The 72089-nt window shown below is 41.9% G+C and overlaps 2 protein-coding genes and 1 long non-coding RNA gene across 6 annotated transcripts in view; all 3 read left to right on the top strand.

Moving 5' to 3' along the window:
* Positions 1 to 20029: 20029 nt before the first annotated feature.
* Positions 20030 to 25230, top strand: LOC148877113 (putative jasmonic acid carboxyl methyltransferase 2). Its single transcript, XM_088966474.1, has 4 exons — positions 20030 to 20133; positions 20290 to 20706; positions 21078 to 21350; positions 24642 to 25230. The coding sequence occupies exons 1-4, from the start codon at positions 20059 to 20061 to the stop codon at positions 25011 to 25013; spliced, it is 1137 nt and encodes a 378-aa protein (XP_088822600.1). The 5' UTR covers positions 20030 to 20058; the 3' UTR covers positions 25014 to 25230.
* Positions 25231 to 50765: 25535 nt separating this feature from the next.
* On the top strand, positions 50766 to 54431 carry LOC148877112 (uncharacterized). 4 transcript variants are annotated; one of them, XR_016111334.1, is made up of 4 exons: positions 50766 to 51610; positions 51804 to 52204; positions 53450 to 53722; positions 53846 to 54431. It is a non-coding gene; the product is annotated as an uncharacterized LOC148877112 (long non-coding RNA). The 4 variants fall into 4 exon arrangements; XR_016111340.1 differs by having other exon boundaries at positions 53447 to 53722; XR_016111346.1 differs by lacking the exon at positions 51804 to 52204.
* A 14449-nt stretch (positions 54432 to 68880) lies between these two features.
* Positions 68881 to 72089, top strand: part of CYP722A1 (cytochrome P450, family 722, subfamily A, polypeptide 1) — a 5124-nt gene continuing 1915 nt past the window's right edge. Inside the window, exons 1-4 of the mRNA XM_088981775.1 lie at positions 68881 to 69378; positions 70978 to 71299; positions 71695 to 71844; positions 71991 to 72089. The exon at positions 71991 to 72089 is cut by the window's right edge and continues 76 nt beyond it. Coding sequence (XP_088837901.1) covers positions 69146 to 69378; positions 70978 to 71299; positions 71695 to 71844; positions 71991 to 72089 — 804 coding nt within the window. The 5' untranslated portion in view covers positions 68881 to 69145. The remainder of the gene's footprint in view (positions 69379 to 70977; positions 71300 to 71694; positions 71845 to 71990) is intronic.

Raw genomic sequence — 72089 nt, 5'->3', positions numbered from 1 at the left:
GCTACCGGGAGGTCGGCCCAAATGCCTTAGTAATTTTTCATAGTTGTTGCTCGGAACTTATCTTTTGTCTTCTTTTGGCTGAGCTATTGGTAGGTCGGCTTGGATACCTTGGCAAAATTTAATAAGTACATAGACCCAGCTCGAAACACTTCTTCTCAAAGGTAGTACTTTCTCATGTTGTCTATGTTGTGTGCCTAGGGTACCACCTTCCCCTCTTGTGTTTCAAGCTCGTATGCATTTCCACCTATTGCCCTGGAGACTCTCTAAGGGGCTTCCCAATTCGGGCCTAGCTTTTCCACATCGGGCTCAGGTACCATAACTTTTCCGAGTACTAAGTGACCAACCTTGAATTGGCATTTCTTGACTCAAGCATTATAGTACCAAGCCACCCGTTGTTTGTATGCCACTGTTCGAATGTAGGCCAGGTCTCTAACTTCTTCCACCAAGTTGAGGTTAGCCCGTAGGTCATCTTCTTTAGTTTTTTCACTGAACGTCTCATATCATAAAGTTGACACTTCCATTTCTGTCGGTATCACAACCTCGATTCCATACGTTAGGTTAAAGGGTGTTTCACCCGTTGTCATTTTGATGGTTGTTCGGTAGGCCCATAACAGACTCGGCAGCTCGTCAAGCCACAAACCTTTAGCTCGGGAAAGCTAAGCTTTAAGACCACGGAGGATTGCCCTGTTAGTTACTTCAGCCTGACCGTTAGCCTAGGGGTGGGCGACCGAGGTGAAGTTTTTCCCTATACCCATTTCTGCACACCAGTTTTGAAACTTGATGTCCTCGAACTATTTGCCATTATCCAAAATCAAGACTCTTGGCAACCCAGCGTACGATATTTCTCCAAAATAAGTTCTACACATTCTAAGCTGTAATTGTGACTAGTGGCTCAACCTCTACCCATTTCGTAAAGTAGTCGACCGCTACCACTTGAAATTTCCTTTGTCCAGTTGCTGGTGGGAAGGGGCCTGGTATGTCAATCCCCCATTGTACGAATGACCATGGACAAGTTGGAGTGCACTGGTTCTATTAGGCGAGCTCCTATCTAAACCGTTTCCTCTGGCTCGACCTTTAAGACTGGCACTAAGACAGTTTCTTCAATTAGTTGGGCTCGCTCGTCTATATTTTCAAGGGGTGGCTCCAAATCAATGTCGACGACAATCTTGCCTTTTTCCTTCTAGGCAGCTACATAACATTTGCAAGACTCTAGTCGGTTGCCTTGCATGACTCTGATGCCTCTGTTAGTAGGGAACTTCATAGCCAAGTGATATGTCGAGACAATTGCCCAGAGGGTGTGCAAGATAGGTCATCCTAGTATAGCATTATACAGGGAGGGAGTGGCAACAATTAAGAAATCATGATCGAATTGAACTATGTTAGGAGGGGAGCCCACCTCAACTGTTACCCTCACCTGGCCAACAGGTTGGACCACTTCCCTACTAAAGTTGACTAGGGGTATGTCGGCAGGCTGTAGATTTTTTCTTCTGAGCTCCATGCACTCAAAGGCCTCTAAAAAGATGATATCGGCCAAGCTTCTAAATTCGACCAGGATCCTTTTCACTTCAAAATCATTGATCAGTAATCTTTCCACTAAGGCGTTGTCGTGTAGATACAGTATTCCCCTTGTTTTGCCTTTTGTGAAGTAAATTACTTCTTCCTTTCGAGGGCACTTATACGGATTGTCATTATCGTGTCCAAGTTCCCTTACCGAGTTCTTTCCGGCCAAAGTGGTATAACCGGCCACTATTGACCCTCCGGTGATCATGTTAATGACCCCCCGAACATGTCACTCTTGTTGCTAGTTCCTAGGAGTTGCTTCTTGCTCTCGACTTATCTGAGGTGCCTCCCTTCCTTGTTCTATTAAGTCGGCCTTAATCTTTGATGAATTGCTTTAGGTATCCTCATTGGATTAAGTCTTCAATTTTGTTTTTTAAGTTTCAGCAGTTCTCTGTATCGTGACTAACGTCACAATGGAAGTGGCAATACTTATTAGGGTTTCTGGTGGGTAGGTCGACCTTCATTCTGGGCAGCCACTTTACATAGTTAGTTGATTTTATTTGCATCAATACCCCCCCCTTTTGCATTCAATGGGATAAATGTCTTGTTGCGAATAGGTGGGGTGCCAAATCACCGGTTTGAACCCCGATGAGGTGACTTACTTTTTCTTTTGGGAAAGCTACTTTGCCTGCTTCCTAGTGACCTGTTTCTTTTAGGAGATTTACTTCTCTTCTTGGATTTGCTGCTACTTACTTCTTCAACTCGCTTCCTTTTCCCAAACAATTCAGAATGCAAGCCTAGGGCTTCTTTTGCCTTGATGAACTTATCCGCCACTACAAGGAACTTCTCCATAGTGGTCGTAGGGTTTAGCTCGATTTCCCAGTGCAGGTTAGGGTGATGTATGCCATTTTTGGCCATGGTGAGCTGTACGACTGGGTCTAGATCTGGGATTTGCAGATGTTCCATGTTAAATCTTTTTATATACTCCTGGAGTGTTTCATTAGGTTTTCTATATTACATTGAGTAGGCAGGTCACAGACTTAGAATGTCTCTTACTTGTTGCAAATTGGTTGATCAATAGGTGGGCGAACTGGTTCTAGTTTTTTATGGAACCAGGGGCCAACCCGGAGAACTAGAGCCAAGCTTCTTCTTTAAGGGTGGTAGGGAAAGCGATGCACATGCTCGCATCATTAGCCCCGTGAAGCAACATTAGGGATTCTTCTCTGGTGTCAAGGCTGATATTGTTGTTGTTGTTGTTGTTGTTGCTCCCCCTCCATGAAGGCAAACTTGCTTTTCTAGAACTCGAACTGGTCGCTCATACCCCGTATGCACTGCACTAGATCGTAGAATTGGCGCACATCAACTTCAGCAAGAGCTACTGCGGGATTGATCGTAGGAGGAGGTGCGTTCATGTTATCTGGTATGACGGTTAGGTTCAGAGGGACATTTACTTGTCTAATGGTCATAGTAGGAACTTGGTTGTTGTTGGCGGGTTGGTTGCTTGATGAAGCCATTAGTTCTTAAAGTTTTTCGATATAAGGACAAATACTTAGCTTTTATGTCAGATTTCCCACAGACGGTGCCAATTGATTTCGAGCAGTCTAGCTGCCCCCTCGTGTTAGATAACTTGGGTGCTGATTCAGGTGATTCCTTGTCTAAGTTAAGCTATGCTACACCGAGCTAGAGGTCTCCGAGCTCATATATCCTACAAGAAGGAGAATTACAGTGCCTAGGTTGTCTTACTTGAAAACTACTGGACTTTTGTCTTAAAAGAAAAGAAGAAGAGAACTAGATTTGAAGAGAAGGGAAGAGTGAGAAAGAGAGAGAGAGAGAGAGAGAGAGAGAGAGAGAGAGGAGAAGAGAGGAGAAGAAAGGGGTTTAGTTGATGATATCTTCTGCCCCATACACTTCTTTATTTATAGCTTTTGGTTCCTTACAAGATTAGGAGAAAAACATAAAATCCTATTCCTAATAAAACATAAAATCCTAGTCCTATTAAAACAAAACACATAATATGGATAAGGCCAGTCGGCCTAACTTAAAAGGAAATTAAAACATAAATAGGTGTGGGTATGGAACCACATACACTAGAGCCTGAGTGTGGGTATGGAACCCCACACTCGTGGCTTACTAACTATTTCTTCACTCCCCCTCAAGTTGGGAGTAGATATTTGTCATGCCCAACTTGTGTAAATTTGTCTCCAATTTGATTTTTGTGACCGCTTTGGTGAAGAGATAAGTTAACTGCATGTCTAAGGCAATGTAAGGCATGCTTCTTGTGATGTGACTCACTCTCGAATAAAATGTCTATCAACCTCGATATGCTTAGTCCTGTCATGATGTATTGGGTTGTGGGAATATTAATTGCAGCTTGATTATTGCAACACAACATCAAAGGCTGCTCATAATCAATCTCCAATTCATTAAGCAAGGATCTCAGCTATAACACTTCTGCAACACCATTGGCCATGGATTTGTATTCTGCTTCTGCACTGGAGCGAGCAATAGTGTTCTGTTTCTTGCTTCTCCAGGAAACAAGGTTTCCTCCCACAAATGCATAATATCCAGAAGTAGACTTCCTACCATCAACACATCCAGGCTAATCCACATCTGTTTATACTTCTACTTTCGTATGACCATTATTCTTGAAGAATATATCTCTCCCTGGACATCTCTTTAAGTAGGCAAGAATCCTTTCTACTGCAAGGAAGTGGGTGGTCTTAGGAGAATGCATGTATTGATTGATAAAACTGACAGCATAAGAAATATCTAGCCGAGTTAGGCAAAGATAAAGAAGTTTCCCAACCAACCTCTAGTATATAGCCCTGTCTCGAAGAGTTTGCCACTTTTTGCACTTATTTTATGGTTAAGCTCAATAGAAGTGTCAACGAGTTTCACTCCTAACTTTCCAGTTTCTTCCAATAAGTCCAGAATATACTCATCTGAGAGATAAAAATTCCAAGCTTAGATCAAGCTACCTCAATTCCTAGGATGTAGTGTAATTTCCATAGGTCTTTCACTTCAAATTCCTTGTGAAGATATTGTTTAAGGGTTTCAATTTCACTAATGTCACTCCCTGTTATCACAATGTCATCTACATAGACTGCAAGTAGAGTCAGGTAATGACCTATCTTCTTAAAGAAGAAAGTGTGATCTGACTGAGCCTATATGTATCCGAATTCATCCAAAGCCAGTATCAAACCAAGCTCTTGGAGATTGTTTCAACCCGTACAAGGCCTTCTTCAAAGGCAAACTTTATTTCTTGCTTCTATACTATAAAAGCCAGGGGGTAACTCCATGTATACTTCCTCTTGCAAGTCGCCATTGAGGAAGGCATTCTTAACATCTAGCTGAAATAGTGGCCATGAGAAGTTTGCAGCAATGGATAAAAGAACTTTGATAGTGTTCATTTTTGCAATAGGTATAAAGGTTTTTGTATAGTCTATTCCATAAGTTTGTGTGAATCCCTTTGCAACCAATCTAGCCTTATACTTCTCTGCAATACCATCAACATTATATTTCATAGTAAACACCATGCATCCAACATGTTTCTTTCCTTCAGTCTAGTTAACTAGTTCCCATGTGTTGTTTTTGACAAGAGCATCCATCTCTACTTGCATTGCTTCCTTCCATTTAAGTATCAAAAGGGCAATGCTTCCCTTTACAAATAACAATTGGAAGATCAAGGTCATCTGATGGTGGAGGCTGAGCATTTGTAACAGTGGAAGCAATAGTAGTGTCTGGATATGGGGCTATAGAAGATGTTGGAATTGGCTTGGGTTGCTGTTGAGTATGAGAATCAACCTGCCTCCACCACTTTCTGTAATACACTCTCAACTACACATCACTTTTCATGACTAAACTACAAACATCCACCGTTCATCATACCAACTTCCTTTCCAATGGCCCCGATCCATGTGATATTCAAACTCCAACTCCCCAAAGTCAAATCCAACACACCTATCACCTTAAGACCATTAGGAAGCAATCAACTAGTGAAAACTACCACAAATCTACGATGATCAACCGCAAAAACGTCAAGATTACATTTTGATGGCCTTGTATGATTACTAAGATCAACCATGTCTTTCTTAGATCAGAACTATCCATTTGACTCTATGCCCTAATCCATGCCTACTAACCAAATGGTAGCTCAAAATTCCCCCGTTTGACCCATCATCAAGCCTAGATCCTATTTTAGCAAATCTCATTAATTGGAGCTTACCATTTATCATACCAACCTCATATGACCAATCAGACCTTATCACAGTGTTCAGAGACCCAAAAAACCCCACAACGTCAAATTTCATGACCAATTACCTCAATTTGACCGTTGAAAAAGTAAGACTCCATTTCAGGCCCTTTCGTTGATTAAATAACCATAAGCTAAGACCATGATTTGAACTAAAACAATCAATCTACACCTCTGATCAAAATCCTCTTGTTTGACCCTTTATTAAATAAAGATTCTATTAAGCAAATCTTATTAACCTGAACTTGTCAGCTATAGATCTCAATCATCCCAACCCCATTTGTCCTATCATACCTAACCATTGTGCTCAGAGGCCCAAAAATCCCCAACATGCCAAATTTCATGACCAGATTCTTTAGTTTGACCATTAAACTAGAAAGATACCATTTCAACACATCACATTAAATTGCCACATCATTTGTCCCAACCTGAAGCCTCAAAAGGGTGATAGATGATGTTAGACACATTCTTGACCCATTAGAACACCTGGACCTATCAAATAGAGCCTAATAGACCAAAAAAGCTCAAAATACCAAACAAACCCCTACTTAAGACCAAGAAAAGATAAAATAACTTTAAAAAGTTCATCAAATTTATGTTTTTACCACTATCAGCCCCAAATACAGGGCTGCAATGTCTGGCATGCCCCAAGCTCCCATTGAATGCACAAAACCCATGAAAGACACCCCCAAATGAAAGAAAATGTTTCACCAAATAGGTAAGTTTAACTGGACATCCATTTCTTTGAAGAATCTTTGCTTATTTGTGTGAAAAACCTCTATTGAATACTAGGCACTGTAGCTGAGCGAATTCAAACTTGACCCCCCTCCCATTCTCTACAAATACTAACCTAATTCAAGCTCAAAGGAGGGGGGGGGGGGACTGAGGAGAGAAGACTTGAGGGAGAGACTAGGGAGAAGGGAGGGACTAGAGGAAAGAAAACCTAAAAGAGTTCCCTAGAGAAAGGAGAGAGAAGGAAGAAGAGAGTTTCCCAACTTTTGTAACCCACCTATTTTGCTTGAAATCTCAAAATCCTTGAAGCCAAGCTCAAGCCTTATCCCTTGTTTTTCAACTTAATATCAGAAATGCTTAACCCAGATCCTGCCTTACTCAATTTTCATTTGAAGTGTACCTAGCTGTTGGAAAACTTTCGACAAGGTATATACAAAAAGGTGAGTCATTTTTTATTTTTTTGGGTTGCTAGAGGTTCTGAAATGTTGGAGAACCATTGGTTGCAATTCCTTCTTGATTGAGAATAGAGGTAGAGAGGTGAGGGTCTTAGGGAAATCAGTACCTAAGACCCGGTAACATCACCTTAAAACCAGTCTTAGGAGAAGTTGAAAGCATGTTCCTCCGGATTTAAGAAATTCTTACAACTATTTCTGGTTTTTCCTGAAAGCAGCTAAGCCTGAATAAGTCCCATATCGGGCTGCAATAGCAACTTAGAGAGAAGGGTACCTAATACCTCCCTCTCTCAATCCTTAGAACCCGAAATCTCTTGGTTGTGTGCCTTTCCCGTGGAAAACAGAGTCACTATCAAAGACCTAAATCAAGTTTTTCAAATATGAAAATGAGGTGCCATTTCCTCTAAAAAATAGGTGGTGACTCCAACTCTTTGGGTCGGCTATGAATTTCCCAGAGCTCACAATAAAGTATACGGCTGTACGGATTGCATCCCCCTAGAAGCGTATGGGAACATTTGAGTTGAGCATGATGCTTCTGACTACCTCTAAGATATGTCTATATTTTATCTCAGCAACCCCATTTTGTTGAGGTGTACGAGGACGGGTGGTTTGATGAATACCCCGTAATCAAGGAGGGATGCCAAGGTTTTGCAAAGTATTCCTTGGTGTTATCAGATCTAAGAAGTTTGATCTTGGTTTCAAACTTGGTTAGGGCCATCTGATGGAAAGCCTAGGTTAGAGAAGGGACCTCATCTCGAGAGTGCATAAGGTAGGCCCATGAAAAATGGGTATAATCATCAACAAATAATAAGAAATATTTGTACCCTCCCATGGTGGGAGTATGATATGGCCCTCGAACATCGGTATGCACAATCTCAAAAGGAAGGTTGCTTCTTTTATTGCTCAAAGGATAAGAAGATCTACTATGTTTTGCAAGGTCACAACTTTCACACTTTAAACTAGACACTTCTACTGACTCAAATAAGTTTGGAAAAAGACTCTTCAAAGGTCCAAAAGATAAATGACCTAAGTAGTTGTGCTAAAGCATAATCTTACTATAAGACTGAGAGACAAACAAATTCCCCACTTTACTTTGCTCCCACTGGGAATGTTCAAGCAGATAGACTCTATTCATTTCATGGGCAATCCCAATCACCTTCTTCATTTTCAGATCCTAAAAAACACATCGATCATGGAAAAATGTTACTAAACAGTTTTGATTTTTAGTAATACTACTAACTAAAAGTAAGTTAACACTAACCTTGGGAACATGCAAAATTGAGGATAGGGTGATGGCATCAGATAGTCTGATGTCTCCCTTGCCAAAATTGGTATAAGGGAGTCATTAGCAATAGAAACTTTGTCTCTTCTAGAGGATAAACAATAGGTGCTAAATAAAGTAGATAAGCTGGTCAAATGGTATAAAACACTTGAATCTATTACCTAGAAAGGTTTAGTATTACCTGGATAGAAGCATGACATGCAGTAGTTCTTGTACCTGTATGAGCAAGGGTTGGAGTAGGCTGAGCAAGTGTAGTAGCTGAAGACTAAGATGTAGATCCGGAAATACCAACTTCTTTCTCTAGTTGTGTCAGTGCAGCCCGGACAACTGCTAAGGCATCCAAGGATGTGGAAGAGGATGTACTAGTTGTTGTATTAACACTTCTCTTCTTGTTTCTAAGTCTAGCTGGCATTAGGTGAGGATGAAACTTCCAACAGGTGTCCCTAGTGTGTTTGGGTTTCTTATAATGATCACAAAAAAATATCTCTTTTGTCTTCCTTCTTAACTTCCTTTTCCTTTTCTCCCCCAGCCTTGAGTTTTGTTACTACTAAGGCTTCTTCTATGGGCTGAAAAGATAGCATTACCTTCCTTCTACTCTCTTCATTGTGGACTAATGAATAGGCTTGGGATAGAGCCACACTCTCCCTAGTGAGAAGTTGATGTCTTGTAATATCAAAATCTAAGTTTAGACCAGCTAAGAAGTCAAAAACACTATTTGTTTCAATTAATTTTCTATATATTGTTGTGTCCTTCTGGCTTCCCATTCAATAGTTTCCAAGTGATCAATTTCCTGTCAAAGGGATTTTAGAGTAGCAAAATATATTGAGATTGGTTTCTCTCATTGCTTGAGGTTTTTCACCTCACATTTCAGATCATAAGCTCTAGCAACATTGAGGGGTTGGGAATAGGTCTCCTTCATGTTGTCCCAAATCTCCTTGGTTGTTTTTGCCCAGAGATAGTTTCGGCTGATGTGGGGCTGTATAGAGTTGCATAGCCAAGTCATCACCAAGTAGTTCTCTTGAACCCATCTTGGATGAAATATATCTTCCTTGGATGGTTCTTTTGTGTCTCCAGTTACATACCCTAATTTCCCTCTACCCCCAAAGACCATCATTGTCGATTGGGTTCATTCCAAGTAATTTGTTCCATCAAACCTAACAATGGTGATTTGGAATGAATTATGTGTCATATTAGCAATTCCAAAAACTTCCCCTTGAGTTTTCACTTCACTTCCAATCTTTTCCATACTAAGTAGATCACAATACTCTAAGAAGGAAAAAGTTTTCAACAATCCAGAAACTGATCTCAGCGAAGAATGAAAAAAGGTGCTTAATTTTAGTCAACCGTTCCTTTAAAACTGACTTTAATCAAGAATACAAAAAAAAAAGGCTAGAAACTGATTTCAGTAGGGAATAGGTCTTGATTTTAAAAGGAGCAAGGTAATCTCATATTTCTTCTACTTAATGACATTTATCTAGGATCGAATAACCTTTAAAGGTTGCACCTTTTTCAGAAAAGAAAGCTGATCATAAGGAAATCTTGATAACTTATCAAATTACCATAAAGGTTGTACCTTTCTCAGCAACAAGAACTCTGATCGACCTCTTTGGTTTGAAACCTTATCCTTGATCAAACATGAACTCTTTTCTCAAGAATTATGATTGTCCTCTTGGTTTGAAATCCTATCTTGGTTGAAACTAATCTTTGATTCTTCCTGGTCACTGGATCGTTCTCCAAGAATCTTTCTTGGGCAATTTTCAGTACTCTAATAACCTCCAAGAACCAAGCGGTTGCTGTAAAGATCTTGATCTAATGGATTTTCATGTAGTTGACCAAATCAAGCTTACATGAGAACCCTAGTTTTTCTTGCCAAATGCTTTGTACCAACTTGAAAACTAGTGGACTTTTGCCTTAAAAGAAAAGAAGAAGAAGAGAACTAGATTTGAAGAGAAGAAGAGGAGAGAGAGAGAGAGAGAGAGAGAGACGAGAAGAAAGGGATTTGGTTGATGATATCTGCCACCCCATACAATTTTTTATTTATAGCTTTTGGTTCCTTACAAGATTAGGAGAAAAACATAAAATCCTAGTCCTAATAAAACATAAAATCCTAGTCCTAATAAAACAAAAACATAATATGGATAAGGCTTGACGACCCAACTTAAAAGGAAATTAAAACATAACTAGGTGTAGGTATGGAACCACACACACTAGAGCTTGACTGTGGATCTCATCTTCTCGTGGAGCCGTTTCCTCTAAGTTGGGTGTATTAATATGTCATTATGGGATCTGTATGGCGGTTACGATCTACCCGAATAACTCTAAGGTGTGCGATAGTCTGGTCTAACAGTTGAGGTATTAACGCTCCGGAGATCTCAGGCTGGTAACACATTATCGATTCGAGTCAATGAGCTCTTCTCGTAGGCCACCGTGGATTCCTACAGCTCGGTCGGTCTCTAAGATAGGTCATCGCGAGTTAAGGGACCTATCAGTTCAGCTTGGCCAAGGTGGAGGTCGGCCTAGGCAAGGTGCTTCAGGCTAACTTGCCAAACTGGTTTGCTTACTCAGCGCTAAGGTGTTACTTGAAAGCCACGTGTAGTGAGGTGATTTGGAGGACCTAATTACCCTTATCAGGAACCGTTCTGGCCACCAGTTTCTAGGTTGATGGTTTGACCGTCCGGTTCAAATTAACAGTCAGTTCTGACAAAAAAATTTAAAAAATAAAAAATGGCAAAAAATTGTTGAATAGGTCAACGGTTCGATCGCCCGGGTCAACAGGTCATTGACTAATTCAAAGGTTTTTGGCCAGGGGACTAGGTTTTGGGTAAAACATAACCAGTTTCTTGGATGGTTATTGGGTCGAAGGTCTGACCATCTGGGTCAATGGCGGTTTGAAAACCATGGTACCACCTTTCAAATTTACCTAAGAAAAAAAAACTTTTATGCCCTTTAAAAATGAAACTACAACTCAATTTGAAAGGAGCACAAATACAAATATGTAAAGTAGAAATACATACAAAATAATACAAAATACAAGCTGAGTTTGGAAGGAGTACAAATACAAATATATGGAATGAAAAACCTTCTATTATTTTGTATGCATTTATACTATGCATATTTGTATTTATAGCCTAAGGGGTGCTAATAAGAAAGACAGAGAGAGAAATAAATGTGGTAGAAGAAAATCCCTTTAAGTATAAAATTAGTGTACACGGGAAAATAAAAAAATTATATTTCAATAAATTATTTGAATAAATAACAAAACTTTAATAATTAATAAATGATAATTAAATTTTAGAAAACTTTCTGAATAATTAACAGAAAATTAATAATATTGTTAATTAAATTATATATGTGAAAATTGATATATTTATAGTTAATTACTAAAAAACTATTGTTAAATAATAAAAATTTAATTTAATTATCAAATGTCAATAGGTTATTTGTTGAATTTTTGAAAATTATTGTTAATCCAAAATATTGTTTTCCACTTGGGCTTATGGTTGGACCCATTGAAAATTTGACCAAACTTTTAAGACAAACTTGCCCAAGGTGCATCCCGACCTCCAACTCAAGCAACTACGTTACAAATCAAATATCCCATTATTAAAATTTAACATTGATTCAATTGAAACACCATATTCCTTGTACAGTAACAATATATCCTAATTGACATCAATCCTATGGTTGATCCATGTGAGGCTTGCAAGTCCATCATTATGGAAAAGTGGAGAAAATAAAGGAGGATCATAGATAATTTAGAACTTCTTATATGCAGGTGTAGTAAAAGATTGGCATAAACTTCTGAAAAATTTTATGTTAGTGGATGGGTAAAATAAAAGTAACTTAATCCCAAACTGTATTATATGATGCATTTTCTTTATAACTGTTTTAGTCATCAAAATCTGTTATTAAAATGGGTATTTTTGTTCCAAGTGTCAGCAGCTTAATAAATTTTCATCCCCACATAATCTGAAAAAAAGAATATAAGTGTTGGAGGGAGATTTAAAATTTTAAGAATCTCTTTCCTCCCTCTTGTTTTTGAGTTTTTTGTCTTTTTCTCTTCTCACTCTTGAATGCATGGGAAGACTCTTTGTTCCACATTGCTTGGGAAAGGAGTAGAGATGGAGTATATGTATAGTTTTGCTCTCTCTATGGGTAGGGACCCATAGGAGGAAAACACTATAGATATCCCATAGATATGAGGGGGGTTGGGGGTGCTTTACACATGCGTGCCGAGCTGGGCCATGCCGGGTCGCATCGCGTTGCGAGTACGATAACGTCTGCTTTTTGCCTTAAAGGACTACAACGACCAACTCTGCACCATATGCTTTGGAAAATGCTGGAAATAGAAATATGTAATTGCCAATTTCCTGCATTTCACCATAAAAGAAGACATGGACATGTCTGCCCAAGATGAGGATCAGTTTTCCAAAACTAGTCTGGTTGAGGTGTTCGGAACCAAAAGGACTCTAGGAAACCAAAGTCAATTTGACTGAGGATGTTATTGCAGCCATGGTAACTGAGGCAAACTTAGTTGATAAGCCAAAGGAGTGGGTACTGGACACTGGTGTTACTAAGCACATATTTGGGGACCGCAACTCCTTCTATGAGTATACAACTCAGTCTGAGGGAGAGCAAATCTTCATAGAAAACTCACAAGCTTTGAAGGTCATCACCAAAGGAAATGTGCTCCTAAAACTGACTTCAAGAAAAATTCTAATGTTGAATGATCTGTTGCATGTGCTAGAGATTCAACGAAACTTGGTATCGGAAGCACTCCTCAACAAAGTAGGACTGGAGCTCATGTTTGGAGCAGACAAGGCTATGTTAATTAAAAATAATGTATTTATTGGAAAAGGATACAATGCTGGTGGACTGCTTGTATTGAATATTTTTGATATTGTTATGAATAAAAATGCTTATTCTTCTGCTTATATTGTTGAGTCATTTGATATTTGGCATGTTAGACTAAGACATCGTAGCGCTCGTTATTTAAAATGGTTATATAAATTAGGAGTTTTGAATGTTCCTGTTAATTTTACAAATGAAAAATGTCAAGTATGCGTAGAAGAAAAGTTCATTAAGAAACCTTATAAAAGTACACAAAGACAAACTAAATTATTACAACTTATACACAGTGATCTAAGAGACCTTAAATATCATGAAGCTAGAGAAGGGAAAAGATACTATATGACATTTACAGATGACTTCTCTAAATATGTAAAAGTAGTTCTACTTAGATAAAAAGATGAGGCTAATCAAGCTTTTATAAACTACAAAGCTGAAGTAGAAAATTAGTTAGGAAAGAAAATAAAAAGACTTAGAACAAATAGAGGGACTGAGTATGATGAAGAAATCATTAGAAAATACTTTGGAAAAAATGGAATCATACATGAAACTACAACCCTTTATCAACCTGAATCTAATGGAGTAGTAGAAAGACTTAATAGAACACTAAAAGAAATGATGAATGCTATGCTAATTAATTCAGGTGCACCTTTGAACTTGTGGGGGGAAGCAATCCTAATGGCTTGTCATTTATACAATAGAATACCACCCAAGAAGAAATGACAAATACCTTTGAACTTTGGCATAACAAAAAACATATTTTGAACTACCTAAAAGTTTGAGGCTGTTTAGCAAAGGTTGTAATACTTGAACCTAAAAGAAAGAAATTAGGACCGAAAACCTAGGATTGTGTGTTCATTGGATATGCACAAAACAGTGTGTCTTATCGGTTCCTTGTAATTAGAATAATTGATAATGTTGTAGAAAACAACACAATAATAGAGTTCTGAGATGCAAAATTCTTTGAACACATCTTTCCTTGGAGAAAAAAAAAAAAAAAACAGTAAATAGGGAACCTTCCCAAATCCAAAACTTTTGAATTTCAAAATTTTAAACGTTTTTCTGTTGAATTTTAGTTTTGCTTTTAATCGGACTAAACTTTTGAATTTCAAATTTAATTTTTAAATGTTTTTCTTTTTCTTTTTCGTGTCTCTTCCTTTCTGTGTCTCTTCGAATAGGTGCATTGTTCTGAAGAAGTCCCTGTTTAAAAGGACACCTCTATGTCCATTCAGGTTTGAAAGCATTCTATAAAAGGAGTGTTGGTTGACCCAGTCTTCACAACAACAACACACCAACACATTTCGACAGTCTCCTCTTCTCTATAAATCTGAGCATCATCGCTTTGTGGTTTGTGGTGGTCTAGTAAGTGAGTGCACTCCTACCAGTGGCCTGTAGACTGTTTTATCTTGGCAACCGATGTGCGATCACCCGGTTACACCATAGGGGCAAATGCGATATTAAGCCCTTATTCTTTCTACAAGTTCTCAATTTCACATTTCTACATCACTTTACTCCTGCAAATTTTCAATTTGAAAAGTGATTACGGATAAATTCCATATGCCTTCTTTACTTATTTTCCAACAATAAGTTTCTTAAAACGAACGCCCCCTAAATTTTAATAATTCCGGGTTTAAGATTTATTTAAACCGCAATTGATACCAGGTGGTGGATCAACCACGCAGTCGGGTCTATAATGGTTTAAAAACATTAATTTCAATGTCTCATATCGGAGGAAGCAATTTTTTTAGTGACTTGTCATATTAAATAGTATTTTTGTGTTTTTCCTTGATATGACAGACAGTCAAAGCTAACCCTCATGGAATGCACGGTGCCACTCACTCACTTGTTTGTGTAGGCCTAATTTTCACTGTAGACAAAGCAGACTTGGAATCCCATATAATAAAGTGCATTTTGTTTTCTGCGCTACCTTCTTTACAATCCCTCTAGCGGTACCAAGGGTATCTTAGGCTCAGTTTCCAAGGATTACAAATACCAATATGTAGAGTGTAAAATTTTATATACATTCGCATTGTATACTTTTTCCAAATTAAACCTTACAGTTTTCTATTTGCAAAGCAAATCTAGTGCAAATTTTACACCTGATCTACACTTGCATATGTTTGTTTGGATGATCCATTGTAGCCCTACATTATGTTATCTACATCAATGTTTAAAACAAGACCAGACCACAGAATGTGTTAAAAACCCGCCTAAACCATTGACATGTCCTAATTTTTTTAAATGTAAATGCAAGCTTTCAGAGAGCATAACATTGGGCCAAGTCTAGGAACAGGTGCGGCCCATGTGCTAGGACCGGGCCTAGACTCAGATCAGCCCTCTAAGGCCCGGTCCAATTGATTTGATCTCTTCTCTGAATCATGTAGAGTCCTGTTTGTTAAAAAGGAAAAAAAAAAACTATGCAGATGAAATGAAGTAAAGTAATCAGGCGAACAAGAAAAGGCTAAGGGGGAATATTAAGGTTAAGACTTGTCCATTCCAATTGGAGCATTCAACATTGGTAAGAAAAGCATCACGTCACGTGTGATAATAGTAGTGCACGTGTTGTCATATTTGGTTAATTGTTCGATTCCCACAACACAAACAACAAAGTAACAAAATGCTCAGTCTTTTCGGCGGCAATTTTTTTTATTGCGTATTTTAACATGTTTGGTTTATCTTATATTTTACATGAGAAAAGGTTCCAATTTCCACAAGAACAGCTTTTAGCGCTTTTAAATAGAACAAACAAAGCCTTGGCTGACCGCCTAATACACCAAGATACTACCATTCTTTTGAAAAGAGGAAATCTGATCATGTAATTCATTCACGTGTAACAGTAGATTTTTTTTTTCATTTTTGAGAGAATTACAAAATAAAATCGTATAATTTTAATTCTCCATGCCGACTATGGATGGTAAAGCAGATTGCTTGCTCCAACTTTCCCTACTTCTAAAAGTTATATGCCCACTAGTTCCTGAATCTAGCACAAATCCCATTTTGTGTTACCTTCATGTTTTATCTAGTAAGAATAAAAATTATTCTGGTGTTTTCCCCTCCCAATTGAATGAAAAAATTTATATTCTTACTTTTCTTTTTATCCTGATGTCCAAAACCCATATGCATAAATGATTAATTAAATAAAATAAATACGAATAATAATAGTAAAAGAAAAGGATAATATATCTTGACTTTTAAAAATTATAGAAACAATAACATTAAAAAAACACTCTTTTTTTGAGAAATTAAAAAAAAAAACCCACTTTTGATGTCCAAAACACCATTTTTAAATATTGGGTAGAGGTTGAATGTGAAGAGGACCTAGTAGGCACAAGTTTTCATTGGGGAGAATTTTTGCAAACGTTTTATTTCACATTCTTTAATGGGTTTTTAGACTGCCCGATAAAAGACCCAACTCCAATATATATACATTATAATTTGTTGCAACCTATAATATTTATTGTTTTAGGTTTATTTTGATATAAAATGGCTTTAAAGATAATTTGGAATCATTTATTATTTATTATTTATTATTTATTTTTGTTTTTTTTCAATTGAATGAATCAATGAATCAAATGCTTAAATTGTACAGATTATCGGAACATCACATTTTTCTGGTAATCTTATCTGAACAGTACATGAACCGTGCAAAAGCTTTGGTGAGAATAAAATGTTTAAGTCCACCAACCAGGGCTGCAACTTGGACGAGTCCGATCCGAACTTTTGCACAGGTTGTGGGGTTGGGTCTGGGCCAGAAAATTCAATCCTGACTTAAATCTCGTATAGGGCTTTGGTTGAGTTCTTAGATAGCCCAAGACCTGCTCAGCTTGACACTGGTCGAGCAAATAAATACATATATACGTTTTATTTATATAAAAATATTTTTCTAATTACATATACATGTGTTTATGCATTTATCTATATGTAAAATATGGGAAGTCTATGATCCCAGAAGAGCTTTGACCGATCAAAGCACTCCCATGAATTTTGATGAATACCTTATGAATGGTAGATTAGTTGATTGAGTGCAAGTCTTTTCTGCTATAATGCCTTTTTAGTATCATAGTCGAACCCATAAAATATATATTTGCTAATGAAATTGTATAAAATATATTTATAAACCTAATAAAAGATTATAAAAAAATTATTATTACTTATTATTTCAAACCAGATTAACCTACGCAAGCCCAATAGCCTAAGCCTGAGCCCAGCCTGGGTTGTATTGAGTTAAAGTCGAGTTAGGCCTGAATTAATAAATTTAGGCTTTAACCTCGGATGGGACCAAGTCTGAGCCTGAGCCCGAGGTTTGCAATTTAGGGTTTGAAGTTTGGACCTGATTAAACTGTAGACCTAATTGGAATTTGTGGATAAGGTGTGGATAACATATTATGGGTATCAGATCCGGAGACATAAGAAATCAGTGCTACCGAACAAAGCATAAAAAGTTTCTGGATACAGCCCATGGACTTAGATGATGTGAATCCAAATACCTATTCATGACCTCAATGCTATGGTCACACTCCAAGTGGGCATTGAAAAAGAATAAAACGTTATCATAGTAACTATCCAGTATCAACAAAACAAAAGCCTGAACAATGACCTATCTTTTGTTTTGGTTTTATACTTAATTGGGTGAAGGGCGTGAATTGTATATGAACTATGATGTTGGTATTAAGGCTGCAACCGAATCGATCTCTAATCAAACAGTTTGGACTTGATTTGAGTTTGATTTTAATTGAGCTTGAATCGAGTTTGAACCTTAGGGTAAACTCGATTAGTTATTCAAGTTCGATTTCGACCAATAAAAAATTTAACTTGAAAGGTCGTGAGCATGGCTCGACTAACACATAGATACATACATACATACATACATATATATATATATATATATATATAGTATTTCTATATATATTATAAAAAATATCATATATATTATATTATAAAGAATATTATAAAATATATTTTATATTTATATATAGAAATATATTTTTATATTCTATATAATATAAGAATATACTATATTATAAAAAATATCATAAATATAAAATATACAAATATATTTATTTTCGAGCTTTTGAGCTGAACTCAAACCTAATAGTATTTTAGTCGAGTTGAGCCAAGACATGACAAAATTCGGCTTGGCTCGGCTCGATTGCAACCCTAATTGGTATAGTTTCTTTCTTATGTAAAATATGAATATGGGTTTAAGGTCTTATTTGGGAGTGCTTAAAATAAGTGCTTATTTGGGCCGAGATCAGACCATTAAGCACTTATTGGTGTTTGGGAAATAAGCCCAAAATAATGGCTTATTTTTTAAGTCCAAATTTCCAGTTTTTTTAAGTGCTTATACAATATGCACTTATTTAATTTTTTTCCTTTCAAAATTATCTCTAGTTGAATTAAAAAAAAAAAAAGTACTTTCATAAAAGTACTTTAGTAAAAGTGCCCTCCTAAAAGTGCTTTTATAAAAGTACTTTCGTAAAAGTACTTTTATAAAAGTTATAAGAGTGCTTTTATAAATATGCTTTTATAAAAGTATTTTTGTAAAAATAATTTAACAAAAGTACTATCATAAGAGAATGTTTTGAAATTTTGAAAAAAGTTGAAGGAGAAAATAGTTACAGTTGCTTATTTAAGTGTTTAGTGGAGAGAAAGACTACTCAAACACCCAATATGAAATAAGTGCTTATTTAAAATAAACACTTAAAAAAATTAGATGACAAATGCAAGCAAGTGTTTATTCCAATGAACAATTATTTTTGACATAAGCACCCCTAAACATGGCCTAGGTAGATATAAATAATATAATCGTGGTTTTGATGGATGTTTTTACAAGTATGTGGACCATGCCACTTTTTTCATGTCATATATCATGTGCTGGTGAGAGACAATATTTATTGCTTATGAGGCTATATGTCAAGTCGTCATACATGTATAGCTGTTCAAGAAGATATCATAAGTTTTTAAATGCACATATTTTTCTTCTTTTCGACCTTTTAGCTAGCATATATAATTATATACTACACCCTTAACAACACTAACGATACACTCAGATGTGCATACATATCTATATCTATATATATATAACAACATCAATAATTAAGAACCTGTGGTTCCAATTCAAACAGTAAATACACACTCACTCCATTAATGGCGTCCGCTTAAAGCCCAATGGTTTGAAACAAAGTCTAACCACACCTACATAAAACTGCACATGGAATTGAGAGAACACCCCTAGAATTCATAATACAACGACGATGGCAGCACAAGAACAAAGAAATCTGACCAGACTTTTTGCCACCTGATTTAGTTGGTTGACGGATGGGCATGTGTGTATATAGATTTCTTTAATTTATTTTCCAGCGGGAATTGGGGATCCCAAATTAACCCGGTTATTTTCGGGTTGGCACGTTGAGTTGAGACCCGTTAATTAGATACATCATACATGATAGATTGAGTTGAGTCCGTATTACCAAATGCAGGTTCTGTGCAGTGTACACCGCCTCTATAATCTATAATCTAGGATGGATTCATCAAATTAAAAATTAAATAAAGAAAAAGAAGAAATTATACAACCTTATTGACCTTTTGCTTCCTCCAATATTGATCTTTGTTTTCCTCCAATTAACTATTCCTAGTCACCTTCCCCTGGACCCTGGCCTTAAGATATATTTTCTCTAGTCTCTGGTCTTAATCAGCAGTGAACACAAGCCCACCCCATTTTTTAGTCTAGGGTGGTGTGGGATCCGTACGTGTGACCTTTGGGATTCCCTTCAACATTTAATCACATGCCAAAATAACCTTTAAAATTGCAATTGCCACCCCCGCTCCTACTTGAACGAATTTGTATCACGCTGTATAATCATTTTCCAGAGGATCCAATTAATTAAACCCATTTAATGATGAGTCCATATTTCTATTTAAGCAAGCACAACTCACAGAAAAAATGCAGACGAAACAGATCAGATAGCTAGCTAGAGTCTAGAGAGAGGGCGATGGTCGTAGTGCAAGCTCTCCATATGAATGGAGGGACTGGGGAGACTAGTTATGCTAAGAATTCAGTGGTCCAGGTTAGCTGTTATATAGCTAGCTAAGCTAAGCTCTCAATCAGTTCGAGGCCATGATGTCCTTTTAATTTGTATCTGCTTAATTAATTTTGCTTTTCTCCAACCATCTATACGTTTGTTATGTTTGTTTCTTATAAATAATATCTTTAATTTTTACAGAATAAAATCATGTCCATAGGGAAGCCAATGATAGAGGAAGCCATACTAGAGTTGTATAGCACCACCAATAATTCCCCTGAGAGCTTCTCCATCGCAGATTTGGGATGCTCCTCAGGACCCAATACCTTATTGTTGGTGTCTCACGTTATGGACATCGTCTGCCGGAGATGCTGCCAATTGGACTGTACACCACCGGAATTCCGGGTGTTCTTGAACGACCTTCCCTGGAACGACTATAATACTCTCTTCAGGTCCTTGCCAGCGTTCTATAACATTCTCAAGGAAGACAAAGGGAGTGGACTACTTGGGTCCAGCTGCTTTATCGCAGGGATGCCAGGTTCTTTCTACGGGAGGCTATTTCCAAGGAAGAGTTTACACTTCGTTCACTCTTCTTCAAGTCTCCATTGGCTCTCTCAGGTCAGCTTCATTCAGTTCTACGTACGACCACTGTACTGTAACAGTAAAAGCTAGCTAATTAATATACATATATGCATTAAGAATTTTTTCTCTTACACGAATATATACACCTCCTGTTGCTTTAATTAATTTCCTCCGTATATATGTGGGTCGACTTTGAGGCATCGATCCTTGAAGGAATCATCGATCGATCGATGCAACTGGTGCAGTGGTGTTGGTTCACTTGCTTATTATTATTATTTAATTTTTTTGGGACATATCCGATCCTACAATTTGGAGAGTACGTATCAGAAGCCGGCCATTAGCTAGTAACAGGAAAAGATTTTCTGTATTTGATTGATTTATTGAGATTGTGGACTACTTTCTTTCAGGTCCCACCAGGTCTTGACAGCAAATCCACTCCGCCATTAAACAAAGGGAAGCTATTCATATCCAAGACAAGCCCGCCTTCCGTCTTAAGCTCATACGCCCTGCAATTCCAGGAGGATTTCACGTCTTTTCTAAGTTCACGTTCAGAAGAAATGGTACCCGGAGGCCGTATGGTCTTATCTTTCATGGGTAGGAGGAGTGCAGATCCCACTACTGAAGAGAATTGTCACCAGTGGGAACTCTTAGCACAAGCATTGCACACTATGGTGATTGAGGTAGGTTCTTTTTTCGTTTTTACTACTTTTCTTTTAGGCCCTGTTTGCAGTAAGTTATTTATCGGGTAAATGTAGTTATCTGTGTAAGTTTTTCCTACAAAATACTTATTGGAACAAGTGCATCTACCCATATTCTTTTATTTCTCATGTAAATAAATCAATGACTATCTTAGCAAAAAAAAAAGAAAATCTATAATTAAAAGAGGTATTTTTATTCCATTCAAGTGTTGGCAAATTTCACCATAGGTGTGAAAGCTATTTATCCACCTAGGAAATGGGTATCACTTACCTGGATAAGTGGTACCACATAAATCTGAAAAAAAAAACATAAAAAAAAAGGTTGCCTTAATTTATTTATTCTTTTGGAATTTAATTTGTTGTTTAACAGTGATTAATTTCCAAGGTAAGTTGCCCTCTGTTATCAATTGTTTTTCATTAGTCGTTGACAGTCGTTACTCAACATTGCCGCACATCGGGCACATCTCAGTTGTGAGATGTTATCAATGCACGGCTATAGTGTATTATGGGTAGCGTGAAGCCGTGGATAGTAGATCCAAGCTATTTTACTCTAAGTTGCTCATCTTTTATGCGGTCTGGATTTCTTAAATTCAATACATTGGGCTCATTTATTTTATTTTATTTTATTATTATAGTTTTTTGAATTTTGAGATGAAGAAAATTGGTCAATGGGATTATGTGAGGTTCACAGAAAATTTATTTTCTTTGGGTATCATTTTTTCCAGCTGGGTAAATAACTTTTCCACTTAGGGGGGAAGTTGCCAACACTTGGATTGAATAAAATTGCACTTTTAATAATAACCTTTTATAACTAAAAATCTAAAATGGTCATTGTCTTATTTACCTAAAAAAATAAAAGAATATAGGTAAATGCAGGTATTGTTTGCTTCTCGAAAATCAAACAAGACTATTGTGTTAAGCTATATACTAAACAATGAGAATTTATCAGAGTTCATGAGGTAGTTTTGATTGGTTGAACTCTTGAAAGTAAGATCTTCCACTATCTCTTGCTTTTGAGTAGGGGTGTTTATAGTACAGTTAACTGAACCATGGGCTCTTTTCTGAAATCGAACTAATATAATTGGTTTAAAATAAACACTGAACCAAAACCAATTGAATAAGTAATTGATTGGTTCAGTTCTTCAGCTTCTCGATTTTTCATATTTACAATATATTATAAATAAATATATAACATAAATACCATATTATATATATGTGTGTGCGCATGTATATATGTATATTAATATTTTTAAAATATGATTAAATATGTTTATATATATATATATATATATTTAAATCTTTTTAATAGGATTATAAATTTTAACTAAACTATTTTAATTTGTTAAATGAAATAAGAAAATAAAATGATTGGCATCATAAAAAATCATAGGGAGTAGGGATCCCTATGGGGTCAGGATGGGGAAAACCTTGTTGCGGGGATAAGTATGTGGATGGGGATAACCTTGTTGCGGGAACAAGAAAAGAGAATTGGTGGAAGAGAAAATAGGGAAGAGAGAGAGAGAGAGTAAGAAAATTGGGAAGAGATAATAAAAGTGAAGAGAAAAAAAAAAAAACAAAAGGCGAGGAGAGAATTGCTTTATCTTTTTATGTAATACAAACGAATTCTTTTATATAGATGACCCAAAGGGTACCAAAAGCCAATCTAAAAGCAACCCTTTTTTTGCATGACCCAGTCGGTGACTAAACCTATAATCAAACCACATCTTAAATGGGAGGTTTTGGGTGGATTACAAGTGGATGGATAGAATGGGTCAAGTACATTGGTTCAGCACCTGCCACCTCTAGGCCTTGAAATGGATGGACTGGTGGGAGGCTGGATCTATTCCTCACACCAACCTCACATGCACATCTCACCATGTATCGGGAACATTACATGTGAGTTCTTAATGCACAATGAGATGTACTTGTGAAGCTGGTGTGAGGTATATGCTCTATGAGTAGTAGATCCCAATTTGGTTGGTGGGTTATAGATTTATAGTGCCATGCAGCCTCACAACCTGCTGTACGTGGCCATTCATGGATATGGGCCTCGAAGCCCATGTGTAGACAAAGGCAAAAAAAGCCTTTCAACTTTGGTGGCGTTTGGTAGCATGTAAATATTGTTGACAGGACCATTTTGATTCTGTCCATGGTAAGATATGGTGTTCTGCTATGTATGGACAGTTCTTGTCCACAAAATAGTGTGGACAGGGATAGGCCACACTCCAATTTATTGTCCATAGTATTTTCTCGTGGATGGTCCACACTATGGTGTGGACAGTTTATGGGAAGGTTTCAATGTAACACACTTACATTGCATTGGTCTAATTACTCTCATTATATTTAATCTTTTAATAATTTTTAAATTTTTTATTTTTAATATTTTATCAATAAAGTAATAATTTTTAATGTTAATTCTAGCACAAGTCCGATGATTCTCCTTTTCAATTCTTTTTTCATTATTTAAAAATTAATTTTTTAATATTTTATCAATAAAATAATATTTAAATTATTAATTTTTACTTTTTAATATTTAAAATAATATTTTTAATTATTTAAAAAATGCAATTGTCATTTACATATTGATGCCTTTTTTTCAATTTATTTATCATATAAAATGCAAAAATTAGACATTTATGATCTATTATGTAGATCTCCCATAAAATGTATATGAGATACATGAAATAAAAAATTGTGGTCCACACTACACCAATAGTACGCCAGCATGAGTGTGGACTAGTCTGAACAATACAATCTATGCACAGTTCAAAACAGTTGTGGACTGTGGTATAATATGGATTGGTCCTTGCCACTGGGTTAATTGATTTCAATTGTTATTATTAAACTAGAATGAGAGAGGTTTCTATTTCCTCAGTCCTTCCCATACTACAATTTGTACAGTTGGAACAGTGACAGATGGAGAATGAATCAAAATAAGGGAGATAGTGAATCATAGGAGGAAGCGTTAGTAACTAAAATAAAAAAAAAAATTAATAAATTTCCTGATCACGTGTACTGAATTCTAAATTTCTCTAAAATGAAATTTAGTCAAACTCAATCGAATTATTTTTCAAATTGGTAGATCACTCGAAATATATAAATTGAAGGGGTTAGAAGAGCTTATGAGAAAAATAATAAAAAGATGATTTAAGCATTAATATATAATTTAACAATGAATTATATAATCAACCCGTTATATAATTGGAATGATGAGGATGAATTATGATGAGAGCACCGGAAATAAAAACAACTAATCATCAATTGGTTTTGCAGGGACATGTGGAAGAAGAGAAGTTGGATAGGTTCAATGCTCCCTACTACTCACCCAGCCCTGAAGAAGTGAAATCTGCAGTACAAAGAGAAGGGTCTTTTATGATTGATCGTATAGAAATCCTTGAGGTTGAATGGGATGGAGGTAGCAATAATCATGTAGTAAGAAATGGAACGTCTGATAATTTGACGGGTGCTCAGCGGGTGGTGAAGACTGTAAGGGCCGTGGTTGAGTCCATGCTGGCAAGTCATTTTGGGGAGGAGATAATGGACGAATTGTTTAGTAGGTATGGCAACATTGTGAGCGACTACATGTCCAGAAAGAGAGCCAAATATGATAATATGATTCTTTCCATGACAACAAAGAGCTACTAGCTAGGGTTCTTCTCACCACCCTCTTTTTCATCTATTGTACAAACTGAGTCCTACGTGGTGTGACAGACGATGTGTATTTGTACTCCTTCCAAACTGAGTCCTAGGTGGCGTGACAGACGATGCAAAATAGCCGGTTGAAAAAAAAAAAACTAAAATAAATTGATAAATTGTACCTTTATTGTTTAGTTAATTGATAAATTGTGCCTTTATTGTTTAACCATTGTCTTGCACCACCCTTACTATTTTTGACAATTATCATTGTCATTAAAATTTAACAGAAAATATGAAAAATCAGTTTTACCCTTCCATTAAATCCCATCCATCTTTCCTCAAACATAGGCACCTCCTCCCCAGTTCCATGTGTATTATTGTCACTATAACCAAATCCCCATCACCTGTTGAACCATCCTCATCTTTGATGAAGAACAAAGTGATGATAGCAAAGGAGAGGAACAGCAATAACCTCTGCAGAGGATTAAAGGTTAGTGTTCACCCTGATTTAATCCTGATGCTCTCCCTCTGTAAATCTCTCTTCGTCATCCTCTCCAACAAGTGTAGAGGATGACGATGTTCTACTCTGTAATCTCTAGCGTGTTTGTTGGCTTCGGCTTTCTAGGTTTTAACGTCCAGGAGAGGTTGAAGTTGGTGAAATGACATGCCAGACTGCCAGATTGTTGTAACCTAGTGTGTAGATCTCCCTTCATCATCCTTCTTACCGTGCTTTTAAATTATAAATTAAAACAAGAAACAAATTCCGAGCAGAGAGGTCTAGCGATTTTAATTGTCATAAATTTGGAGGGACGGTGTTCTTCTCCTCGGCGAAAATGGACCAAAGTGGAATCTGAACATGACCAATTAAATTGCGAGACATTGAAGAAGACATGGTAATCGTTACGGTGGAAGAGGGAGACGTTAATCTCTTCATCCATGTCAAGGACGTTGAATACGAACTCCTTATTCCAAACAGGGTTTAGGGCTTTATTCATGACTCTAGTCTAGAACTTGCCAACCCAAAGCTTGACATAGAAGCCCTCCATCGCTCCAAAGAGAGAGAGAGAGAGAAATGCTGGGTCACATGCATTGTGAGATCGAGATTTAGGGTTTCTAGTTTGTGAGCTATAAGTGATTCAAGAAAAATCAAATGTAGGGTTTAGAATTGGAATCAATTTAGGGTAAAATGAGTGGGTGTCTTGTCCTTGATTGGAGATGCAAAGCATTTGATTGGTAGGAGATTCAGTGATGATTCTATTTAGAGTGATATTAAGTTGTGGCACTTCAAGGTTATTGCCGGCCTTGGTGACGGATGAGGGCGGATTTGGCCCTCCAAAGATAATGTGACACATGGCACAGGCGCGAACTGGCGGCTTGGCACAGGCACGAACTGGCGGCTTGGCACAAGCGTTGACCTGGCGGCCTGGCATAGGTGCGAACTAGCAGCCTAGCCCAGGCACGACCTGGCGGCCTAGCCCTGGCATGAACTGGCAGCCTAGCATAGGTGCCGACCTAGGGCCCTGGCACAGGCGCCGACCTGGCGACTTGCGAGACATGCTCGCCGACAAATTCGGCATGCATATCCTAACACTACCACAATCCTTGAAAGTTGGCCCACATGCCGAACGATCCGGAGGGTGGTCAACGTGCATGGCGGTTGCCTCAGGAAATCTCGGACCACTTAGATGACTTCTTTGGAATCTCGAATGCGGTGCGTGAAGCCCACACCTAACAATACCTATATAAAGGCACCAACCCCAATGGCATAAGAGGGGCAACTAAGCATATTCTAGCTCTCATACTTTTTTATTTTTAGCTCGTAGTCTACTATGAGAGTACTGACTTAAGCATCAGAGCGACCTCGCCGAGTTAGCCACCTCGGGATCTCTAACATTGATTCCTTGCAGGTCTCTAAAGAACTACGAAGCTCAACAATCAATCCAGCTCACCACCAGGCAGCTCGGCCCTTTGGTCAGCTCGACAACTAATAGGTAGCTCGGCCCTCTGGTCAGCTTGACAACTAATAGGCATCTCAGCATTCTGGTTAGCTCGTCACCTAACCTACCTAGATCGGCCTAGTCAGTTTGGCACCTAACTTGCCCAGCTCGGCCCAGTTAACTCGACACCTAATCTGCCCCTAGCTCGGCCTGGTCAGCTCGGCATCTAGATCCTCATCCAGCAAAAATTCACTTCGGCCTCTGAGTCATCGACCACTTGGAAGCAGACCAAATGACGGGGTACTGAGCACAAAAAATTGATACATCACAAAAAATTGATCCATCAATTGGCGTCGTTTGTGGGAAACACTACAAAAAGCTAAGTTCTCATCCTCCGAAAGGCTAAGTCCTCTTCTTCCAAAAAGCTAAGTTCTCACCTTTTAGAAACTAAAAAGTTTCACTTTCTAGTTTCCATTTTTTATGAACTCAAAGACTATGTAGGAAGTTGATGGCCAACATACTAAGCATCTCTACTAACTTTATTTCAACTTGGCTAAAGCGTCACCAGTCCTCTTTGCAAGGTACCCTCTACAAAGATGAGCTCTTCGTGGCTTCCACGGGAGTAGGCGGCCAACAGACTACATGGATGCCCCTTCCAGTCGAGCCTTCCAAGGCTCCCATGCGAGCTGGTGACCTAAAGTCAGTAGTGCTGCCCCCGTTGGTCGAGCTCCTAGTAGCTTCTTGTAGGAGTGGGTAACTGACATCACTAATGAGGCTGATGCAGCGCAACCGTAGCTCTAAGGTGCCGAGCTGATAAAAGACCTCGGCACCACATAAGACCCAGTTGCCTCTTTGGCATGGGAAAAATTAAAGATCAAGGAGAGTGGACTACGAGTTGCTCCCAGAGCCTAAGGGCTAAATTGTCGAACTGGAAAAGACTTCGGCACCACATAAGACCCAGTCACCTCTTCGGCATGGGAAAAATCAAGGGTAAGGAGAGTAGACTACGAGTTGCTCCTAGAGCCTAAGGAATTAAATCAATGCTTACAAGCTCATCGAATTAGTCATTTCAGGCCAAAATGAGCAATCTACTCCCTTTGCTGAGTTACTTTTAGCTCGGGAGTGGGGGCAAATGATGAGGGCGGATTTGGCCCTCGAATGATATTGTGACACATGGCGCTAGCGCGAACTGGCGGCCTGGCCCTGGCGCGAACTGGCGTGACTTGGTGGCCTAGCCCTGGCGCGACCTGGTGGCCTGGCCCTGGCACAACCTGGCAGCCTGGCCCTGGCACAACCTGGCGGCCTGGCACAGGTGCCTACCTGGCAACTTGGCACAGACGCTGACTTGGCGGCCTGGCACAGGCGCCGACCTGGCGACCTGCGAGACGTGCTCGTTGACAAATTTGACATGCATATCCTAACAAGCCCACGCCAAACTATGCCTATATAAAGGCACCAACACCAATGGCATAGGGAGGCAAGTAAGCATATTCTAGCTCTCATACTTTTTGATTTTTAGCTCGCAGTCTACTATGAGAGTATTGACTTAAGCATCGGAGCGACTTCGCCGAGTTAGTCACCTCGGGTCCTCTGACATTAATTCCTTGCAGGTCTCTAAAGAACTACGAAGCTCAACAATCAATCCAGCTCGCCACCAGGCATCTCGGTCCTCTGGTCAGCTCAGCAACTAATAGGCAGCTCAACACTCTGGTTAGCTCATCACCTAACCTACATAGCTCGGCCCAGTCAGGTCGTCACCTAACCTGTCTAGCTCGGCCTAGTCAATTTGGCACCTAACCTGCCCAATTTGGCCCAATTAACTCGACACCTAATCTGCCCCCAGCTCAGCCTGGTCAACTCGGTATCTATGCCCTCATCCAATAAAAGTTCACTTCGGCCTCTGAGTCATCGGCCACTTAAAAGCAGACCAAATGACGATGTATTTAGCACAAAAAGTTGATACATCACAAAAAATTGATCCATCATTGACTAACACCACCGTTGTCACTATCCATGCCTACTTTCATGATCAATGTCTATGTCGTGGTTGCGAATTCACAATTCTTGCGCAGTTTGTTGGCATGAACCACATCTTTCCTCTACCAATGACCATCATAATGAAGATGGCAAGGATGAAGGGTGATAGGAACTGCCATCGCCGGAGGTGGAATTAGTTATTAACTTTTCTATTATCAGCAAATAGGAGCCGTCACGTTCATCCTTAAGAGATATGACAGCACCATTGCTACTAGTGATGGGACGAACAAATTTCCTAGAGGGTTCACTTTTTTTCAAAGGATAAAAACGGATGAAGTGAAGAGGGGTGGAAATGTCCATCAGAAGCAAAAGTGGGAGGAACACAAGATTCAGTTGCTGCCAATGAACAAGGTCCACATCGACGACCGGCTAGACAGTGATGAGCAACAAGATCAGCTTGTCGGTTCATCTCACAAGAAATAGAAGACGAGCTCTCAGATATTTGGAGAAGAGAAAGAAGAAGGGAGAGGGACAGAGATGAAGGGTAAATTTGGATTTAAAAAAAATTATGTCACGTGGTGTCATGTGTGTACGGGTTTTGACCGAATATTAACGGATGCTAACGGTAAGGGTACAGTTTGTCAATTAGCTAAGTAGTAGGGATAGTTTAAGAAATTTTCCCTTCACAAAATGCCCAATTTTATGGCAATTTTCATGGTGACATGTTCATGAGGCAATAAAGATGGCACCCTTAGGCACCTATAGGCTTTTAATTTTTATTTTTTTTTGAGGGAGGGTTAAAGAAGAATTGATTTCAATGAAAATATTCAATTTGGGTTCTTAAAAAAAGCTTTTTGCTTTTTTTTTTTTAATTCCACTTTAGTACCTTGAACTTTGGGGGTAGTGCCAAGTTAGTACCCGAACTTTCAAACGTGCCGCTGTAGTACATAAATTTTCAAAAAGTGTCAAGTTGGTCCCTACTATTAACCAACTGTCAGATATTTGTTGAAAATGTCAAACTACCCTTCAAAAGAAGACTAGACTAACATCTCCCCTGTCGCAGTAATCGTGCTCTGGCCAACATCCAATGCAATTTTAGGGTGAGACCAATAGGTGACCGTCTCTTTCCTTCAAGCTCCAGTTATCAATAAGGCTAGTTGACTGTCGGTTTACACACGACCAAACTAAAAATCAGCCCGACCTCTTGGGATAGCATAATGGTTGAATCAAAGTCGGTCAAAAATACTAGAAAACCAACCAAGTCAAGTTGATTGAGTTAGGTTGGGTTGGTCAGTTTGATGAATAGGGCAGAAAATTTGGACAGTTGGGTTAGGGTTGAGTCCAACAACCCATGTTGAACCTGACCCGTTCACATCCTTAGTCACAAGTCCTTGAAGGTTAATTACTTAGTTAAGTAAATATGAATAATAATCGATTAACTAGTTAATTAAAAGATTACAAAATAATCAACAAAACATTATTATCTAATTAAATAATAATGATTAATAAATTAAAATAATATTTAACATTTAATTAATTAATAATTGTTATTGGAATTGAATTACCCATTGTTCTACTTTTTAGAACCAACTAGTGAAAGTTAAAATTTTCCACCTATTTATTTATCTATCATTACTATAATCTTTAAAATAATTTAAAATAAATGAAATTTATGTATAAATATTTTATTTATAATTAATTATAATATGCATAAATTTAAATTCATTTTTAATTAAAAATAAGTACATAATTAATATTTTAATATATATTTATAAGATTAATGAGTACACCAATAAAATTAAAGTAATTAATTATATCAAAACATTTATCACATTTATGAAACTTAAAAATAATTAATAAAAATTAAAATTTTCACTTAATGTATAAAATATTTCTATAATTATTAACAAATTAACTATTGGTTAACTTTACAATTATTTAGTTTCAAAATTGATAAATATTTAGAAATTAAATAAATAATAATAATAATAATAATTAGTGGTAGTGGTAATAATAAAAACAACTATGAAAAATTAATGCAAAGGATTTTTGACAACGTTTAATATAAATGTCACAATAGGTATTAAGAAAATGTCGTTAATAGTGTTGTTTCGACTCTCAACGGCGTTTAAAACAACGTCATGGTTTTCAAAACTAGACCTGACCGGAGGGTTGGACTGAAAAAATGGGTAACGAATCAACCCCTGGATCCGGTTATACTAAAAATCAGAAATTTGTAAAAAACGGTGAAAAAGTCAAAAAACCATTAACCCGGGCGGTCGAACTACTAAACTGTTTGACCTGGGCAGGGGTTCACAGGTTATCCTTTTTTATTTTCATAGTTTTAATTAAAAAAACAAAAAATAAAATGACTTGAATCCCTAAATCAAAATCGAATGCTTAAGGCCCTTTAGGGTTAGAAACCCATTTTCGTTCTAACCCTTCCCTCCTCTCAACCCTCACACCTAACTGACCACCTGTGGTGGCTAATACCTTCGGCGTCCAACGACAACACACACCGACCAACGGCGATTAATGGCTACCGGTGACGAGTTTGCAACACATCTAGAGTTCCAGGCTCCAACAGTAAGAGTTGCGGCAAGCGATTTTGCAACAGAAGACGACAAGTTTGCAGCGGTTGTTTGACGAGTTTGCAGCGAACAAACATCTCTCACAAGTCACAACCCAAACTCGCAAGTTTGTCTCTTTTTTTTTTTCTTTTATAAAAACACCAGACCAAGCTGGGTGAGTTCCGATTTAAGTGCCTTGGTAAGAAAAAAGACGATGAAGAATTGGTTAGTGAGTTTGTCTTCTTTCACTTGTCTTCTTTAGCTTGCTCCAGTTCATCTCTTCAGGCTACTTGTCTTGCTACACAATCTTTGTTCTCAATAAATCAATTTCCTCCTCAAAAGGGTTTTTCATTTCATGAATGAAGAACCTTCAGCCAAACATCTCTCACAACCCAAAATCATGGTTTTTTGCACTGATTTTTACATATAGATTTAAGGGTTTATTTATAGATATTAAGGGTTTATTTCAAGCTATTTTTTCTGTATTTTTTTATTTTTTTGTGTTTTTTCTGTATTTTTTAGAATTTTTCTGTATTTTATGTTTATATTTTCTATGTATTTTATACTGTATTATTTTTTATTTAAATAGTTTTATTTTCTGTATTTTTCTGTTTTCTATTTAATTTTATGTTATTCTTATTATTTATAAACATATTTTTTTATTTTTTATTTATTTATGACATCATGGGTCGAACCATTCAACCCAGACGGTTGAACTGCCTAACCGGAAACCGGTCTCCTGACTGGTTCTGTTTCCGGTTCGTTTTTAAAAAACCATGAACAACGTCATGGAAAACCTGTGGCGCGAAAGGAGTGATGGCGGGAAATAGTTTTCTACGACGCTGAGTACAAACGTCGTAAAATGTGAGGAATTAATGTCGTGAATAATTACGTTTCACAACAGTTATTTATAACCGTTGCAAAAATCTGCCTTTCGTACAATTTTAAAGTTTAGGGTCGTAAAAAAATAGATCTTTAATAGTGATTTCTTTAAACATCTATAAAAAAAGGTCAACTAAAGCCCAATTTTTTTTGTAATGGGTGCAAAGTTCCCTCTAGAAACCCATGAATTTGCCACCTCGCATTCCAATCTCCCCCTTTTTTGCCCCATTAATTTAGGAAGAAAAACCACTAACTTTATTTTAGGAAGAAAACCCAGTAACTTAGAAAACTCTTTGCGATAATCTCTGTTTTAAAATCCCTCTCTCTCTCTCTCTCATGTTTCAAAACACTTAGCCAACCTTCTAAAATTTCTCCTAAATTATCTCTTCCACTTAAAATTCCTCCTTAAGCACCTCTTAATTTATATTACATGCATGCCCAATAAACCATCTAAAAACCAAAAAAGACGTGGTTGAATTAATTTGGGTAGTTAAACTAATTTGTAAAATATCTTTGATATTTTCAATAGTTACTGATTTTATATAATATTATTCAGTAAATATCAACACCTAAACTATAATTTTTCATTGTTTTAGTAAATTGGAAAATTTAATTACTAAAAATTACTGATTTTGGTCATTTAATTTCAAAGTTTTTCAAAAATTAATTATGAAATCAATAATTATTAAAAATTGATAATTAATTAAAATATTAATTAATGAGGAGCAATTTGGCCCTCCAGTGACCATGTGGCACCATCAAACCATTGTATAACAATTCAATGTCACATAGGTAGCGACGTGTTTGCACCTAGCTAGCTGGATTCACTTCAAAGCATACTCGGACATGCCTTGGGCACCCAGCATCAGCTTGGCACCTTGGCTAGGGATGGCTTTGGATGGCATAAGTGCCCAGGCCAGATCCGACCACGAACCTTGGCAAGAGGGGCAACCTCCCTTCGAAAACTCACTAACTAGATCAAGATCTAGGTGGTGGCCCATATTTAACATAATTAGATTTTAAATAGTTAAAATAACAAAATTATGTATTACTAGTACTATAATTTTATGGATTATTAAATTCAATAAGTAATTAATATTTTAAAATTTAAACAATGATATTATTTCAATAAATAAATAAATAATATTATAAATAACTAATTTCATTTATACCAATAAATAATTCTAGAAAAAAACTTTCAAAAAATTATTGTTTACTAATAATAATTTTAAAAACATAATCTTTATTTTTTATATATTTATCTATACTAAAATTAATATATATCATAATTTATTAATTATTTGTTGTTTTTTGCAATAAATATATTTTAAATAATTATGTATAAATCTATTTTTCTTATGTTATTTAATAGAAATTTTTGAATAATTATTGGAGTTTAAACGACTTTTATTTTGCTTTTAAATTTAATCTATTGTGTATTTTTGCTATAAATTTTTAATAATTATTGGAGATTAAACTATTGTTGACGAGTAGGTTCGGTTAAGTTGTAGGTTGTTTGACCAACCAAATCAACCTGGTCAGGTTGGGGGGTTGGTCACTCTGGTTATATCGGTTTGGGTCAATTTTCGGTTTGGTCAGTTGGTTAAAAAAATTAAACTTAAAAAGTTAAATTTAAAAATTAAGTTTAAAATTTAAAAAATATTACTGATGGTGCGCAATCTGGTCACTCCTAGCTGGCAGAGGCTATACTCCTAGCTGGCGCCGGACAAGATACCTGCGAGGAAGAAGGTGAAGGATTCCCGGGGAGCTCTCCAAGCGGGAACACTCCGATGCTTAAATTAGAACTTGGAAAGTTGAGAAAGAGGGTTGTAGAGAAGTAAGCTAAGAGTGGAGATGCGTAGTTTGCAATGACCCCTGCTCTTTGGGGGTCGGAGTTCTTATATAACGGTGCTCTGTCAAATCTGACATAACTGCCTCTGATTCTCTGCCACAGCCATTACTTACCAGGGCTGCGCAGGTTATTGTTGCAGGGTACGGCCCTACCAAGCAGGGGACACCTCTCAGGTTTGGTAGGCACGACACCGCTTGGCGAGAGACGTGGGTGCAAGGCTCCAGGTTTGGTAGGTACAGTTGTCAGACAGGAGATCTTCCTGTGATACACCGAGTTGTTTTCTTGCGAGCTACCTTGCACTGAACTGCAAGTGTCGTATCAAGGTGCTTCTACCTGTGGTGGCCTACTTAGGTTCGAGTAGGAATAAACTTTAGGGGACTCCCGAGCTCATCCCGAAGTGCCTTGAGCTCGGGAGAGTTTGGGCTTGAAAGAATCTTAGCTCGGGACGTTTCCTTGGAAGAATCTTAGCTAGGGGTGTTCCCTTCTTGAGGTGGAGTTCGAGGGCTCCTTACTGAGGAGGATCTTGGGGGCTCCTTTACTCGGGAGGAGATCGGGACTCCTCACCTTGAGGGACCTCAGGACGCTCCCCTCCCCCCATAGAGGAGAGCTTGGGGTAACCAGAGCATCACCTGGTACCGAGCTGCTGTGCTGGACCTTGGTAGACTGGTCGCACTGAGTTGTCACTTATGCTGAGTCACACCCACGTGTCCCCCTATGATGAGGTCAGGTCAAATCACCTTGCATCAATTGCCCCCTCCCCAAGCCAGGGATCCTGACCTGGTGTGCGGAGTTCACGCCATGATGGGTGGATTTGGCCCGAAGTCTAAGCTACCTCGTCAGAGTTCGCCGACCGGACAAGTTCGCTGTTTGGCTCAATCAAGGATAACCCGTGTCGCATACAGTTTACGCGTGGACGTGACGTGATTTATAGACTCCGTGCATGTCAAAAAATGCGCTAAACTGTTTTTGCCTCGAGGGTCGCACAACCGATTTTCTTAAGAGCCGTTAGATCGTCTTGATCTCAACTGTTGAATCTCGGGCATAACGGCTATAAATAGGGGGGACCCCCATCATTTTCTCCGCCATAAGTTCACTATCACTCGTTTGGAGGTTGCGTCTAAAGTCCTCAGCTTGGGTTCTCCAATTCGTCTCTCTTCCTGGCTCGGTTGCTTTTTCTTTAGTGAGTCTCCCTAGCTCCTTCTTTCAGCTCGTTTCCAGTCTTCAATTTTGATTTCGTAGCTAGTTTCCTTTAGTTCATTTTCCAGTTCGTAGCTATGTCCGATCATAGCTTTGACAACCTCTTAGATGAGCCCGTGGTAGGTGCCTCGACTCAGGCAAATAGTCTCTTAGATGAGCCCAAGGTGGGTACCTCGGCTCAAGTAGGTGCCTCCGAATCACATTCCACCAATGAGGTGCGTAAGACCTCGGGTAACCCGGCATCTACCTCTAATCGAGGTCGGATACCAGACAAGTTTGGTCCTTCCACCATGACGGTAGACAAGCTTAGGAGCTTGATAGCCTGGTACAACCTTCCTAGGGAGTACACCTACCATCTTCCTGCGGGCAACTTTCCCTGGGAGCATGGTCGTGACGAGATCCTGATTTTCGGGGAACAGCTCGCGGTTGGGCTCCGCCTTCCACTACACCCTCTCATTGTTGAAGTGTTGAATCACTTCGATGTAACCATAGATCAACTCCACCCGAACTCTTTCTGGAATGTGGTCGATACAATTTCCCTCTGTTTCGACTACGTCGTTCCCCTTGATCTTGATATTTTTCTTCTATCTTGTCAATAAAGAAGAATGCATCTAGCATTCTCCCCAAGCACAGGTGGACCTACTACCTGTCCCCCCGCCTGGGCTTCAAGTTGTTACATAAGCTTCCCAGTAAAGTCCTGGCCTGAAAACGAGACTATTTTGTAGTTCGTAACTCTACGGAGTGGCCCTTCCCTACTCACTGGACGGTGGCCATTCAAGAATCTGGTGTTAGGCTGGATCGGGGTACAAGCGAGATACTTCAGTCTTAGGCGAGCTCGGCTTTGACTACAAGGACTACCTCGCCGATAACAAGCTCATCGAGGCCGGCCTGAGACCCGGTAGGTCGCCTTGTGTAGAGTTAGTATTTTTCTCAGTAGCTAGTTTCTACTTCTTGGTAGCATTACTGAAGGCGAACTCTGTTATAGGTCCTATGGAGCGATTCAGTGCGGAAAATCTCTTCGGAAAGATGAAGGGGAAAAGAAGCAAGCTGCGAAGAGAGCTCGCAATGAATCTCCGCAGGCTCCTACTCCTGAGCCCGAGCTGCCTACTAATGCTCTAGTGATTGACTTGGAGGAGCCAGAGAACCTTCCACCTCGAGGGCCTGAGGCGACTGTGGAGCCCATTCCCGAGACTACAGAGCCTGCTTCTGAGGCTACTACAAAGCCCGCTCCTGTCTCTACCTCAGGAAGTGAGGGAACAACTCAGAGCATTCTAAACCCGCAGTGCAGCCTTTGGAAGAGCAAGGGGGTTGCGTATCCCGAAGAGGTCTTTGAATGGGCCGAGCTAACGCCTTCCCAGCTTGGAGCTCGAGCGGCTACCCATTCCATGGTGGTAAGTCTCGTTGTACTTGTAACTTCTATACTTGTTGCTTTACTGGTACTAACTGACATTCTTTTGGTAGGTGAACTCCACCGTGCACGCCCTGACCCTCCAATCTGAGGGGCACTTGAAGCGAGCTCGGGCTGTCAAGGATTCAGCCCGTGCAGCTCACACCAAACTGGAGCAAGCTCGTTGCCAAACCCATGGGCTGGAGGGCGATGTGCTAGCTCTGAGGTCAGAGAAGGAGGAATGGTTACGCAAGAGGGAGTAGTTGTTGCGTGAGAAGGAGGAATTGTTGTGCGAGAAGACAACTCTGAAGCGTTAGGTCGAGAACCTTGAAGCTGACATTAAGGAGCGAACTGAGGTCAAGGTCGTTCAAGAGTATGTTATGTCTGAAGAGTTTGACGGGGTGATGGTGGATGCCTACCGCAAAGGCTTCAAGCTCAGTCGATGGTTGATCAAGCACGAGTTCCCACAGCTCGATGTGAGCGCCATCACCACCTCGCAAATCACAGGAGAGGTAGCCCGTCAAGCCGCCAAAGACCCATACTCTGAAGAGGAGGGTGACGAAGACATCAGGGAGGTCGACGCTACTAACCAGGCTGCCAACCAGGCCGATACTTCTACGGAGGCCCCAGGCGAGAAGTCCAAGTAGTTCGAACAATCCTTGTACTTTGAGCCTGTGAGCTCAGTTTTTCCTCCTCTTTTTATAAAATTTTTTGTAATGAAATACATTTTGTAATGAAAATACACATTTTACCAAGTGTTGTGCAATTTACTTTATTAGCCGAAGTAATTATTTTACCTCGAATTGTTGAGCTATCGAGCTAAGTACCCGAAGTGGAGGTTTCTCAACTGTTGTTACCCCGAAATGTCTCCCAGTACTTAGTAGGGGTAACCTTACGATGTACACCGAGGCGAGCAATCATAGTAGGGTATATGCCCGAACTGTTTGCGCCTTAGTCATTACCAGTACTTAGCCTATGCCAATGAGGCAACTAGGTCTTGTATGGTGCGGAGGTCTTTCGTTAGCTCGGCAATTTAGCCCTTAGGCTGGGGGAGCAACTTATAGTCTACTCCCCTAAGTTCGACCATGCCGAAGAGGCGACTGGGCGCCGAGGTCCTTAGCTCGGCGTTTTGGCCCTTAGGCTGGGGGAGTGACTTAATAGTCCACTCCTCTAGAGTTCGCCCATGCCAAAGAGGCAACTGGGCATCGAGGTCTTTAGCTCGGATTTTTGGCCCTTAGGCTAGGGGAGTGACTTAATAGTCTACTCCTCTGGAGTTCGCCCATGCTGAAGAGGCAATTGGGCGCTGAGGTCTTTAGCTTGGCTTTTTGGCCCTTATGCTGGGGGAGCGATTTTATAGTCCACTCCTCTAGAGTTCGGTAATTATAGGTAATATTGCCTTAGGTTGACAAATTCCAAGCTCGAGGTACCTACTTCCCTTCTAGGGTTTCGAGCTCATACATTCCTTCCCCGAGCAGCCGCTTTACTTGGTAGGGTCCTTCCAATTTTGCCTGAGCTTACCAACATCGGGCTCAGGTACCATGACTTTACGAAGGACCAGGTCTCTGATGCGGAGGTTCCGCCTCTTGACTCTAGCGTTATAGTATCGAGCTACTCTCTGTTGGTAGCCCGCGGTCCTAATGTATGCGAGGTCCCGTACTTCGTCAAGTAGGTCGAGGTTGGTGTGTAGCTCGTCTCTATTTGTCTCGTCATCGTACGCTTCCAGACGTAGCATGGGGACCTCAATCTCGGCTGGAATGACTGCCTAGGTGCTGTATGTGAGGTTGAAGTGGGTTTCTCCTATTGCGGTCTTCACCGTGGTTCGATAAGCCCATAGTACACTGGGCAACTCGTCTACACACAGTCCCTTAGCTCGGTCTACGGAGAATGGCTCTGCTTGTGACTTCCGCTTGACCATTCTCTTGAGGATGCACCATCGAGGTAAAATTATGTTGTATTCCCATACCTTTGCACCAGTTCTCGAATTTAATGTCCCCGAACTGCTTGCCGTTGTTAGAGATGAGTATTCAGAGTAGTCCAAAATGGTAAAATATAATCTTCCAGAAGAAGTTCTGCACATTCCGCGTTGTGATCGTTGTGGGAGGTTCGACCTCCACTCACTTAGTGAAATAATCAACTGCTACCACTAAACCTCCTCTGTCCTGTCGCTAGTGGAAATGTCCGAGTATATCAATCTCCTATTGTGCGAAGGGCCAAGGGCCGGTGAGGTATTTTAGATCAGCAGCAGGCTGGTGGTGGATGTTGGCGTTCTTCTGACATTTGTCGCACTTTCTAACGAACTCAATCACATTTGCTTTCATCGTTGGCCAATAATATCCCTATCCTAGTGCTTTTTGGGCAAGGGCCCTACCCCCCAAGTGTCTACCGCACAGGCCCTCATGAGTGTCGCAAAGCACGAGCTCGGCCTCGAAAGGTTGCAAGTAGCGCATATAGGGGTGTAAGATCTTCGATACAACCGTTCGTCTATCATGACGTATTTTGCAGCCTGGCGCTCTACCCTTCTAGCAGCATTACGGTCTGTAGGGAGGGTCCCATGTAGCAAGAAGCTCGTGAGTGGATCGATCCAGCTCGACTCTACTTGTATGATAGGACCGACCCCCTCTGCCCCCCCGAGAATGCTAGGCCGAGGCAAGTTCTCTATGTGCACGGTTCTCGTGGTATTATCACTTGTGCTGGCTAGTCGAGACAAGGCATCGGCCTCAGCGTTCTTAGATCTCGAGATTTGCTTGATGAAGTGGGACTGGAAGTTGAGTAGAGCCTCTCTTACTTTGGCTAAGTAGGCGACCATGGTTGGCTCGCGAGCTTCATATTCACCTGTGACTTAGTTGACCACGAGTTGGGAGTCATTACAGATGATGATGTGCTTGGCTTTCACTTCATTTTCTAGAGCTAGCCCGGCTATTAACGCCTCGTATTCTGCTTCATTGTTAGATGCAGCGAACTCAAAGCGTAGCGTGTACTCCAGTTTCACACCATTTGGCCCATACAGAATGATTCCAGCCCCACTGCCCTACTGATTTGATAAGTCATCCATGTGAAGGATCCAAGGCTCCTGATCCCAATTTGGGTTTAATCTAACTAGGAGAGAAGCCGCGCTGGTTGTTACCTCACGATGCTCAAGCTCGTCCGGCCTGGGGACTTCAGTGCTAAAACTACATTCTGTGACAAAGTCAGCCAAGGCTTGGGCCTTGATATCAGTTCGTGGTTTGTACTGGATGTCATAATCGTTGAGCTCGTTGGCCCACTTCGTCAACCTACCAGACACCTTGAGCTTGAGCAAGACTTGCCTCAGAGGCTTATTGGTGAGAACAACGATAATATGAGCTTGGAAGTACAGATGAAGCTTCTGAGCTGTAATAACTAGAGCATACGCCAACTTTTTGATCTCAGGGTACCTTATTTCTACCCCTGCAACACTTTGCTAACATAGTAGTTAGGCCATTGGACCCAATCTACCCCTTTTATTAGTACCGAGCTGACTACCTCATCACTCGCAGAAAGATATAGATCCAAAGTATCTCCGACCTCGGGCCGGGTCAAGGTTAGGATGTGGGCAAGGTACTTTTTGAGCTCATCAAAGGCGATCTGACAGTCTTCGGTCCATTTGAATCATTTGCTTTTAATTGCCTTGAAGAAAGGCAAACAACGATCTACTCATCTGGACATGAAGCGGCTCAGGCCGGCTATGCGGCCATTCAACCTCTGAACCTCCTTCAATTTTCGGGGTGGTCTCATATCTAAGATTGCCCTAATTTTTTTAAGGTTAGCCTCAATGCCACGTTAGTTGATGGTGTAACGTAGGAATTTACCCGAGGTGATACCGAAAATGCATTTGTTTGGTTTTAATTTCATGTTAAATTTACGCAAGATTTCAAAGATAGATTGTAAGTCCTTTATTAAATCAGTTGAAAACTGAGTTTTGATGACTATGTCATCTACATAGCATTCTACTTTCTTGCTGATCAATGACTCAAACAAATTGTTTACAAGTCTTTGGAATGTTGCCCCGACATTTTTCAGTCCGAAGGGCATGACCTTGTAGCAGTACAAGCCGAGCTCGGTTATAAAGGCTGTTTTTTCTTCATCAGCAGGGTCCATTCCGATCTGGTTGTAGCCCGAATAGGCGTCCAAGAAGCTCAGCAACTCATGCCCTGAGGTCGCATCCACCAAACGGTCGATCCTGGGGAGTGGGAAGCAGTCCTTCGGGCAAGCCCAATTCAGGTTGGTATAGTCGACGCACATGCGCCATTTACCATTAGCCTTTTTTACCAAAACAAGGTTGACCACCCAGCTCGGGCAATGGACTTCCCTGATAAAATCAGCTGCAAGGAGCTTCCCGACCTCCTCGTCAACTACTCTCCAATGATCTGGAGCTAGGTTGCGTTTCTTCTATCTAACGGGCCTAACTACAGGATCAGTGTTCAGCTTGTGAGTGATGATGTTAGGGTCTATGCCGGGCACCTCTGCCGTGGACCATGGAAAAACATCTAAGTTTCTAAGTAAGAAACTTACCAGTTGAGATCGCAGAGGCTCCTCGACTGAAGCGCCAATCTGGAGTGTTCGAGCTGGGTCCTCTGTTGAAGTTGGCACGGAAATAGTCTCTTCCGTAGGTGCAGCTCGCTCTTCGCAATGCTCCGCAGGTCGCTCCAGCTCGAGGTCATCTGCCACCTTGGCTTTTCCTTTGAGAGCGGCACTTGCAGGACTTGAGTTGATCGCCTCACGCTACCCTAACTCCGAAGTTGTGGGGAACTTCATTGCCAAATAATAGGTGGAGACCTTTGCACATAGAGCATAGGTTATGGGCTAACCTATTATGGCGTTGGAAGGGGAGGGAGTTGCGACCACCAAAAAGCCGTGGCTGAGTCTCACTATGCTAGGCCAGGTGCCGACCTTCACAACTGCAGTGATTCTCCCCAAGGGCCTGCTTCTCTCCACTGAAGCCCACCAAGGGAGTACTTGTGGGCTTGAGGTCGCTCTCTTGGAGCTGAAGCTAGTTGAACGCAGCTTTGAAGAGGATGTCTGCCGAGCTACCGGAGTCGACGAGGACACGCCTCACCTCAAAATCATTGATCCTTATCTTCATGACAATCGCGTCGTTGTGAGGGTAGTGGACTCCGTGCGCGTCATCCTCAGTGAAGAAGATCAGTTCCTTTGTCCTTGGCCGCTTCGGGGGGTTATGCTTCTTCCCTTCCGATCTCATGAGTTGAGGTCCGAGCTGCGACCGAAGTGCAGCCCGCAACAATCGATCCTTAGGTGATCATGTGTATGGTCCCCTGAACTAGCCTTTCTTTGGGGGGTGGCCTCTACGGCTGCTCGCCTTGCCTGCTTCTAGACTCGGGGGCGTCTGTGTTGCCTTGCTTGCCCTATCAACTTGTTTTATTATCATTCTGTACAAAATTTCATAAATACCCGCGACGGATGAGATCTTCTATCTCATCGCGAAGGTTCTTACAACTTTTGGTATTATGACTGTGATCTTTATGAAAATTACAATACAAATTTTTAATTCTAAGACTCGGGTCCCCTCTCAGTCGAGCTGGCCACTTCACGTATGGGGCGTCCTTGATCGCCATGAGAATCTCGACCCGCTTTGCGTTTACTGGTGTATAGTCAGTCCTCTCTATTGGAGGAGCTTGGAAAGGCTGACCTGGCCTTCCTCCCCGAGCTGGGTCTTTCTTCTTGTTGTCCCCATGAATCGAGGACTCAACTTCTCTTTTCCTCTTTTCAGGAAAACTTTCATTCTTCTAGTTACTCTCCTCCTCCATTCCTATGAACTGGTCTGCGAGCTTGTGGAACTCGATTACAGTCTTAGGCCAGTTAACAACTACATGCCACTTAAACTCCTTATGTGTTATGCCTCTCTTGGCTGCTGTGAGGCGCACTATAGGGTCCAGGATGGGTATCTGTAGACAAGCATCATTAAACCGCTCGATGTAGCTGCAGATAGACTCCCCTTCCTTCTGGACTATGCCGATGAGACTTTCTTGGGTTCTCGAGCATCTTTTGCTGGTGACGAAGTGGGAGGTGAAGACCTGCACAAACTGCGCCCAACTTTTTATTGTCCCGGGCGTGAGGTTCCTGTACCATGTGCGAGCTACTCCTCTGAAAGTGGTAGAGAAGGCCATGCACATGCAGGACTCGCTTGCCCTTGCCAAGTGCATCTGCGACTGGAAGGCATCCACGTGATCATTCGGGTCAAACGATCCATCATACTTATCCAGGGGAGGTGATTTGAAGTCCTTGGGCATCGGGACGACCAAGAGTTCAGGAGATAGAGGGGATGGTACAGAGAGGAGTAGAGTGGTTTTCATTTCGCCCAAGCTCACCTCTTCTTTTTCTTTGTGTTCGGGCAAGTGGTGTGTCATAGTTCGGCGAGCTTGGCGACGTCTTCTCTACTTCTTCACGAGCTCTGCATTGGTGCTACTTGATTCTATGTTGTTCGGAACGGTTCTTGCAGGGAGTGGCTCGGACTGCTGATGACGACTATGGATCGGTCCTTGCTTGGAGTCCGCGGCCAAGACTTCAAATCAGTTCTCAAGGAGTGGGGCCATGAACTCAGAAAGCTGAGGTGATGCGGGTCTGGGAGGCTGAGTTCCCCAACTTGACCGTGCGCAGAGAGGTGGGTGTGACTGGATATTCCCTTTTGCTGCAGGATGAGACTTTGCTCTTGGGAGGATTCTGGGCCTGGGAGGTCTCTCCCCGGCGAGAGGGGCGTTCATTCCGGCGGCGAGGCTTAGTCTGCTGTGGGACCAGGTGTCGTGGTGGAATTGACGGCTGGTTCAGAGGCAACATGGGGGACTGCTGCTGATATTGCTGCTGGTATACATTGGTGTAGAGCTTGCTGCTGGTACAACTGAAGTTGTTGGACTTGTTGTACTTGAGCTTGTATGGCTCGCATGCAATGCATAAGATCTTCAAGCTGGTTTGGTCCAGATAGTGGGGGAAGAGAAGGCTTAGTGAAAGTGGTGCTTACTGCGGAGGGGAGCGGAGCACTCACCGGTGCCGCGATCTAAGGCACATTCAGCTTCGGGACCCAATCCACAGAAAGAGGAAGGGTGATTTGTCCAACGCACACTAGAGGGAGTTGAGGTTCAGGGGAAGTGTTTGCACCTGAGTTACGTTTGGTGTTGCTGGAGGAAGCCATGGATACTGAGGTTGCAAAACTTGGTGGAAGAAGGATTTTCAAAGCAATTCCCACAGACGACGCCAATTGATTTTGTGCAATCTGCTCACTCCTAGTTGGCAGAGGCTGTGCTCCTAGCTGGTGTCGGATAAGATACTTGCGAGGAAGAAGGTGAAGGATTCCCGGGGAGCTCTCCTGGCGGGAACACTCCGATGCTTAAATTAGAACTTGGAGATTTGAGAAAGAGGGTTGCAGAGAAGTAAGCTAAGAGTGGAGATGCGTAGTTTGCAATTACCCCTGCTCTTTGGGGGTCGGAGTTCATATATAACGGTGCTCTTTCAAATCTGACATAACCGCCTCAAATTCTCTACCACAGCCGTAACTTACCAGGGCTGCGCAGGTTACTGTTGCAGGGTACGGCCCTACCAAGCGGGGGACACCTCTCAGGTTTGACAGGCACGACGCCGCCTGGCGAGAGACATGGGTGCAGGGCTCCAGGTTTGGTAGGTACGATTGTTAGACAGGAGATCTTCCTGTGATACATTGAGTTGTTTTCTTGTGAGCTGCCTTGCACCGAACTGTAGGTGCCGTATCGAGGTGCTTCTACTCGAGGTGGCCTACTTAGGTTTGAGCAGGAATAAACTTTAGAAGGCTCCTGAGCTCATCCCGAAGTGCCTTGAGCTCGAGAGAGTCCGGGCTTGAAAGAACCTTAGCTCAAGACATTTCCTTGGAAGAATCTTAGCTCGGGGTGTTCCCTTATTGATGTGGAGCTCAGGGGCTCCTTCACTTGGGAGGAGATCGGGACTCCTCACCTGGAGGGACCTCAATACACTCCTCCCCCTAGGGGAGAGCTCGAGGTAACCGGAGTGTCACCTTGTACCAAGCTGCCGCGCTGGACCTTAGCAGACTGGTCGTGCTGAGTTGTCACTTATGCTGAGTCATGCCCATGTGTCCCCCTATGATGAGGTCGGGTCAAATCACCCTCCATCAATTACAATGGCATTATTTAAAACATAAATTTAAAAAATAAATTAATGAAATAAACTATTTTAGCATAAGAAATATTGAAATTTCACACTTTCCCATATTAAAAAAATATTAATATATATATCTATGGTCGGGTTGTTCGATTTTTGTCAGTTTACAAGTGGCTAAAGAGAAATTGATCCAACCCAATCGGGTCAGGAAATTGTTGAACCAAAGGCGATTGGAAATACTAGAAATCGGGTTGGTCAGTTTCATTAGTTTGATTCGGAATGGCAACGGGGTAAGGTGGGGATGAGGAGCCTCTCTCCATCCATGTCCCCGTCCCCATTCCCGCTAATGGGGACAAAATTATCCCCATTCCCGTCTCCACAAGATCTCCGCTTGTGATTCTTTATAATGTCAATCATTATGTTTTTGTTTTATATTTTATTTTTAAAATAAAAATAAAATAATTAAAATTTACAATCCTATTAGACAATATTCAACCATATTTTTAAAAATACTGACATATAGATGTATGCGTGTGTAAATGTATATATATATATATATATATATTAGTCGAGATCCCATGAGGTGGGGATCGGGGTCCATGTGGGGTAGGGAGTGCTCTCCCCGTCCCTACATCATCCCCACCAACGAGGATGAAAATTTTCCCATCTTCGTTCCCGTTGAGGGAAAATCATCCCTATCCTTGCCCCATTCGGGGCAGATCCCCACGGGGACAAGAGAAATGGGAAAAAAATAAACAACCCTATCTAAAATTAATTATTGTTATTTTTGTATTATAAACAAAATATTAAAAGTAGTATATAAAATATAGATGATTATTAATTATTATATAAAATGATTGTATACTCTTACATGTTTCATCTTTAACTTAACAAATCCCGTGCATCGCACAGGTCCTTGCTAGTATTTAATATATACAATCAGGGTCGGGGTGGGGTGTGGGCTTCACTCTTTATACGTTCCCGCCCCGATCTCTGCCTGACTGGGGAGGCCAGATAATCGACAGAGATAGGGAAAATTGCCATTCCTACCCTCGGATTATGTAGCACCATATAGCAATAAATTTTAACATTTATTGGGCTTAAAATAAGGCCATGTTTGGTTCGCTGCCAGTGGCCTCATTCTTTTAATTCTTGCCGATTCTGAAAAAGAATGGGCAAGAATGAATGGGATGTATGTGTTTGAATATTCATTTATTGCTGAGAGACTCATTCTTCCCATAATGAAATTTGGGTCTCAGAAAAAATTTTTTGTGCCCCATCCTTTCTTTTATTCTTCGTTCAAGCTCGAGTCCTCATGACTTGAAATCAGTGAACCCTCGTCCCTCTCTCTCTCTCTCTGTGTGCAAGGTAAACCTCCATCCCTCTCTCTCTGGTAAACCCCCGTCCCTCTCTTTAAACCCTCGTCCCTCTCTCTCTCTACTGAGGTATCTCGATCTGTTGAAGTCTGTGCAAGGTAAAACTAATCGATTCCCTCTCTCTCTGTACAAGGTAACGGTGAGATCAATCTCGACCTGTTGAAGTCCTAAAGCTAAGAACGATCCAAAGAGTGCAAAACCAAGTCATAAAACTAAGTGTTACTGAAAATATCAACCATCCTCAACTATTGTGATGGATAGGCATTCACCTCAAAAAGAGCATTACTCACCATCAAACCTAGCTTCCAACGTTAGTGAAGAAAATAAACCTGGCTAACTCCCATGCAAACTTCAGTAAAGAATCTTGGTAGCCCTCCCAAGTCCCAAAGCAAAACACTTTTGTTCCATACGTGTTTAAAACGTGGTGTTCATGTTTCAAATTGGAATTAATTAATGCTTTAAGTCAACACATCTATTCAAAAACAAAAGGGAGAATTATTGAAGGGTCAATAGCATATATGGGCAACTTTTGGTGTTTAATATCAATAAAAGTAATATATTTAAAAAATTTTCTAAAACAGGTCAAATTTTTAAAAATAATATCAATAAAGGGCAAAAACAATGTTCATCTTCTTCTTGCTATTTGTTCATCAGAGCCGCTGTCCGCCACCACCCGCCACCGCTGTCCGCTGCCGCCCACCACCGCCACCTCATTGCCAGAGATAGGTGGAGGTGGGCAGAGGTGACAGCGTTGGACAGAGAAATCACCAGCGCCACCGCCGCCACTTCTACCTCTGGCCACCTCCAATAACATTGCCGGAGGCAGAAGTAGAGGTGGGCGGAGGCAGTGGTGGTAGGTGGTGGCGGGCAGCCGCTATGGTTAACCTGTTTTTGAATTTTTTTTAATATATTGTTTTTATTGATATTAAACCCTAAAAGTTGCCCTTAATTGTGGCGGGCAGTGGTGGTAGGTGTTTTTATTGTTTTTTAATTTTTTTTTAATTTTTTGTGCCCCATCCTTTCTTTTTTTTTTAATAAATTCTTTTTTAATTTATTGTTTTTTAATTTTTCGTTCACTGACTTGAAGTCAGTGAACCCTCATCCCTCTCTCTCTCTCTCTGTGCAAGGTAAACCTCCGTCCCTCTCTCTCTCTGGTAAATCCCCGTCCCTCTCTTTAAACCCTCGTCCCTCTCTCTCTACTGAAGTATCTCGATCTGTTGAAGTCTGTGCAAGGTAAAACTAATCGATTCCCTCTCTCTCTCTACTGAAGTATCTCGATCTGTTGAAGTCTGTGCAAGGTAAAACTAATCGACTCCCTCTCTCTCTGTACAAGGTAATGGTGAGATCGATCTCGACCTGTTGAAGTCCTAAAGCTAAGAACGATCGAAAGTGTTAAAAACCAAGTCATAAAACTAAGTGTTACTGAAAATATCAACCATCCTCAACTATTGTGATGGATAGGCATTCACCTCAAAAAGAGCATTAATCACCATCAAACCTAGCTTTCAACGTTACTGAAGAAAATAACACCTCGCTAACTCCCATGCAAACTTCAGCAAAGAATCTTAGTAGCCCTCCCAAGTACCAAAGCAAAACACATCTGTTCCATACGTGTTTAAAACGTGGTGTTCATGTTTCAAATTGGAATTAATTAATGCTTTAAGTCAACACATCTATTCAAAAACTAAAGGGAGAATTATTGAAGGGTTAATAGCATATATGGGCAACCTTTGGGGTTTAATATCAATAAAAGTAATATATTTAAAAAAACTTCTAAAACAGGTAAAATTTTAAAAAATAATATCAATAAAGGGCAAAAATAATGTTCATCTTCTTCTTCTTGCTATTTGTTCATCAGAGCCGCTGTCCGCCACCACCCACCACCGCCGTCGCCTCATTGTTGGAGATAGGTGGAGGTGGGCGGAGGTGGCATCGTTGGACAGAGAAATCACCAGCGCCACCACCCACCACCGCCGCCTCATTACCGGAGAAGGTGGAGGTGGACGGAGGTGGGAGCATTGGACAGAGAAATCACCAGTGACACCACCGCCACCTTTAACTCTGGCCACCTCTGGCAACGTTGCCGGAGGCGGAGGCAGAGGTGGGCGGAAGCAATGGTGGTAGGTGGTGGTGGGAAGTGACTAGGATGAATAAATGGAAAAAAGAAGAAAATGAACAGTATTTTTGTCCTTTATTGATATTATTTTTAAAAAGTTAATATGTTTTTCAATTTTTTTAAATATATTATTTATATTGATATTAAACCCTAAAAATTGCCCTTAACTGTTGATGAAATTATGGTTTCACATTTAAGTTGTAGATAGGAATCATCAGGCAGGTGGATTTAATTGGATGAAATCCGTAGGACTAGGAGGGGATCCAACCGTAGAAACACAATTGAAAGTTGTGTACGAATACTTTGTGGCAGACAATAGAGGCACCACTAGTGTAACGATGTGGGAAATCTCACCTTTACCTTTTATTTATGATGAAGAGCTAGAGCCTGGAGATGATAATCAGATGGCCCAGTCCTTTGCTAATCGAGAATCGATATTATTTCCTGCGCACCCATGTCCACTAAGATGTCTTTGTTCCTCTTTCTCGGCCATTAATAAATCCTCCTTACTTGTCAAAGACAAAAGAAAAAAAGAACCTAACCAAACTTCGATACCACAATAACTCACCCACTGGGTTAGTTGGGTCCACATTCACAGTTTATCCCAATATGACAAATCATGGTCCACGGAGATTTTCTAAGATCTAAATTCTCACTGTGGGACCCATATAATAAGGCATGCTCACCTTGGAATTTGGATTTGCTGATTCTTTGTGGGGCACAGATGTGAATATTTGTTGGAGGTGGGCAGTTTTGGGAGGCTATTCCAACTACACACGATTTCTCTTTTTAATTAAAAAAGTGTTGATTGTAAATGCTATTTTATCCACATTTATTATGAGATAGTCATTCACAGCAAGTTATTAAAGCAGCCCGATATAAACAGCCAAAGTTTTTCCTCCTTTGTTGTTATAGAGTTGTTTCTGCACATCCCATGTTCGACAAATATAGGGATGCAATTTGGGCAGGGTTAGCCTAAACTAACCTAAAATGCCAGTTTGGGCTGAGTTATCTAAAGTGGCATTTTATAAATCTGAAATCTAAAGTTTGAAAAGTTAAAAAAATATTAAAAGTGTCTGAAAATATGAAATGAGTCATAAATGTTTTTTTACTTTTTAGAGGCTTTGAATAGATAACATTGTTTATATTGGATCAAACCATTAACATCTAAAATTCTCTGATCTCATTATTTTACTCTTAAAATAGGCTATTTGGAAATTTTGAGTTCAATTTGTACTATTTCATATAAAATAAATAAATAATTTATCAAATTCAAAATAATATTTAATAATTAATAAAATCAATGATCAATAATTAATAAAAATAATTGATAATTAAAAATTACAAAAAATTAAACAAAATAATTTACAACTAATAAAAATATTAAAATAAAAAACACTAATAATTAATAATGTCAATCATTAATAATTAACAATTTATAACTAATACATAATATTAAAATAATTAACACCAAATAAAGATTAAAATAATTAATAAAAATTTAATAAAACAAATAATTAATTACTAAATACTCCTTAAGACTTTCGGTCAGTAACTTAAATGTATTACTAATTTGTCTGTTTTTTGTTTTGTTTCACCAAAAGACATATTTGTTCTATCCCATATAACCACAAGCATAAAACAAAAGACGACATAAAAATACAGTAAAACAGGTGTTTGATAGAACAACTGTAAACAAATCAAATAAAAAATCTGAACCCTATGAACAATCGTTTGTAGAAGAAGAAGATGAAGAAGATACTTTCGATGAGATGAACGGAAATCTTCAAATGACACGAGCCCACCATTAATGGCAATTAGAAAGACTTTCTTAAACAGATCTCAAATCAATTAGAGAGATTTTCTCTAATCAATTTTAGTGGGGCCCAGTTGATTAACAACCATTAACAATTTGGTTAAAAGGAAAATTTTGTTGGCTGATTCAAAGAAGATTAACTTAATTTGATTAATGAATTTCCTTCCTTATACGGGCCCTAATTTATTGACAGGTGGCAAACCTCTTCCAGTCAACCTAATTTATACAAAGATCACCAATTTGGTAATTGGAGATCTCAAACCAACAAACCTACAAAATAATACAATTCTTAATTGAGAGAATCTTCACACTATAGGATCTTTCCAAATAAACCAAGTGGCACTTGGCTTTAAATAGGAGGGGGACAAATCCAACCCCTTTCCTTATAAGCTTTTAAATAAGATTACCAATAGATCCTTAAACATTAAATCATCAAGATTGTGGGTACCCCAAATTAAACGCATGGTTCAGATCTGAATGAAGAATTGGATGGGCTTTTCACTATAAAACGGGATGGGGGTTTTCTAATTCGGGGGGGTCTTTCTCTCATTCGGCTCTCCCTTTAACCACCGAGTTCATCTCCGACCAATGCTGTTCCTTTCGAAATAGGAGAAGAAACAGGCTGCACCAAGATCAAGGAAGGAAGAAGAAAGGCTCCAATTCTTTAACTGTTGAAGGACCGAATTTGACTCTCCATTAACCACCGAGTTTGTCTCCGACCACTGCTGTTCCTTTAGAAGAAAGAGAAGAAACAGGCAGCACCAAGATCAAGGAAGGAAGAAGAAAGGCTCCAATTCTTTAACTGTTGAAGGACCGAATTCGACTCTCCTTTAACCACCGAGTTCGTCTCTGACCACTGTTGTTCCTTTAGAAGAAGGAGAAGAAACAGGCTGCACCAAGATCAAGGAAGGAAGAAGAAAGGCTCCAATTCTTTAACTGTTGAAGCACCGAAATTGCTACCACATCAACCCGTGAAGTTCCGATTTTCAAATTCCTGTGATCAAAAAGGTTTCTGTCAATTCTACAAGCAAGGACATTGTTTTCAATTATTCACATCATTGATTGAACGTGAATAAATTTTTGTTTGCATAAGTTTGGGCATTACTTGCTTCTCGTAATTGCAAGTTCTAGTATTTGTGTCCGCAAATATATTATGTAATATGTCTCATCAATTTGTATGATTGGAATAAAACAGTAATGGTACCAAACAGAGGTGGAAGATACGAGTGGTCTATGTGTATATATTGAGAGAGAAAGCGCGCTGGAAAATATCTGAGTGACGAACTTCTTTCCAAAGCACCAAGATGGACGTTGCGCAAATATTCCACATAGGAGAGGAGATGGAGAAGATGATTATGCTAGGAACTCAAATGTCCAGGTTAGTTTCCACCATCCTTAATTAGTTTTTTTTACCAGGAGAAAATTAAAAGAAATTGATATATATATATATATATATATATATATATATATATATATTCAATTTATTAATTAGCTGCTCATATCTTGCAAAGTTTATGTAGTATATGCGTTCGCGTGTCTAATAAAATATATTATATTTGGAGCATGGACAGAAAGTGATTATATGTAGAGAGAAGGCAGGCATAGAGGAAGTTTTAGAGGCGTTTGATTTCAAAAAAATGTGTGAGGCGAGTGAGCTTTAAAATAGCGGACATGGGATGCTCTTCAGAACCCAACGCATTGTGTGCAGCAAAGGCGATTGTGGATGGAATTTATAGGAGATGCCTGGGATTGGGTTGTCCCTCGCCTGAATTACTTGTTTACTTGAATGACCTTCCCGGAAACGACTTTAACATGCTATTTCAGTCGCTGTTCTCCTTTAAAAACCTCAACGGAGTCGGGGGGGGGGGAATGTTTTATTGCAGGGATGCCGGCATCTTTTTATGGGAGGCTATTCCCCACAAGGACCCTACACTTCGTGCATTCTTCCTCCAGTCTTCATTAGCTCTCTCAGGTATTATTAATTAAGCTGCATATATATAATACCTAGCTACTGTGTGAGTTGATGAGTTCACTTCACATCTAAATATCTGCTGCTATCCCCCAACTCCAAGGTCGGCCGGCCGGCCGGCCCCAATCCAAGAACACACTCTGTGAATTTTCTGAAATACCTACTCAGTGTATATATATGCTCACCCTGTGTGCCTACCAATTTGGGGAGTTGGGGCTCACCGCTCACCCAGAAAGCCTATCTAAAAAAGTCTTTCTTTTTCTTGTTAAAGACCACTGTCCAAAAGCTCCTTTCCATGCCTTTTTTTTTTAATCATTTCTAGCCTAAGCACCTTTTTTTTTTTTTTTGTTCTGTCATGTGCACTCTAATCTGATTGTTGAAAAAGTTGATTTTCTTTTTTTAATTAAGTGAAAAAGTAAATAAGGCTATGTTTGGTTAGAATGAAAAGATAGGGAAAGGAAGGGAAAGATGAAAAACCTATACAAGGTTTGTAAATATTTCCTTATCTTTCTCTTCCTTTTCTTGCATTTTCCTTCAAACTGAACATAGCTTAAAAGACTTTTCTTTCTTGTTCTGAAAACTCTTTTTGTTTTCTCCATATATAAAAGCTGAGACTTATCTACTGTGATGTCTTGGTTTTGGGGGAACTATAGAAGGGGTGTTAATTAAGAGGTTACCATTCTTAGACGAATATATATACAATGGCTTTCTAATCACATGCATGTTTCTATCAGACAGATGTGGATTAAGTAGAGTAATTGCAAACTATAGGGACTGCCTTAATAGGTACCCAAAATTATAGGAATGTATTAATAAAGGGTTTGGAGTATGATATATAGCAGAATAGTAGTGGCAACCAATCAGATGGTATTTATCAAAATTTACAATGGGTGGGGGGTTAATCGGTGAAATCACTACAGCTGGTATTATGTCTTTCCCCGTATAGTTTTTAGCTTAAGTATGTAAATCACGTTAGTAATAACCATAATTTTCTTTTCAGTGTACATTATTAATTAACAAGGAAAGTTTCATAATCACCCCATCACCTTCATGGGTAGCTAGTCTTCCTATTAATTTTTGCCTTCGTCGCATTACATAAAAAGATGAAAACTTGAATTGACATGCATGAGACGTTTAGTTTGTCTTCATATATTATAATATTGTATACAACTGAATAGTGAATACACCGAAGGATGAACGACAAAAGGGCCAAGGGTGGGTTAACACTAAAAATTAAAAATATAGCAGGTGCCTCCAGATCTTGAGAAGAAAGCCATGAGAGAGTTAAATAAGGGGAATATCTACATATCAAAGACCAGTCCACAGTCCGTGCTAAAAGCGTACGCCGTTCAATTCCACAAGGATTTTACATCATTCCTCAACTCACGCTCCCAAGAAATAGTTCCAGCAGGGCGTATGGTGATATCATTGTTTGGAAGGACAGGTGACGATCCCACCTCCCCCGAATGTTGCCAACAATGGGACCTCTTGGCCCAAGCCTTCAGGGACATGATTGTAAATGTATTATTCATTTCTGTTTTTCCTTTTTATCTTATCTTACATACATGCCTCTCCACCTGATTATGGTGAGTTGCATGTAATTCCTAGTACTAATTAAGAAAATTAAACTTGGTTAATTAACAGGGTCTTCTCCAGGAGGAGAAGTTGGATTCATTCAACGCCCCCTTCTATTCACCCAGTCCACAAGAACTCACATCGGCTGTACACAATGAGGGGTCTTTCACTCTAAATCGCCTTGAGATACTTGAAATCGATTGGGATAGAGTTACGAGCAGTGAAACAAGTAATGGTTCTACCAAAACAATATTGGACAACCAAAGTATTAGCCAGAGCACAGTGAAATTCGTCAGAGCTGTAATGGAGTCGCTGCTCGAGAGTCATTTTGGGAGGGAAGTAATGGACCCTCTTTTCCGGAGGCACGAACAAATCGTATGTGATCACTTGTCTCGGAACAGAAACAACAAATACATTTGCATCATCCTTTCCTTGACAAAAACCTAAACACCCACTTCCCTATATATATATATATATATATATATATATATATTATATATGCATATATATGTATATATATGTTAATTTGTTCTAATTAGCTAGTTTGTGTAAACAAATAAGCATTATAGATCAAAATCTTAATTTTGTGAACTTATTATTATTATTATGGTTGATTGAATGCATCGGCATGGCGGTGTTCATGTTGGTTTGGTCATCTTAGCCTTATTTTAATTATTTGATGCTCATGGATTTTCATACCTTGCTTCAATCTGGTCACTCCTAACTAGTGGCGGCTGCACTCCTAGCTGGCGGCGGACGAGATACCTACGAGGAAGAAGAGGGATCCCCGGGGAGCTCTCCCGGCGGGAATACTTCGATGATCAAGTTAGTAACTTAGACCGAGAATTGTGAGAGAGAGGGAGAGAAGTGCAGGGAAATCAAGAGCTAAGAGTGATGATCACACGATCCCCTCGCCCTTGGGGGTTGGGGTCCTTATATAGTGGTATTCTGACATATCAGGTGTAATTGCCTCCAAATCTCTGCTACGGCGATCTGCTATCAGATAACGGCTTGGCGTGGTTGGCCGTTATCTGTCAGAGTTGTGCTGTCAGGCAAAGGTAATCGCTGCAGAGTACGATCCTACCAGGCATCACCAAGCAAGAGACGTGGGTGCAGTCTGGCAGGTACGGTTGTCAAGTAGTGAATCTTCCATGATATGTCGAGCTGCTTTGCCGCGAGCTACCTTATACCAAGTTACTGGTGATGTGCCGAGGTGCATCCCCGAGGCGGGTCTCTGAGCCTAAGTTTAGGCGGGAGCGAACTGATCCTAGTTAGGGGACTGATGAGCCTAACTCGAGGTGTCTTTAGCTCGGGGTGCTCCCTTCTTGGGAGTCTTAGCTCGGGGTGCTCCCTACTTATGTCGAGTCATGTCCACGTGTCCCCCTATTATGAGGTCGGGCCAAATCACCCTCCATCAATTGCCCCCCACTCCCCAGGCCAGGGGTCCTGACCTGGTGTGGGGAGTTCACGACGTGACGGATGGATTTGGCTCGAAGTCTAGGTCGCCAAGTCAGATAGTTCATTGGTCGGACCAGTTTGCTGTTTGGCTCAATCAAGGATAACCCGAGTTGCATACAGTTCACGCGTGGACGTCACGTGATCTATAGACTCCGTGGACACCAAAAATTGTGCTAAACTGATTTCACCTCGGTGGTCACGCAACCAGTTTTCTTGAGAGCCATTGGATCGTCCTGATCTTGATCGTTGATTCTCAGATATAGCAGCTATAAATAGTGGGGGACCCGAGTCATTTTCTCCGCCATAAGTTCACTAGCGTTCACTCTGAGGTCATGCCTAAATTGCTTAGCTCGGGTTCTCCCACTCGTCAATTTCCTAGTTCGGTCATTTTCCTTTGGTGAGTTTCCCTAGCTTCTTTTTCAGTTCGTTTCAGTTCATAGTTATGTTAGGCCATAGTTTTGATAGTCTTCTAGATGAGCCCGAGGTGGGTACCTCGTCTCAAGTAGGTGTCTTTGAGGCACAATCCACCTACGTGGCGCGGGAGGCCTCGGATAACCCGGCGTCTACCTCTCCTCGAGTTCGAGTACCGGATAAGTTCAGTCCCTCAACTATGACCGTAGAGAGACTTAGGGCCCTGATCTGTCAGTATAATCTTCCAAGGGAGTAGTCCTATAATCTTCCTGTGGGTAACTTCCCTTGGGAACACGGTCACGATGAGATCGTGATTTTCGGAGAATAGCTCGCGGTCGAGCTCCGTCTTCCTCTGCACCCCCTGATCATAGAGGTCTTAAAGTTTTTCAACGTCACCATAGACCAATTTCACCCGAACTCCATTCGGAATGTGGTCGGGACAATCTCCCTCTGCTTTGACTATGCTCTACCCCTTGATCTCAAGATTGTCTCCTCTATCTTGTCCATAAAGAAGAATGCCTCTAGCGTTCTCCCCGAGCATAGGCAGGTCTACTACTTTTCCCCTCGCCGGGGCGGGCCAACTACTTGTCCCCTCGCCAAGGCTACAAGTTGTTGCACAATCTTCCCAGTAAAATCCCAGCCTAGAAACGAGATTATTTCCTACTCACTGGAGGGCGGCTGTTCAGGACTCCGGTATTATGCTGGACCTGAAAACAAGAGAGATGCTTCAATCTTGGGCCGAGCTCGAGTTTGACTACAAGGACTATATCACCGAGGACAAGCTCATAGAGGCCAGCTTGAGCCCTGGTAGGTCGCTTTGGTCTAGAGTTAGTATCTTTTAATAGTTGCCATCTCTTTTTGATAGCGTCACTAACGTTGAGCTTTGTCGCAGGCCCTATGGAACGACTCAACGTGGATAAGCTCTTCGGGAAGATGAAGGGAAGAAGAAGCGGGTTGTCAAAAGAGCTCGTGTTGAGTCTCCTCGGGCTCCTACTCCCGAGCTTGAACAGCCCTCTATTGCTCTGGTGATTGACTTAGAGGAACTGGAGAAGGCCCTACCTCAGGAGCCCGAGACAACTACGGAGCCCGCTCCTGAGACTGTCGTTACTACTTCAGGGAGCGGGGGATCAGCCCGGAGTATTCTGAACCTGCAATGCAGCCTCTGCAAGAGCGAAGGGGTTGCGTCCTCCAAGGAAGTCTCCAGTTGGGCTGAACTATCGCCTACTCAGTCGGAGCTTGAGCAGCTACCCACTACATGGTGGTAAGTCTTATTTAAACTTCAATTTTTGCATTTGTAGCCTTACTGGTGCTAACTGGCACTCTTGGCAGGTCAACAACGCCGTGCACGCCCTGACCTACCAGTCTTAGCAGCACTTAAAGTGGGCTCTAGCTGTTGAGAGCTCATCCCATGAGGCTCATATCGAGTTGAGATCAGTTTGCGGCCAGATTCATCGGTTAGAGAGCGATGCGTTAGCTCAAAAGGAGTTAATCAAGTCGCTGATGTTGGAGAAGGAGGACCTACTGCGTAAGGTGGAAGGCCCTGAAACGGACAAGGGGCTTTGAAGTGCCAGGTAGAGAAACTCGAGGCCGACGTTAAGGAGCGGACTAAGATTCTTCTTAGTGCCATAGAGGAGGCCAAGGTCAAGGCCATCGAGTACTACAAGAGCTCGAAAGATTTCGATGGGGCGTTAGTGGAGGCCTACCGCAAGGGCTTCAAACTTAGCAGGTGGCTGATCAAGCGCGAGTTCCCGCAGCTCGACGTAAGCGCCATTATCACCTTGCGAATCACAGAAGAGATAGCCCTCCAAGCCGCCGAAGACTCAAACTTTGAGGAGGAGGGCGATGACGATATTGAAGTTAACGTCACCAACCAGGGTGGTACCTCCACGGAGGCTTCGAGCAAGAATGATGAGTCCAAGTAGTTTGAGAAGCCTTTGTATTTGGAGCTTGCGAGCTTAGTGTTTTTTGTTTCTTCCATCCTTGTAATGAATTGTTGAATTAATGAAAATGCATTTTTTTGCCAAGTGTCGTGCAACTACTTTGCTTCTGTTCACAAATTAAAGATGTAATTTTCTCCAAACTGTTAAGCCATCGACCGAAGTGGGGGTTCCCTTAGCGGTTACCCCGAACTGTCACTTAGGGCAATTACCAAAGCGATTGACATTGTAGGGTGCATGCCCGACCTGTCTACGCATCGGTTACCTTGCCTATGTCGAACTTCCTGGTATGCCTGAGCTATCATAGGTGCTCATACCCGAGTTGTCTATTCCTTAAGCATTTTTAGAGTACTTTGCCTATGTCAAAGTGGTGACTAGGTCTTTGGTGGTTCTGAGGTCTTTTGTTAGCTCGGCATTTTAGCCCTTAGGCTAGGAGAGCGACTTGTAGTCCACTCTCTTCTAGAATTCGCCCATGCCGAAGAGGCGACTGGGTGCCGAGGTCTTTTGTTAGCTCGACGTTTTTAGACCTTAGGCTGGGAGAGCGACTTGTAGTACACTCTCTTCTGGAGCTCGCCCATGCCAAGGAGGCGACTGGGTCTTATATGGTGCCAAGTTCTTTTATTAGTTCGACACTTTGGCCCTTAGGCTCGAGGAGCAACTCGTGGTCCACTCACTTCTGGAGCTCACCCATGCCGAAGAGGCGACTGGGTGCCGAGGTCTTTTGCTAGCTCGGCATTTTTAGCCCTTAGGCTAGGAGAGAGACTTGTAGTCCACTCTCTTTTGGAGCTCGCCCATGCCAAGGAGGCGACTAGGTCTTATATGGTGCCGAGGTTCTTTTATTAGCTCGGCACTTTGGCCCTTAGGCTTCAGGAGCAACTCGTGGTCAACCCACTTCTGGAGTTCACCCATGCCGAAGAGGTGACAGGGTGCCGAGGACTTTTGTTAGCTTGGCGTTTTTAGCCCTTAGGCTGGGAGAGCGACTTGTAATCCACTCTCTTAGTCACTACAAGAAATATTGCCTTAAGTTGACAATATTCCATGCCCGAGGTACCTGCTTCCCTTCTAGGGTTTTGAGCTCATACGTTCCTTCCCCAAGCACCCGCTTTACCCGATAGGGTCCTTCCCAATTTGGCTTGAGCTTACCAACATCGGGCTCAAGTACCATGACTTTACGAAGAAACAGATCTCCAACGCGAAGGTTCCGCTTTTTGACCCTGGCGTTATAGTACCGAGCTACTCTCTACTGGTAGACCGTGGTCCTAATGTATGCGAGGTCTTGTACCTCATCAAGTAGGTCGAGGTTGGTGTGTAGCTCATCCTTGTTTGCTTCATTGTCGTATGCTTCCAGGCATAGGGTAGGGACCTTGATCTTGGCTAGGATGACCGCCTTTGTCCCATAAGTGAGGTTGAAGGGGATTTTTCCCATGGCGGTCTTCACCATGGTTTGATAGGCCCATAGTACATTGGGCAACTCATCTGCCCACAATCCCTTAGCTCGGGCTAGACGTGCCTTCAATCCGTGGGGAATGGCTCTGTTTGTGACTTCCGCTTGACCGTTTGTTTGAGGGTGCACCACCGAGGTGAAATTTTGTTGTATCCCCATGTCTTTACACCAGTTCTAGAATTTGATGTCCTTGACCTGTTTGCCGATGTCAGAGATGAGCACTCGGGGTAGTCCAAAACGATAAACTATATTCTTCCAGAAGAAGTTTTGCACACTTCGCGCTGTGATTGTTGCGAGAGGTTCAGCTTCCACCCACTTGGTGAGATAATCAAATGGTACCACTAAGAACCTCCTTTGTCCTGTCGCTGGTGGAAACGGTTCAAGTATATCAATCCCCCACTATGCAAAGGGCCCATGGGCTGGTGAGGTACTTGAGGTCGGCAGCGAGTTGGTGGTGGATGTTGGCATGCTTCTAACACTTGTCACACCTTCTAATGAATTCAATCGCATCTGCCTTCATCATTGGCCAATAATATCCCTGACGTAGTGCCTTCTAGGCAAGGGCCCTGCCCCCAATGTGTCCGCCGCACAGACCCTCATGAGTGTCGCGGAGCACGAGCTCAGCTTCAGAAGGTCGTAAGCAATGCAGATAAGGAAGCGTGTAAGATCTTCGATACAGTCGTTCGTCTATCATGACGTATTTGGCTGTCTGGCGCTCTACCCTTCTGGTAGCATTGTGATCTGCAGGGAGAGTCCCGTGTAGCAAGTAGCTCGTGAGTGGATCAATCAAGCTCGGCTTTGCTTGTACGACAGGAGCGACCTCCTTAGCCCCCTTGAGAATGTAAGGTCGAGGCAAGTTCTCTATGTACACAGTTCTCATGGTGTTGTCGCTTGTGCTGGCTAATCGGGACAAGGCATCGGCCTCAGCGTTCTCGGATCTCGGGATCTGCTTGATGAAGTAGGACTAGAAGTTGAGCAGAGCTTCTTTGACTTTGGCTAAGTAGGCGACCATGGTTGGCTTGCGAGCTTCATATTCGCTAGTGACCTAGTTGACTATGAGTTAGGAGTCGCTTCAAATAACGATATGCTTAGCATTCACTTCACTTGCTAAGGCCAGCCTGGCTATCAGCGTCTCGTACTCTGCTTCATTGTTGGACATAGCGAACTCGAAGCGTAGCGCATACTCCAATTTCACACCGCTTGGCCCATATAGAACGATTACAGCCCCGCTACCTTGCTGATTTGATGAGCCATCCACATGGAGGATCCAGGGCTCTTCATCCCAGCTCGGTTTCGGTCTAACCAAGAGAGAAGTCGCGCTGGTCGGAGCTTCCTCATTGTGCTCGGGCTCGACTATCTCAGGGACATCAGTGCTGAAAGTGCATTCTACGACAAAGTCAGCCAAGGCTTGGGCCGTAATGGCAGTTCGCGGCTTGTACTGGATGTCATACTCGCTGAGTTCGATGACCCATTTCGTCAATCTACCAGAGACCTCGGGCTTGACCAAGACTTGCCTCAGAGGCTTATTGGTGAGGATGACGATTGTGTGAGCCTGGAAGTATGGTCAAAGTTTCCAAGCTGCAACAACTAGCGCGTACGCTAACTTTTCGATCTCAGGATACCTTGTCTCTGCTTGCTACAACACTTTGCTAACATAATAGATGGGTCATTAGACCCGATCTACTTCTTTTATCAGTACTAAGCTGACTACCTCGTCACTCGCGGAGAGGTACAGCTCCAACATATCTCCCTCCTCGGGTCGGGTTAACACCGGGATGCTAGTGAGGTACCTTTTGAGCTCATCAAAAGTGAGCTAGCACTCTTCGGTCCATTCGAAGTCCTTGCTTCTCTTAATTGCCTTAAAGAAAGGCAGGCAACGATCTGCCGATCTAGACATGAAGCGGCTCAGAGCGGCTATACGGCCGTTCAACCTCTGAACCTCCTTCAATTTCCGGGGTGGTCTCATATTTAAGATGGCCTTGATTTTGTCAGGGTTGGCCTCAATGCCACGTCGGTTAACGATGTAACCTAGGAATTTACCCAAGGTGACACCGAAAACGCACCTGTTCGGTTTTAATTTCATGTTAAACTTGTGCAAATTTTCAAAACAGAATGCAGATCTTTTATTAAGTCATTTGAAAACTAGGTTTTGATGACCATGTCGTCTACATAGTACTCTACTCTTTTGCTAATCAACGGCTCAAACAATCGATTTACAAGTCTTTGAAAAGTAGCCCCAACATTTTTCAACCCAAAGGGCATGACCTTGTAGCAGTACAGGCCTAGCTCGACTAAGAAGGCTATTTTTTCCTCATCGGCAGGGTCCATTCTGATCTGATTGTAGCATGAGTAAGCATCCAAGAAGCTCAACAACTCATGCCCTGAGGTCGCATACACCAAACGATCTATCTTGGGAAGTGGGAAGCAGTCCTTCGGGCAAGCTCGGTTCAGGTCGGTATAATCAACACACATGCGCCATTTACCGTTGGCTTTTTTACTAGAACGGGGTTGGCCACCCAGCTCGGGTAATGGATCTCTCTGATAAAGTCGGCTGCGAGGAGCTTCCCAACCTCCTCATCGACAGCTCTCCAGCGCTCTGGGGCTAGGTTGTGTTTCTTCTGTCTAACGGGCCTAACTACAGGATCAATGTTCAATTTGTGAGTAATGACTTTGGGGTCTATGTCGGGCATCTCTTCCACAGACCATGCAGTAGGCACAGAAGCCGTCTCTTCTATGGGTGCAGCTCGCTCTTCATAGTGCTCCGTAGGTCGCTCTAGCTCGAGGTCATCTGCCACCTTGGCTTTTCCTTTGAGGGCGACAACATAGCACTTGTAAGACTCGAGCTAATTGTCTGGCGCTACCCTAACTCCGAAGTCCGTGGGGAACTTCATGGCCAAATAATAGGTGGAGACCACCGCTTGTAGAGCATAGGTGATGGGCCGACCTATTATGGTGTTGTACGGGGAGGGAGTTGCGACCACCAAAAAACTGTGGTTAAGCCTCACTATGCTAGGCCAAGTGCCGACCTCCACAGGTACGGAAATCCTCCCCAATGGCCTGACTTCCTCTCCGTTGAAGCCCACCAAGGGAGTGCTTGCGGGCTTGAGGTCGCTTTCCTAAAGCTGAAGCTTGTCAAATGCAGCTTTGAAGAGGATGTCCACTGAGCTGTCGGAGTCGACGAGGACATGCTTCACCTCGAAATCATTGATTCGTATCTTGATGATGAGTGCGCATCATAGAGGTAGTGGATTTCGCGTGCGTCGCCTTTAGTGAAGAAGATCGGCTCCTTCGTCCTCAGTCGTTTTGGGGGATTCTGCTCTTCTCTTTCGATCTCGCGAGTCGAGGTCTTGGACGCAGCTGAGGTACAGCCCGTGATGATCGATTCGTCGGTGATCATGTGAATTGTTCCCCGAATTGGCCTCTCTTCGGGGGCGGCCTCTATGGCTGCTCGCCTTGCCTGTTATTGGACTTAGGAGCATCTCTACCTAGCTCCCCCTACCATTCTGTCTTATTATCGTTCTGTACAAAATATCACAAATATCCGCGACGAATGAGCTCTTCTATCTCGTCGCGAAGGTTTTACAGTTTTTGGTACTATGGTCGTGATCTTTATGAAAATGACAATACAAATTTTTATTTCTAACATTCGGATCTCTTCTCAGCCATGGTGGCCACTTCACGTACGGCGCGCCCTTGATCGCCATGAGGATCTCAGCTCACTTCGCATTCAATGGCGTGTAGTTCGGCCTTTCGGCTGGAGGAGCTCAGAAAAACCGATCCGGCCTTCCTCTCCGAGCTGGTTCTTTCTTCTTCTTGCTATCCCCGTGGGTTAAGGACTCACCTTCTCTTTCCTCTTCTCAGGCGGGTTCTCACTCTTCTGGTTCATCTCTTCCTCCGTTCCGATGAACTGGTCCACGAGCTTGAGGAATTCGGTTACATCCTTAGGTCTATTGACAACCATGTGCCACTTGAATTCCTTGTGCGTTATGCCTCTCTTGGCTGCTATGAGTCTCACCATGAGGTCCAGGTCGGGTATCTACAGGCATGCATCATTGAATCTCTTGATGTAGCTGCGAATGGACTCCCTTTCCCTCTGGACTATGCCGAGGAGGCTTTCTTGGGTTCTTGGGCATCTCTTGCTGGAGACAAAGTGGGAGGTGAAAACCTGCACGAACTATGGCCAACACTTGATCGTTCCAGGCGCAAGGTTCCTGTACCACGTGTGAGCTACTCCCTTGAATGTGGTGGAGAAGGCTACACACATTCTGTACTCACTTGCACCGGCTAAGTGTATTTACGATTGAAAGGCATCTACATGATCATTTGGGTTGAATGATCCATCATACTTGACTAGGGAAGGTACCTTGAAGTCTTTGGGCATTGGGATAGCCAAGAGTTCAGGAAACCGAGGAGATGGTATAGAGAGAAGCGGAGTGGCTTTCACTACTCTCTTCGCTACTTCTTTACTGGCTCTACATTGGTGCTGATGGCTTCTGTGTTGTTGGGCACAGTAATCCCAGGGAGGGGCTCAGACTACTACTGATGGTTGTGGATCAAAGGGCCTTGTCTATAATCCACAACCAGGACCTCGAACTGGTTCTCGACGAGCGAGAACTTGAACTGTGAAGGCCGAGGTGATGCGGGTCTGGTTAGTTGAGAGTCCCTTGACCTGACTACATGCTGCGATGTGGGGGGAGTGGCTTGTCTTTCCCTCCCATGGGATGAGGCCTGACTCCCAAGAGGGTTCTGAGTTTGGGAGGTCTCTCCCTGGCGAGGGGCTGCTCGCTGCGACGGTGGGGCTTGGCTTACTGCGTAGTGGGGTATCGAGGAGGAACTTGTTGCTGGTTCTAGGGCAGTGGTGGAAACTACTGCTAATGGACATAGTGCAGCATTTGTTGCTGGTATAGCTGAAACTACTGGACTTGCTACATTTGAGCTTGCATAGCTCGCATGCAGTGCATCAGGTCTTCCTATTGGTTTTGTCCAGCCACCATGGGAATGGACGGTTTTGCAAAGGTCGCATCTACTATGGAGGGGAGTGGAGCATTTACCGGCAGCATGATCTGGGGCACATTCAGAGTAGGGACTCCATCCGCAGAGAGGGGTACGGTGAACTGGCTGATGCATACCGTTGGGGTCTAGGGTTGTCCCCCGAAGGCGTTCTGGTCAGCACTACATCCGACATTGCTGGAGGAAACCATGGAAACTTGACTGAAATTGCTTGGTGAGATAGGCTTTTCGAAGCGGTTCCCACAGACGGTGCCAATTGATGGTGCGCAATCTGGTCACTCCTAGTTGGTGGCGGCTGCACTCCTAGCTGGCGATAGACGAGATACCTGCAAGGAAGAAGAGGGATCCCCGGGGAGCTCCCGGCGGAAATACTCTGATGATCAAGTTAGTAACTTAGACTGAGAGCTGTGAGAGAGAGTGAGAGAGGTGTAGAGAAATCGAGAGCTAAGAGTGATGATCACGCGATCCCCTCGCCCCTGGGGGTTGGGGTCCTTATATAGTGGTCTTCTGACATATCAGGTATAACCGCCTCCAAATCTCTACTGTGACGATCTGTTGTCAGATAACAGCTTGGCATGGCTGGCCATTATCTATCAGAGCTGTGCTGTCGGGCCAAGGTAATCGCTGTAGAGTACGGTCTTGCCAGACGCCGCCAGGCGAGAGACGTGAGTGCAGTTTGGCAGGTACGGTTGTTAGGTAGTGAATCTTCCATGATACACTGAGTTGCTTTGCCGTGAGCTACCTTATACCGAGCTACTGGTGATGTGCCAAGGTGCTTCCCCGAGGCGGGTCTCTGAGCCTAAGTTTAGGCGGGAGCGAACTGATCCTAGTTAGGGGACTGATGAGCCTAACCTGAGTTGTCTTTAGCTCGGGGTGCTCCCTTCTTGGGAGTCTTAGCTCGGGGTGCTCCCTACTTGGGAGTCTTAGCTCGGGGTGTCAGAGTATTATCTTGCCGTGAGCTGCCACTTCGGGCGAGCTGTCAGGCTAAGTTGTATCGAGCTCGTTATGCTGAGTTGTCACTTATGTCGAGTCATGTCCACGTGTCCCCCTATTATGAGGTCGGGCCAAATCACCCTCCATCAGGAGAGATGACCAGTACTGCCCAAAACAAAAGGCGGAAGCTCCCTGTTGCCAGTCCAAATGGGCTGAGGGCAACACTGTTAATGCGCTCCCAAGTCGAGGTGTGGTTGAGTAGTTCAAGGGTTGGCAGGCTGGTCCTGCGAGAAGTAAAGGAAGGAAAACGTCAGAGGCCCTAGGTCAGTATCCAAGGCGGAGACTTCGAGGGTCAAGTTAGTATGAGTGTAGTGCAAGGTGGACAAGGCCTGATGTGTGAACACCCAAACAAGGCCACAAAGGAGACTAAGCTTTCAGGTTCTTGTTTTTTTATTCTAAGTTCCAATCCTATACCTTGAGATGGTTGCCTCCTATTTATACTTGAGGCCACCTGGAGGTAGGTGAGCTCAGACGGTCTGGATGTGATCCATACGCGTGGGGCATGGTCATCCAAGGTTGCCAAGTGCGTCCGTGCCATTGGTTTGAGAATGCATCCTGAGCTCTGTTCCACGTGCACCCCGATTGGGTCCGCCCAGATTGGGCCTGCCCTGAGCACCGTTGTCTAACATGTGTAGACCCGCTATTGGGCAAGGGCATGTGTGCCTACATCATTTGCCCCCCACTTTCGAGGCTGTGGTGGAGGTTTGAGCTGAGGACCTCGGTTTCGGCCGAAGAAAGTGCATCAGTTGTACTGGGAGGCACTACTAGGCCTTTTGGATAAGGGTTTCGGGCTCAGTTTGTCGGGGACATGCATGACATGGCCTGCGGTGGCGCCGGCTTGACCTTTGTTCCTTCCCCCTGAGGTGTACCAGGGAGAACTTCGTTTGTTTGGAGGCCTCGGCCTCGGCTTCGACTCTCGTAACAAGTATGATCAAGAAGGGTCCTTGCCTCCCTGTCCCATCTCTTGCTGGTTTCGAGGTGAGGTCGTGCAAGGTGTCAGCTTCGGTTGATAGCGCCGAGGGGGTGATACTTGGAGGGGGAGGTTGTGACTTAGCTACGTGTCAAACAGGTCCTATTGTTGGCTATTAGTAGCCCGTGAGGAAGATAGATTTCGATGATGGGTGTGGACCATACATGACATGAGTTTTCGCATTAGCAAGTCAGATCCGTGTTTGCGACGGGTTGTGGCGTCGCACCCTTAGAAGAGACGGGAGTTAGGCAGGCTGGGTCATGCATTTTCTGGTTCAGCATTGTTGGTCGAACCGGTAGATGCGGTGAGGAGATCGGTTGGCTCGCTTGACACCACTTCGTCTTCCCAAGGCAAGCGGCATGTGTCGGTCGCTAGATAGGACATAAAAGGCAGTCGCTATGCAGCCATTGGATCGGATGAAATTTAGACCATCCATTTTCCTTTAAATAGGGGCCTTAGTCGCATTTTCTTCCACCATTTGCTTCCAAGCGTCCTTGCCTTTGAGTGACCTTCACTTCCCAATGCCCTCGGCTTACCTACTTTCCTTAGAACTTTCCAGTCTTCATCTTCTCTAGGTAAACACTCCTTTACCATCATGTCTTATTCCGACTCCAGCCCAGAATGCTATGACCTCTCGGACCCCTCGGGGGTGAGCTCCTATCGGACCCCATCACCAGCCAGCCCTAGTTTAGGCTCTTCGGTGGTCAAGATCCCAACTTCGAGGCTTGAGGTCAAGGTGCTAAGGGAGAAGACTGCTTCTGTAGGTGTCGAGTATAGACGAAGTGTAGATGACTCTCCCCGTTAGAGTGCCACGTCGACGATTCCTAGGGAGGCTGAGGGATCTCCCGAGGTGGTAGAGGGGGAGGAAGTTCTTGAGCCCAACCTGAGGCCGGTGGCTTGCTATCCTTGTTGTTGTTGTGGTCGTCTCTGTTTCTTCTCTTCTTCTCCAGAAATCCATGATGACGGTTGACCTCTCCTTCCTATCGGTTGCCAGTCGACCTCTCCTTCCTATCGGTTGTCAGTCGAGGCCTCCTCGGTGACAATGTACTTTTGGGCCTTCTTCAAGAATTCCGCCTTGGACTTTGGTGGTGACTTGGCTACCAAGCACTTGAGGGCGAAGCCATGAAGGAGGCCGTTGATGGTGGCGTGCATGGCAACCATGGAGTCAAGGTCTCAGGCCTCAAGCTCCTCTTTCTTAAACCAATCGATATAGGACTGCAAGCTCTCGCCGTGCTTCTGTTAGACAGTCATGAGGGAGATGACGCTCTTCTATCATCGCTTGCTGCTAATGAAGTGGGTGAGGAAGAGGCTGGTGAACTGCTCCCATGAGCTGATGGAGAGGGGAGGGATCCCGAAAACCATCAGTGGGCTGCCCCTTTGAAGGTCACCTAGAAAATCCGGCACGAAGGGTGTCGAAGTATCCGTAAAGGAGCATAAGCACCTTGAAACTTTCCAAGTGGTCATCCGGGTCAGTCGTCCCATCGTACATTTTCGAGCGTGTGCGCTTTGAAGTGTGAGGGAAGAGGCTCAGAGATGATTTCCAAGGTGAAGGCATCCATCGTCCCGGATGGATGGTTTTGGCTAGCTAAGGCCTCTGCTCGACTTTCTCTAACTTGGCAGAGGTCGTCCTTGACGACTCCAAGTTGTGCTTGCAGGTCAACAAGTTTTTTGTCAAGGGGGCCTGGGTCCCATCCTGGTCCTCTCGGACTTGGTAAGGGTTGGCCTGATTCCCCAAATACTCTAACGCGGGCCCGTGTTCATTCCTTATGGTTCATCTGTCATTTAGGAGGTCTTGGAGGTTTGAGACGCGAGAGGGAGAGGCATGGCATCGGCCCTCAGTCCTTGAAAGGGGGCTGTGATGGCCTGATCGCCTGCCTTCATCCCGAGAGTTCTCTTTGGCAGCGGTGATGATGCCCTGTGTCTCGACGGTGATAACAAGACTATGAGGATTCTTCCCCTCTTCGGCTAGGGATTGTGAGGTCCTCGGCAGCTGACTGGCGCATCGGCTGCTATCAGACTCTGAGGGGTCGGCCCTGTTGGGTCTGACTGGGCCAACGGCTAAGGGGTCCAGAAACGCGTGTTCGCCATGATGCCCCAGGCTTCCGGTGGGGCGACTGCCCTGAGGGTGGCCTCCTACTGAGCACCCCACCTCGTCTAGCCTTTGCACTAGGTTGTTGAGCTAGTTGAGGACTACTTGAAACTGGTCCATCGTGACCAGGTTCTAAGTGTTCCTGGTGTTTCTTGCCATGTCGATTAAAGCTTAGGCTTTGGAGTTAATTCTTTTAAGTTTGAGTGGGGATGAGTTTAATTGAGGGAAGTCTTAGTGGCGTTCCCATAGACGGCACCTATTGTTTCTGGTCCAAATGAGTTGAGGGAAACACTGTCAATGTGCTCACAAGCCGAGGTGTGGTTGAGTAGTTTAAGGCCTGGTGTGGCCAAGGGTTGGTAGGTTGTTCCTACAAGGAGTAAAGGAAGGAGAACGTTAGAGGCCCCATGTTGGTAGACGAGGCAGAGACTTCGACGACTAAGTTAGTACAAGTGCGGTGCAAGGTGGATGAAGCCTGAGGTGTGAATACTCAGACGAGGCCGCAAAGGAGACTAAGAGTTCTCGAGTTCTTGTTCTTATTTCTAGGTTCTATTCCTTTAACTTGAAAGGATTACCTCCTTATTTATACTTGAGACCGCCTAAAGGTAAGTGGGCTCGAACGATCCGGATGCGATCCATACGTGAATGGCACAGTCATTCGAGATCGCCAAGTGGAGCCACGCCAATCTCTCTTCAGCGTGCGCACTGATTGGGCCCTCCCTAAGCGCCCGTCTAACACGCGTACAGGCCCGCTATTGGGCAAGGCTATGTGCGCCTACATCACTACCAAAACTTGATGACAAAATGCATGCCATTTTCCACTCTCTCTAATTAGTGGAGGGAGACGAAACCTGTCGGCCAGACACAAACGCTCTGTCTTCAGCCGCACAAATTGCTGCTTTTTCGATCGTTGATTTGAAAAGGTGACATAGACTCCACCTACGGTACTGTATCACTTTTCCCGTGGATATAAATCGACGAGTATCTCCATCTCGGAGTCGGACTGACAAGATTCAGTTCGACTTTGGGTCGAGAGAGAGAAGAAACAAAAATCCGATCGATGACATTCATTCACGCTTTTCTTCCACTTGGCCTCCATCTCTGCTCGGTGCTTGTCATTGCCTTCTGGTTATTCCGAATTACCCAGAAGATCTTATTATGTCGGAACAAATCGACGGATAATATTCCTCCCGGCACCGGGGGACTCCCACTGATCGGAGAATCACTGCAGTTCCTATCAGCTAACAGCAGCGCCAAAGGATTATACCATTTCGTTCATATTCGACGCCTCCGGTAACTAATTCCCCTTTATCTATCCTTCTTTTTTTTTTCGCTTTATGGGACTATACAACAGGGGTAGCCCATCTCCTTTACCTACCAACTGAGCCCATCTCCTAATCTCCTTTCGGGTTTCAAGACGTGTAAGGCAATTACGGAATTACCTCGTGCACGTGAGGCCGGTTCAATCTGACAGTGATATCTGACAGTGATATTCGTTAGTTATAACTTATTAAGTAGTTAGTTTTGTGGGCTCTATATATTAAACGTTATGGGATTATTGTACACAAACTAAAGTTGTGTTTGGTATAATTGCTATTTTTACTTTTTGGTTGATTAAGACAAATTGGCATACAATTGTTATGTAAGGCTATTTATGATTAAAAAAGTTTATATTTTAAAAACGCATGTATGAAATGGCAATAGGGCGGGGATTGTATTCTCCGTTTCCAACCCTAATTTTAAAATAAATCCCTGTTTTTGATCCTGATCTATGTTGGGGATAAAAATTACCTTCCATTTTTTATCCCTGAATCCCTGAAATTTTGTAATTAAAGCTATTTTTTGAAAAATAAATTTATTTAAAATAAAAAAAAGTTTTGAAATATAAATAATATATATATAATCTGGGTTGGGCAAGGGATGGAGAAAATTGCCATCCCTATTGTTTCTAGAAACATCAAGTTGATTTTTTTTTTTGTGAAGGGATAAATTTTAATAATTTTAGCTAAAATAAATATATAATACATATCTCTCACCAATTTAAATTGATCAACTAAAAAATTTTCAAATAGAAACTACAATGGTACCAAATGCAACCTAAATGATTATATTGTGATTTGCAGGACGCTGGATTAACCAAACTCAGTTTGGACCTTAAGCTGTGTTTGGTTGCAGTACCAATAAATTTGCACTTATGCAAAATTATGGCAGTGCAATAAAATTGAGTGTAAATTCGGACCTATTTTTGTTTCAAATTTTAGCTTAATTTGTTTGTTTAGTTGCAATAGTAATGAAGTAAAATAAGAACAAACTAGAATAAAGTAAAATCCAAAACAAAATTAAATTAAAATTTGCAATTTTTTTTTTCATTTGCACTTCCATACATTTGTATTAGTACAAATAAAATTGCGCCTGCAACCAAACACAGCTTTATAGTTGGGTTTACGCTTTTTCCAACCCTGACGCAAACTTTATTTGATAAATAACCCTGACCCAAACTTGGTCCATTCCAATTCTCCGTAACCTGCGATGGGTGTTACGGTTCGTTTTCTAGGTCCACGACGGAGGCCCTAAGGTCTGACGAATTTAAATGAACTCCAGTTACTCCATGGTTTTAAAAACCGATCTGGAAACAGAACTTTTTTAAAACGGTCCGATCTGGAAACGATGACCGTTTCCTGGATCAACCAGTTTGACCATCCGGTCTGATCCGGTTTTCAAAACCATGAGTATCATGCTACGCTCTATCATTTGGTTGGATTTGCATTTTAACCAGCTAGCCCAAACCCAAATATAACAACCATTTTTAACGCATTAGTGGGCCTAGTGATGCTTCAATGCTGGAGCTGGATGCTTATTTGGACCATTCCTCAATCACTCTCACTCTCACAGGTATGGTAATTGCTTCAAAACCAACATATTTGGGAAGACCCATGTCTTTGTTTCGAGTGTGGAATCTGCAAAGGAAATTCTCAGCAACGACTTCGTCAACTTCACAAAGAGATATGTAAAATCAATTTCAGAACTCGTAGGGGATCAGAGCATACTCTGTGCTACTCAGGAGTACCACAGATTAATCCGCGGCCGTCTCTCCAATTTGTTCACCATGGATTCTACGTCATCGTTTATCAAGCACTTCGACCATCTGATCGTCACGACTCTCAGGAGCTGGGAACACAAACAAACTGTTGTTGTGCTGGACGATGCACTCAAGGTTTGTCCACCACCAATCTCAATAATTACACTTTCAATTTCAATTGCATTTTATTTATTCCTAACCCGCTACTGACTACTGAGTACCGAGGAGGAAGGAGACGACCACCCCAGCTAAGCTAATAAGATATCATCCTTGGGAAGCCTGCACTTCGTCTAGCCCATCATGGACTAAAACAGTTAAACCCATACCCATTAAACGCAGTCTGGATCTGAATTTACATTCTATGAATTCAATAAGACCCAATATGGATTCATTGGAACTTGGATGGAGGCCATGTGGGCCATGCTAGGGGAACCCATTAAATTATTAGTTGATAGAACCCAACCCAATATGCATGGGACCCTTGGCTAAGCTTGTGACGTCTAGCCTTGTTGGTTGTATATTTGGTGCAGGTAACCTTTCAGGCAATATGTAAGATGGCGATAAGCTTAGAGAATCCTAATGAGCTAGAAATGTTGCAAAAGGATGTTGGACAAGTTTGCGAAGCGATGCTGGCCTTTCCCTTGAATCTACCTTATACAAGGTTTCGCGCAGGGATTAAGGTAGTGAATTGATTTCATCAGCAATGCTGTTCTTTTTTGTTTACTTTCTATTTTCTTCATTTGGTTCATAATGCTTGTTCAAGTTTTAAAATTTAAAGCATATATAAAAAAGGAGTAAATTCACCACCATGATAATGACGGGACAGGCACGAAAACGAATAATGGAGATGTTGAAGAAGATTATTGATGAAAGAAGGAGGCAAGGTTGCGGAGAATGTGATGAAGATTTCATACAATCACTGGTG

Source organism: Nelumbo lutea, chromosome 1, assembly GCF_056320005.1.
Source record: "Nelumbo lutea isolate HS-2025 chromosome 1, American lotus-T2T, whole genome shotgun sequence".
Classification (NCBI taxonomy): domain Eukaryota; kingdom Viridiplantae; phylum Streptophyta; class Magnoliopsida; order Proteales; family Nelumbonaceae; genus Nelumbo; species Nelumbo lutea.
Note: the sequence above shows the minus strand (reverse complement) of the source record. Positions and strands in the feature narration are given on the sequence as shown.

Excerpts from the sequence above, each read along its gene's own strand:
- LOC148877113 (XM_088966474.1), top strand. The coding sequence starts at position 20,059 with ATGGTCGTAGTGCAAGCTCTCCATATGAATGGAGGGACTGGGGAGACT. Across the intron at positions 20,134-20,289 it reads CTAAGAATTCAGTGGTCCAG|AATAAAATCATGTCCATAGG; the intron begins GTTAGCTGTTAT and ends TAATTTTTACAG. Across the intron at positions 21,351-24,641 it reads TGCACACTATGGTGATTGAG|GGACATGTGGAAGAAGAGAA; the intron begins GTAGGTTCTTTT and ends TTGGTTTTGCAG.